Source organism: Salmo trutta, chromosome 4 (assembly GCF_901001165.1).
Source record: "Salmo trutta chromosome 4, fSalTru1.1, whole genome shotgun sequence".
Taxonomy (NCBI): Eukaryota; Metazoa; Chordata; class Actinopteri; order Salmoniformes; family Salmonidae; genus Salmo; species Salmo trutta.
This window is the reverse complement of record NC_042960.1, coordinates 49,990,487-50,061,590: the sequence shown is the minus strand read 5'-3', so window position 1 is coordinate 50,061,590 and position 71,104 is coordinate 49,990,487. Positions and strand designations below refer to the sequence as shown.

Sequence of the window (71,104 nt, the reverse complement as noted above, 5' to 3'; positions counted from 1 at the left end):
TGTTGATAATGCCAAGTATCTAGCATGCTAACTATAGGCTATAACTTTAATAAAAAAGTGTTATATTACCTCCAATTCCCTCTGTAGAATAGAAAGTTCATATTGTCCACATCTGCCCAACCATTTGCGGGTCCATATTCTGCACCTCCAAAAATGTTTTGTGTTTCTGCACATAATAATGTGCACACTAATACAGCAGCTAGCTGTTTGAATGTCAGCATTTTTTTCCTATGCCAACCAAGAAACACAGGGCAGGATCAACTAGGGAATCATCATGTAGTGTGGGCACCCACGTCCTGGGGTTGATGATGGACAGAATGAAAGATTTGGGACAAGGAAATCGGGAAGTGTGAGCATGTCCAAGATAAGATTTTAGAAGGCATCTAGTCTATGCCCAGCATAAGGCACTGGACCCTGGAACTGGTCCAGAACCATTCAAAATCCCCTAAATAGGGAACTTATATCATCTAAGAAGAAAATGGAAGTGTAAAAATCCTTAAATATATGTATGTGCCTTGCATTCCCTTTCATACTGTAATCAGGGAAATGTGAAACCTATTGTTAAACTTTTTTCTCTTTGGCACACAGAAAGTAGAGGCTATGAGTAACTTGGTCAAAAAGAATGGCACTGACTGGCCTATAGGTTGCACTGTTATGAGCAGTCTCACTCTCTGTAGCCGATGTGAGAAAGACCTTTAAACAGGTCAACATTCACAAGGCCGCAGGGCCAGATGGATTACCAGGATGTGTACTCCGAGCATGCGCTGACCAACTGGCAAGTGTCTTCACTGACATTTTCAACCTGTCCCTGACTGAGTCTGTAATACCAACATGTTTCAAGCAGACCACCATAGTCCCTGTGCCCACTAACACTAAGGTAACCTGCCTAAATGACTACCAACCGGTAGCACTCACATCTGTAGCCATGAAGTGTTTTGAAAGGCTGATCATGGCTCACATCAACACCATTATCCCAGAGACTCACCCCAATTTGCATAAATCGACAGATGATGCAATCTCAATCACACTCCACACTGCCCTTTCCCACCTGGACAAAAGGAACCCCTATGTGAGAATGCTATTCATTGACTACAGCTCAGCATTCAACACCATAGTGTCCTCAAAGCTCATCACTAAGCTAAGGACCCTGGGACTCCTCTGCAACTGGATCCTGGACTTCCAGACGGGCCATTCCCAGGTGGTAAGGGTTGGTAACGAGTGGAGCAGCTCAACCTGCTCCACTACAGCCCCGTCGATGAGAATGGGGGCGTGCTCGGCGTGCTCGGTTCCTTGGTGTCCACATCAACAACAAACTATCATTGTCCAAGCACCCCAAGACAGTCGTGAAGAGGGCATGACAAAGCCTATTCCCCCTCAGGAGACCAAAAAGATTTTGCATGGGTCTTCAGATCCTCAAAAGGTTCTACAGCTTCACCATCGAGAGCATCCTGACTGGTTGCATCACTGCCAGGTATGGCAACTGCTCGGCCTCTGACCACAAGGCACTACAGAGGGTAGTGCGTACGGCCCAGTACATCACCAGGGCCAAGCTTCCTGCCATTCAGACCTCTATACCAGGCGGTGTCAAAGGAAGGCCCTAAAATTGTCAGTCTTAGACTGTTTTCTCTGTTACCGCTCGGCAAGCGGTACCGGAGCGCCATGTCTTGGTTCAAGAGGCTTCTAAACAGCTTCTACCCCCAATCCATAAGACTCCTGAACAGCTAATCAAATGGCTACCCAGACTATTTGCATTGTCCCCCCCCCACCCCCCCACGCTGCTGCTGCTCTCTGTTTATTATCTATGCATAGTCACTTTAATGCTACCTACATGTACAAATTTTATTTGTTACAAGCGCCAAATACAAAGGTTTAGACCTTACCATGAAATACTTACTTACAAGCCCGTATCCAACAGTGCAGTTCAAGAAATAGAGTTAATAAAATATTTACTAAATAAAACGGGAAAGAAAATCTATCAAAAAGTAACACAAGAAATGTACACGACAATAACGAGGCTATATACAGGGGGTACTGGTACCGAGTCAATGTGCGGGGGTAGAGATTAGTCAAGGTCATTTGAAAAGTGACTATGGATAGATAATAAACAGTAAGTAGCAGCAGAGTAAAAACAAAGGAGGTGGGGTGGCCATTTGATTAGTTGTTAAGAAATCTTATGGCTTGGGGGTAGAAGCTGTTAAGGAGCCTTTTGGTCCTACTGTAGACTTGGCACTCTGGTACCGCTTTCCGTGTGGTAGCAGAGAGAACAGTCTATGCCTTGGGTAACTGGAGGCTTTGACAATTTTTGGGGCCTTCCTCTGACACTGCCTAGTATATACAGTATGTCTTGGATGTCAGGAATGGATGGCGGGGGGCGGCCCGTCAGGAAGTCCAGGATCAAGTTGCAGAGGGAGATATTTAGTCCCAGGGTCCTTAGCTTTTTGTGGGCAACATGGTTTTAAATGTTGAGCTGTAGTCAATGGACAGCATTCTCACATAGGTGTTCCTTTTGTCCAGGTGGGAAAGGGTAGTGTGGAGTACAATAGAGATTGTGTCATCTGTGGATATGTTGGAGTGGTATTCGAATTGGAGTGGGCCTAGGGCTTCTGGCATGATAGTGTAGATTTGAGCAATGACCAGCTTTTCAAAGAATTTCATGGCTACTGACGTGAGTGCTACGGGGCGGTAATCATTTAGGCAGGTTAACTTCGCTTTCTTGGGCACAGGGACTATGGTGGTCTGTTTGAAACGTGTAGGTATTACAGACTCGGACAGGGAGAGGTTGAAAATGTCAGTTAAGACACTTACCAGTTGTTCCGTGCATGGTTTGAGAACACGTCCTGGTAATCCGTCTGGCCTCTACGCTTTGTGACTGTTGACCTGTTTAAAGGTCTTGCTCACATCGGCTACGGAGAGCGTGATCACACAGTCGTCGGGAACAGCTGGTGCTCTCATGCGTGCTTCAGTGTTGCTTGCCTCGAAGCTAGCATTAAAGGCATTTAGCTCGTCTGGTAGGCTCACATTGGTAAAGTGGCAGCTTTAAAATTTGTCATTGGCTTTGAAACTGTGATTGGTCAGAGATGATCCAATCGCTAATGATTTTGTTTTGTACAATGCCCCTCGTCACCACAAATGACTTCAATGATTGCAGTCTCAGACTAAAGTATTTAGCGAATGACAGAGAAGCAGAATCAATTAGTGTGAGTATTCAGGCCAGTCTATCCTCATGCTGAACAAGTTTGCCTCAAGGACCCATAATGTCCATCAGATAGATTTTTGTCCATCTTGGACATTTTGGAAAACCATTCAGAAATGTATTCTCAAATTTGTTATGTAGGCCCATGGTACATCTCTTAACTTAGTTTGAGCTCGGCCTCATCCTCCAAAAGTCTTCTCCTCACTGTGCGTGCAGATGCACTCACACCTGCCTGCTGCCATTCCTGAGCAAGCTCTGTACTGGTGGTGCCCCGATCCGCTGAATCAACTTTAGGAGATGGTCCTGGCGCTTGCTGGACTTTCTTGGCCTTCTTCACAACAATTGAACCGTTCTCCTTGAAGGTCTTGATGATACGATAAATGGTTGATTTAGGTGCAATCTTACTGGCAGCAATATCCTTGCCTGTGAAGCCCTTTTTGTGCAAAGCAATGATGACGGCACGTGTTTCCTTGCAGGTAACCATGTTTGACAGAGGAAGAACAATGATTCCAAGCACCACCCTCCTTTTGAAACTTCCAGTCTGTAATTCGAACTCAATCAGCATGACAGAGTGATCTCCAGCCTTGTCCTCGTCAACACTCACACCTGTGTTACCGAGAGAATCACTGACATGATGTCAGCTGGTCCTATTGTGGCAGGGCTGAAATGCAGTGGAAATGTTTTTGGGGATTCAGTTCATTTGCATGGCAAAGACTCATCTGATCACTCTTCATAACATTCTGGAGTATATGCAAATTGCCATCATACAAACTGAAGCAGCAGACTGTGAAAATGTATATTTGTGTCATTCTCAAAACTTTTGGTCACGACTGTACAGTTGCAAAGAAAAAGCCATATCTCAGACTGGCCCAAAAAATAAAAGATTAAGATCAGCAAAAGAACACAGACACTGGACAGAGGAACTCTGCCTAGAAGGCCAGCATCCCGGTGTCGCCTCTTCACTGTTGACGTTGAGACGTGTTTTGTGTGTACTATTTAATAAAGCTGCCAGTTGAGGACTTGTGAGGCATCTGTTTCTCAAACTAGAAACTCTAATATACTTGACCTCTTGCTCAGTTCTGCACCGGGGTCTCCCACTCCTCCTTCTATTCTGGTTAGAAGGAGTTTGCACTGTTCTGTGAAGGGAGTAGTACACAGCATTTTATCAGATCTTCAGATCGAGTTTCAGAAGAAAGTTATTTGTTTCTGGCCATTTTGTGCCTGTAATCAAAACCACAAATGCTGATGCTCCAGATACTCAACTAGTCTAAAGAAGGACAGTTTTATTGCTTCTTTAATCAGGACAACAGTTTTCAGCTGTGCTAACATAATTGCAAAAGGGTTTTCTAATGATCAATTAGCCTTTTCAAATGATAAACTTGTATTAGCTAACACAACGTGCCATTGGAACACAGGAGTCATGGTTGCTGATAATGGGCCTCTGTACGCCTATGTAGATATTCAATTAAAATCGTCCGTTTCCAGCTAAAATAGTCATTTACAACATTAAATCAAATCAAATTGTATTTGTCACATACACATAGTTAGCAGAAGTTAATGCGAGTGTAGCGAAATGCTTGTGCTTCTAGTTCCAACAGTGCAGTTATGTCTAACAAGTAATCTAACAATTCCCCAACAACTACCTAATACACACAAATCTAAAGGGGTGAATGAGAATATGTACATATAAGTATATGGATGAGCGATGGCCGAGCGGCATAGGCAAGGTGCAGTAGATGGTATAAAATACAGTATATACAGTACATGTGATATGAGTAATGTAAGATATGTAAACATTATTAAAGTGGAATTATTTAAAGTGGCATTGTTTAAAGTGACTAGTGATCCATTTATTAAAGTGTCCAGTGATTGGGTCTCAATGTAGGCAGCAGCCTCTCTGAGTTAGTGGTTGCTGTTTAGCAGTCTGATTGCCTTGAGACAGAAGCTGTTTCTCAATCTCTCTGTCCCTGCTTTGATGCACCTGTACTGACCTCGCCTTCTGGATGATAACGGTTTGAACAGGCAGTGGCTCGGGTGGCTGTTGTCCTTGATGATCTTTTTGGCCTTCCTGTGACATTGGATGCTGTAGGTGTCATGGAGGGCAGGTAGTTTGCCCCTGGTGATGCATTGTGCAGACCGCACCACCCTCTGGAGAGCCTTGCGGTTGAGGGCGGTGCAGTTGCCGTACCAGGCTGTGATACAGCCCAACAGGATGCTGTCGATTGTGCATTTGTAAAAGTTTGTCAGGGTTTTGGCTGACAGGCCAAATTTCTTCAGCCTCCTGAGGTTGAAGAGGTGCTGTTGCGTCTTCTTCAGAACACTCTCTGTGTAGGTGGACCATTTCAGTTTGTCTGTGATGTGTACGCCCAGGAACTTAAAACTTTCCACCTACTCCACGGCTGTCCCTTTGATGTGGATAGGGGGATGCTGTTTCCTGAAGTCCACAATCATCTCCTTTGTTTTGTTGACATTGAGTGAGAGGTTGTTTTCCTGACACAACACTCCGTGTGCCCTCACCTCCTCCCTGTAGGCCTCACCTCCTCCCTGTCTCGTCGTTGTTGGTGATCTAGCCCTAGCCCACTACTGTTGTGTCGTCTGCAAACTTGATGATTGAGTTGGAGGCGTGCATGGCCACACAGTCGTGGGTGAACAGGGAGTACAGGAGAGGGCTGAGCACACACCCTTGTGGGGCCCCAGTGTTGAGCGTCAGCGAAGTGGAGATGTTGTTTCCTACCTTCACCACCTGGGGGCGGCCCATCAGAAAGTCCAGGACCCAGTTGCACAGGGAGGGGTTGAGACCCAGGGCCTCCAGCTTGATTATGAGCTTGGAGGGTACTATGGTGTTGAATGCTGAGCTGAAGTCAATGAACAGCATTTTTACATACAGTAGGTATTATTTTTGTCCAGATGGGACAGGGCAGTGTGCAGTGTGATGGTGCGTCATCTGTGGACCTGTTGGGGCGGTATGCAAACTGAATTGGGTCTAGGGTGGCCGGTAAGATGGCGGTGATATGATCCTTGACTAGCCTCTCAAAGCACTTCATGATGACAGAAGTGAGTGCTACGGGCGGTAGTCATTTAGTTCAGTTATCTTTGCCTTCTTGGGTACAGGAACAATGGTAGCCATCTTGAAGCATTTGGGGACAACAGACTGGGATAGGGAGTGATTAAATATGTCCGTAAACACACCAGCCAGCTGGTCTGCGCATGCTCTGAGAACGCGGCGAGGGATGCTGTCTGGGCCAGCAGCCTTGCGAGGGTTAACAAGTTTAAATGTTTTACTCACGTCAGCCACTGAGAAGGAGAGGGGGGGACGCAGTCATTGTTAGCGAGCCGGCGACGGTGGCACTATATTATCCTCAAAGCGGGCAAAGAAGGTGTTTAGTTTGTCTGGAAGCATGACGTCGGTATCCGTGACGTGGCTGTTTTTATTTTTGTAGTCCGTAATTTCCTGTGGACCCTGCCACATACGTCTCGTGTCTGAGCCATTGAATTGCAACTCCACCTCGTCCCTGTACCAGTATTTTGCTTGTTTGATTGCCTTGCGGAGGGAATAACGACACTGTTTATATTCAGCAATATTCCCAGACCTCTTTCCATGGATAAATGCGGTGGAGAGCACTTTCAGTTTTGCCCGAATGCTGCCATCCATCCACGGTTTCTGGTTAGGGTAGGTTTTAATAGTCACAGTGGGTACAACATTTCCAATGCACTTATTTATAAACTCACTCACCGAGTCAGCGTATATGTCAATGTTGTTCTCTCAATGTCTACACTGTATTTCTGATCAATCTGATGTTATTTTAATGGACAAAAAATGTTTGCTTTTCTTTCAAAAACAAGGACATTTCTAAGTGACCCCAAACTTTTGAACGGTAGTGTACACATGTTCATGAAATACAGTAGACGGCCGTAATCACCCCCAGACACACCTGGCTAACTTGATGGGTCATGCAATCATCTGGCAAAGTGGAGTCTTTTGTTTAGACATGTAGCTATCTAGACAGCTAAACAATAAACCATAATCCCAACACATAGCTACAGTACAGTACAAACGGATTGTCATAGCTAGACACCATGCATGAAATGCTGTAGTTTGAATCTGCAGGTAGCTGAAGCTAACCAATTAGGTTCAATGTTAGCTAGCTAGCTAACATTAGGCTATAACTAGCAATGAAAATGGGCTTCTGAGATACAAATAATATTACTACACAGATCAGACACGTAACATTAACAAGCGAGCCAGCAAACCAACGTTCGCTAGTGAGCCAGCAAAACAACGTTCGCTAGTGAGCCAGCAAACCAACGTTCGCTAGTTAGCTAACAGTACGCTTTAACTTGCAATGAAAATGACTTTCTGACAAAATTAGAAACTTATAATATCTGAAAATGTAGCTAGACTCTTATCTGTATACATGTATGAACACTTGTTTGGCTTGTTGTGTCAAGTCACTCCGGTTTGCACTGACCCAGTGCAGAAAGTAGTCCATCACAACTTTTTCCCACTGATCTTTGTTGATAGTGCCTGCTAAATTCAGGGCAGCAATTTTGTTGAGAGCAAATCAAATCAAACTTTATTTGTCACTTGCGCCGAATACAACAGGTATCTTACAGTGAAATGCTTACTTACAAGCCCTTAACCAACAATGTAGTTTTAAGAAAAATACCACAAAGAAAAGTAAGAAATAAAAGTAGCAACACTTTTGCAGTTCTCCATGGCTTACATTATATCTTTTAAAAATCTGTGGTAGCAAGGATTACCTACAGATACTGAGCAGCTCATGATATAGATTGAAGCATGCTTCATGTCAGACCAATCCTAACTCATCTCTTGGCATTTCCAGCCCATGCATTATCTCAGTCAATCAAGGCTTTTTCCGTGGCTAAACCAACTAGGCTCATAATTTAACAATTTATTTGTTTTTACAGATGGCATACACATTTCTTATTAAGGCACATGAAAGTTCACATGTTCCAGAAGGCATTTCAACCCCCCAAAAAACATTTTGATTTAAACAATTAAAAAAATACGTTCAAATGCCTCTCCTGTGTAGTGATGTGCGACACACAGCTAGCTTCCTGAAACGGGTCACATATGCTAAAATATGCTAAAAATACTGTTTTTGGAAATGCTGGATTATCGCTTATCTGGTAGCGAAATCTCCTTTCATGGGATACCCAGAGGTAAAGTCATTCATATCCGTAAGCCCTTACCAATACACAAAACATGGCGGACAGTTTGTCTCGCCTTGGATCTGAAACCAGTAGTAACCACCAACTTCAATGACAGTTAACTTAAAAAAAGATACATCTAACATTTCCATGCCCCAATAACATTGTCACAGAGGAGGGCTTGCTAGCTAGCTATGTGGAATATAATTCATGGCCATTTTTGTAGGGATTGATACATTTTTTGTTAGAGCTAATCAAGTGGAAAAGACTAACTTTAGAAAACTCAAATACACTACAAGTTTGCATTTCCTGCTGTGCAGGAAAATACTCAGCAACAAAAGAGTGATCAAATTAAGATCCTACATCTGTATGTATATGTCCTTAGAAGCAGTACGAATAAACTCAGCAAAAAAAGAAACGTCCCTTTTTCAAGACCCTGTCTTTCAATGATAATTCATAAAAAGCCAATAACTTCACAGATCTTCATTGTAAAGGCTTTAAACACTGTTTCCCATGATTGTTCATTGAACCATAAACAATTAATGAACATGCACCTGTGGAACGGTCGTTAAGACACTAACAGCTTACAGACGGTAGGCAATTAAGGTCACAGTTATGAAAACTTAGCACACTAAAGAGACCTTTCTACTGACTCTGAAAACACCAAAAGAAAGATGCCCAGGGTCCCTGCTCATCTGCGTGAACGTGCCTTAGGCATGCTGCAAGGAGGCATGAGGACTGCATATGTGGCCAGGGCAATAAATTGCAAGACGCCTAAGACAGCGCTACAGGGAGACAGAACGGACAGCTGATCGTCCTCGCAGTGGCAGACCACGTGTAACAACACCTGCACAGGATCAGATGGAAGCAACAACTGCCCGAGTTACACCAGGAATGCACAATCCCTCCATCAGTGCTCAGACTGTCCACAATAGGCTGAGAGAGGCTGGACTGAGGGCTTGTAGGCCTGTTATAAGGCAGGTCCTCACCAGACATCACCGGCAACAACGTCGCCTATGGGCACAACCCCACCGTCGCTGGACTAGACAGGACTGGTAAACAGTGCTCTTCACTGACGAGTCACGGTTTTGTCTCACCAGGGGTGATGGTCAGATTCACATGTATCGTTGAAGGAATGAGTGTTACACCGAGGCCTGTACTCTGGATCAACTTGGAGGTGGAGGGTCCGTCATGGTCTGGGGCGGTGTGTCATAGCATCATCGGTCTGAGCTTGTTGTCATTGCAGGCAATCTCAACGCTGTGCGTTACAGGGAAGACATCCTCCTCCCTCATGTGGTACCCTTCCTGCAGGCTCATCCTGACATGACCCTCCAGCATGACAATGCCACCAGCCATACTGCTCATTCTGTGCGTGATTTCCTGCTAAACAGGAATGTCAATGTTCTGCAATGGCCAGCGAAGAGCTCATATCTCAATCCCATTGAGCACATCTGGGACCTGTTGGATCGGAGGGTGAGGGCTAGGGCCATTCCCCCCAGAAATATCCGGGAACTTGCAGGTGCCTTGGTGGAAGAGTGGGGTAACATCTCACAGCAAGAACTGGCAAATCTGGTGCAGTCCATGAGGAGGAGATGCACTGCAGTACTTAATGCAGCTGGTGGCTACACCAGATACTGACTGTTACTTCTGATTTTGACCCCCCCTTTGTTCAGGGACACATTATTCAATTTCTGTTAGTCACATGTCTGTGGAACTTGTTCAGTTAGTGTCTCAGTTGTTGAATCTTGTTATGTTCATACAAATATTTCCACATGTTCAGTTTGCTGAAAATAAACGTAGTTGACAGTGAGAGGACGTTTCTTTTTTCTCTGAGTTTATAAAGTCACTGCAACCTGATATGGCTGCATCAGACCAGCTGGTGGCACTATAGATGTCATTGGCATCAGTGGAACCATAGAAATAACTATTGATCAAGTGGACTGAGTTTAATGCAAATTAATGTTAGATTTAAATTATGGATATTTAATTTGGTAAAATTAAACACTGGAAGTCCTGCGGCTTGCACAGTGAGCGTATTACAACTGTGAGAATGTATTGAAGTATTTTGGAATGCCAATCTTGAGTGAACCAACAGATTTAAATCAACATGGTGTTAGGTTCTAATTTTCAGTGTAAATAACTCAACGGACACACTAGAAAAGCTTAACCAAGTTTAATTCTTCCCAAAGGGTTGGTACAGCTGTAATTCAGACTCAGACATGGCTTCCCCCGTGGTGGTATTCATACCCCACTTTAGGTGGAGTCGCCTCCTTATCGCTAAACATTGCATCAGTCTTGCTAAGCAGGGTACTAAGTGATATGAGCCTTCAACGGTTTCTCCCCTTATCAGTACTGTCACATGCAATTGTGTTCCCTGCACTCAGCCCCTCCCAATCTTCATTATGGCACCCCTCATGTCTTTTCTGTAACTAATGTTCCTATACTTCTGAATATAACAAAATTGAACCCCAAATCCAACAATGGTAATGCTTTCACTGATTGCACATAAATAAAGATTGTTTTTACATGATAGAGTGCTTGCTTTGTTATTGAATTGTTCTCGTGTCCTTTCTTTCATCCTGTGAACCTCGTTCATTGCTGCTCACAGCTATAGCTGCCTTTGGGTCTCAGCAAACCTCCATGCCTCTGCCTTAATCCCATGTTAAACATTTTTATTCTATAATTGTTGTGAAGCCAAGAACTCTCTTAATTACACACAATTTCATGTTGGACCCTCTACTTATGTTTAATTCATAAACCATTGGGCTTGTTTTAGATATATAAACTGTCCACCCATACATACCGGTGCCCCTTACCCCCACCCCTTACCCCCACCAGCTATGCAAAGCAGTACAACTCCCCTGTTGGTGTCTCAGTAAATAGTATTCGTTTTGAAATTTCTCACAATAGAGGCTTATTTACAACAGTGAAACTAACATGATACAGGCCTACATTGTCCATAAAAATTCAACATAAAATAAAGGACAAAATAAAGATGGTGCTTTCCAATGAAAACATTTCCTTCACAAGTGTTTATTCAACACGCTATGGTTCAAAAGTATCTTCAAACTTTACAGCGGCCCACTGAAGTGCACATACCCATCCTCTAATCGGCCGCCACCATTCATGCATTTTTGGCATGGTAGATTTGTTCCGTGGCAGGAAAACGATTCCATCCTATATGTCCATGAAGTAGTCAAATCTCCTTGAGAGATAGGCCTAAATTATTTATTTTGTAGTGCAAAATTAAACACTTTCCAAACATACATCTTTGGGTCTTTATGCTCATTTATTAGCAGCAAAGATAAAAACATAGCGAGAATTACATACATGTAGATGTACTTACCTTAGGTGCATATCATAGATAACAAGAACTGTATGGTCTCCATACCTGTGCATGTCTACTTCCTGGTCATCTGTGTGCCTATAGGCCAGTGGAGGCACAACATATGCCCTCAGGCTGGCTCTCTAGTGCACAAATGTAATGGAATATACAAAGACAGACAACAACAACCACATAAGTAGGTCAAAATTGCTTATACTGTACACACAGTATGAGCCAAAGCCCATGGTGTTGATCATACTGACCCTGTCTGAGTCCTCACTGCTTAGTGTGTCTGTACGTTTACTCGGACACCAGTTACAGAAATTAAATTATACATGTAAAGATGTAATTCATCATGCTATCAATTTACAGGGAGGAAAGTGTCCAGGCGATGGATGACTCTCTTCCCACAGCAGTGTGCAGGACACTGTAGTGGACTGGAGCATCTTAAAGCCATGCAGGGTGATTACCATATCATTTACCAAGGCACACTTGGTGTGAGAGTTTGTCTGCATTATGCATAAGCTGCTGCAGGGTCTGGCTGGCCTGTGGTTGTAGCACTGTGGTGTTTACACAGTACACACCACTAGGAGTGTGTTGTTCTAGGAGAGATTGATGATCTTTTCCCTGGCAAGTACTTTTATTTGAGTATTTGAAGGGTTATTTGTAAAAACCAAATAGTCTACCAAGTTGTATTAGAGTATTTTCAAATACTATACTGAGCAAAAATATAAACGCAACATGTAAAGTGTTGGTCCCATGTTTCATGAGCTGAAATAAAAGATCGCAGAAATGTTCCATAGGCACAAAGAGCTTATTTCTCTCAAAAGTTGTGCACAAATTTGTTTACATCCCTGTTAGTGAGCATTTCTCCTTTGCCAACGTGTGGCATATTGTCACGGCTGTTTGAAGGAGCGGACCAAGATGCAGCGTGTTCGTAGCTCCACATATTTATTAAAAGTGAAACTGAATGCAATACACTGAAATACTTGAAAATACAAAACAACAAACCGTGACGCAGCGAGGACAACACACTACTCAAAAGACAATAACCCAGAAACCACAATGAGAAAAACCCCTACTTAACTATGATCTCTAATCAGAGGCAATGAGGATCAGCTTCCTCCAATTAGGGATCAACCCCAAACAATCCTAACATAGAAATAGACAAACTAGAACCTAAACATAGAAATATAAAACATAGATTAACCAAAAACACCCCCGTCACGCCCTGCCCAACACTACTATAGAAAATGACATCTTACTAGGGTCAGGACGTGACACATATCAAGAAGCTGATTAAACAGAATGATTATTACAAGTGCACCTTGTGAAGGGGACAATAAAAGGCCACTCTATAATGTGCAGTTTTGTCACACAACACAATGCCACAGATGTCTCAAGTTGTGAGTGAGCGTGCAATTGGCATGCTGACTACAGGAATGTCCACCAGAGCTGTTGCCAGAAAATTTGACGTTCATTCCTCTACCATAAGCCGCCTCCAACATCGTTTTAGAGAATTTGGCAGTATATCCAACCGGTCTCACAACCGCAGGCCACGTGTAACCACGCCAGCCCAGGACCTCTACATCTGGCTTCTTTACCTGCGCGATCATCTGAGACCAGCCACCTGGACAGCTGAGAAAACAGGAGTATTTCTGTCTGTAATAAAGCTCTTTTGTTGGGAAAAACTCATTCTGATTGGTTGGGCCTGGCTCCCCAGTGGGTGGACCTTGCTCCCAAATGGGTGGGCCTATGCCCTCCCAGGCCCACCCATGGCTGCGCCCCAGCCTAGTCATGTGAAATCCATAGATTAGGGCCTAATTAATTTATCGCAATTCAAATCAAATCAAATGTATTTATAAAGCCCTTCTTACATCAGCTGATATCTCAAAGTGCTGTACAGAAACCCAGGCTAAAACCCCAAACAGCAAGCAATGCAGCTGTAGAATTCACTGATTTCCTTATGAACTGTAACTCTGTAAAATTGTTGAAATTGTTGCATGTTACGTTTATGTTTTTGTTCAGTATATTTTCAAATACCTGGATTAAATGCCTGGGATTGTGTTTGAGTCAGTGTATTTTAGTATTTTCAAATACTTTCCAAGTGTATTTCCAATACATTAAAATGTTAAACTCCTTGTCTTTTCAAATGAAATATATCTGAATACTTACTTTGACTGTGTGAAAGTAATTGAGATATTTGAAATTGTACAGTATTTGAAGCCAGGTCTGGGAGACACCTTTCCGTTGAGCCAGGAAAAGACCAAGGTTTATCTCAGTTAGGAATTCACCAATTAAATGATACCCATAGTAGTTGCTGTGATTTTGTATCACACCTGCATTCAAACCATCCAACACCCCTCATTACAAATTCTGTATGCAATATATGGGAAAGTAAATAGTGAGTATTAGATAAGGGTTATTATTCCATGATAAGAGGAAACTACCCAAAGAAATGTTCAGTAAATTATGTTCAGTAACCCCACACTGTAAATCTGAGTATAATATAAAGGGAAAATGTCTCAACATTAAAAACAGTAGCATTGTTACTCATTGCTTCATTGCCTGAATAATGCATGCATTTTGGGCAGTGGCATCTCAGCTTTCCTTGCATTGTAATGCTTGGATTGACCTCTCTCTTATACAATCAATCATGCCCGCCATGGGTGCCATTGTACCACTCCTGGGTAATAAATACTTATATGGCAAGTGAGAGGCTTGGAAGTGGGTGGAGGTCACATCTTTAGCAGAATTATCATACCACTTTGTTATAATGTTAACTCTGTACATTATTGATTAGTGCCAACTGTGTTGGTGCATCAAGAACAGGAAGCAAGAGGAGGCTTACACATTATTGTCTGTCAACGTCTTATACAGTATTTCTGAATTCAGGAAAGGTAAAGTGTCAATGACATTCAGATATTCAAAATGTATACGGGCACACACATAACCACAGTGATTCTCAACCACTGCATGCCCACCTGTGCACGCACACACACGTACACACGCGCACACACACACACACACACACACACACACAGGGCTGGTCCCTACCACACTAGACTCTTCCTTCAGGAGCTATATTAGAGCTTTTAAGTGCCAACTTCAAATAGGCTTTTAAAAATAGCCTTTGGGGTAAAAAAAGTTAAGTTGCTTTGAGGTTGTCTCTCTGGGCAAGGTCATGGAATGTCTGAGACTGTTGTCAACACTCTGCCACACTAGTACACCCCTTCCCCTATGTTTTTCTGGGCTGGGCTATAACTCACTCATCCTATGCATTGGGGATCACACATTTTGTAGATGCTCTGGAGATGTGAGAGTTGGCTAATATCATAATATGTTACCCTCAATATGACCTATGCACCATTTTATCCCAAACAAAAATATTGGTCACAGAAGGACATTTATTTTTAAATCCTAAGGGGGTAGACTAATTAATCAAGTTGACCTGCTAAGTTACTCTAATTGACCACTGCTTAATTCATCAAGATCACTCAATATGGAGTTATCAGTATTCCTTTACTGACTGAAAACAAGATTTCAGCCACCCTACAGTTAATTGGAAAGGTATGTGGACACCTGCCCATTCCAAAATCATGGGCATTAACATGGAGTTGGTCCCGCATTTGCTGCTATAACAGCCTCCACTCTTCTGGGAAGGCTTTCCACTAGATATTGGAACATTGCTGCAGGGACTTACTTCCATTCAGCCGCAAGAGCATTAGTGAGGTCGGCACTGATGTTGGGCAATTAGGCCTGGCTCGCATTCGGCGTTCATATTCATCCCAAAGGTGTTCAATGAGGTTGAGGTCAGGGCTCTGTGCAGACCAGTCAAGTTCTTCCACACCAATCTCGAAAAACCATTTCTGTATGGACCTCGCTTTGTGCACACGGGAATTGTCATGCTAAAACAGGAAAGGGCCTTCCCCAAACTGTTGGAAAATTCTGTAGGGTTAAGATTCACCTTCACTGGAACTAAGGGGTCTAGCCTGAACCATGAAAAACAGACGCAGACCATTATTTCTCCTCCACCAAACTTTACAGTTGGAACCATGCATTGGGGTAGGTAGCTTACTCCTGGCATCCGCCAAACCCAGATTCGTCCATCGGACTGCCAGATGGTGAAGCATTTCCACTGCTCCAAAGTCCAATGGCGGCGAGCTTTACACCAGTCCAGCTGAAGCTTGGCATTGCGCAAGTTGATCTTAGGCTTGTGTGTGGCTGCTCGGCCATAGAAACCCATTTCATGATGCTCCCGACGAAAAGTTATTGTGCTGACGTTGCTTCCAGAGACAGTTTGGAACTCGGTAGTGAGTGTTGGAAATGAGGACAGACGATTTTCATGCACTACAAGCTTCAGTACTCGGCAGTCCCGTTCTATGAGCTTGTGTGGCCTATCACTTCGCGGTTGAGCCGTTGTTGATCGGACAGCTCTAACAGGGCAAAAATTTGACAAACTGACTTGTTAAAAAGGTGGCATCCTATGACGGTGCCACGTTGAAAGTCACTGAGCTCTTCAGTACGGGCCATTCTATTGCCAATGTTTGTCTATGGAGATTGCATGGCGGTGTGCTCGATTTTATGCACTTGTCAGCAACGGGTGTGGCTGAAATAGCCAAATCCACTAATTTGAAGGGGTGTCCACATACTTTTGGCCATATAGTGTAAGACAAGAATAAGAATAGAATATTGATATGAACAACCACTGTACTGTATTTTATAATGTTGTACAGGAGACTCCTAATGGATTCAAGATGGCATGTGCAATACTCCTATACTCCTGTGTACTGAGAGAAGAGAATAATAAGGGATGAGAGAGGAAAATAGAATAAAGTAAGAGAGTGTGGAGACAGATATTGGAAATGCCATTTCCTCCACTGTGCAAATCAAAGGGAATCCTCTATGACTCCTGGGAGCAGAGTCACCCGGGTAAAAACAGTTTCACTGTAAATGCAAATCTCTCTCCCCCTTATACAGTGAGGGAAAAAAGTATTTTATCCCCTGCTGATTTTGTACGTTTGCCCACTGACAAAGAAATTATCAGTCTATAATTTTAATGGTAGGTTTATTTGAACAGTGAGAGACAGAATAACAACAACAAAAAATCCAGAAAAACGCATGTCAAAATGTTATAAATTGATTTGCATTTTAATGAGGGAAATAAGTATTTGACCGCTCTGCAAAACATGACTTAGTACTTGGTGGCAAAACCCTTGTTGGCAATCACAGAGGTCAGATGTTTCTTGTAGTTGGCCACCAGGTTTGCACACATCTCAGGAGGGATTTTGTCCCACTCCTCTTTGCAGATCTTCTCCAAGTCATTAAGGTTTTGAGGCTGACGTTTGGCAACTCGAACCTTCAGCTCCCTCCACAGATTTTCTATGGGATTAAGGTCTGGAGACTGGCTAGGCCACTCCAGGACCTTAATGTGCTTCTTCTTGAGCCACGCCTTTGTTGCCTTGGTCGTGTGTTTTGGGTCATTGTCATGCTGGAATACCCATCCACAACCCATTTTCAATGCCCTGGCTGAGGGAAAGAGGTTCTCACCCAAGATTTGACGGTACATGGCCCCGTCCATCGTCCCTTTGATGCGGTGAAGTTGTCCTGTCCCCTTAGCAGAAAAACACTCCCAAAGCATAATGTTTCCACCTCCATATTTGACGGTGGGGATGGTGTTCTTGGGGTCATAGGCAGCATTCCTCCTCCTCCAAACACGGCGAGTTGAGTTGATGCCAAAGAGCTCCATTTTGGTCTCATCTGACCACAACACTTTCACCCAGTTGTCCTCTGAATCATTCAGATGTTCATTGGCAAACTTCAGACGGGCATGTATATGTGCTTTCTTGAGCAGGGGGACCTTGCGGGCGCTGCAGGATTTCAGTCCTTCACGGCGTAGTGTGTTACCAATTGTTTTCTTGGTGACTATGGTCCCAGCTGCCTTGAGATCATTGACAAGATCCTCCCGTGTAGTTCTGGGCTGATTCCTCACCGTTCTCATGATCATTGCAACTCCACGAGGTGAGATCTTGCATGGAGCCCCAGGCCGAGGGAGATTGACAGTTCTTTTGTGTTTCTTCCATTTGCGAATATCGCACCAACTGTTGTCACCTTCTCACCAAGCTGCTTGGCGATGGTCTTGTAGCCCATTCCAGCCTTGTGTAGGTCTACAATCGTATCCCTGACATCTTTGGAAAGCTCTTTGGTCTTGGCCATGGTGGAGAGTTTGGAATCTGATTGACTGATTGCTTCTGTGGACAGGTGTCTTTTATACAGGTAACAAACTGAGATTAGGAGCACTCCCTTTAAGAGTGTGCTCCTAATCTCAGCTCGTTACCTGTATAAAAGACACTGGGAGCCAGAAATCTTTCTGATTGAGAGGGAGTCAAATACTTATTTCCCTCATTAAAATGCAAATCAATTTATAACATTTTTGACATGCGTTTTTCTGGATTTTTTTGTTGTTATTCTGTCTCTCACTGTTCAAATAAACCTACCATTAAAATTATAGACTGATCATTTCTTTGTCAGTGGGCAAACGTACAAAATCAGCAGGGGATCAAATACTTTTTTCCCTCACTGTATCCCTCTCCTTCCCTCTTTCTTTATTTTTCTTCATCCCCTGTTCTCTGTTATGGTTGCAGCACACTGCACAATCAATATCAGTGGAGCTGTCCAGTGATGGGAGAAGGAATTAAATTGAATAACAATTAGCCCTGAACTAATTCCCAGGCTCCCTGTGAAGAGAAAGGAGGATATAGGATGAAGGGATGAGGAGGCGTTATATGAAGTTCTCAAGCTAACCCCTAGTTCTAGATGCAGCATTTAACAAGAAGCACTTTGTAGTAAAAGGCGAGAGTAGTGACTCCAAAACTGTTTTTACTGTATTGTCAACATCACTAAAGAGCAATCTTTAGAGCAAAGCAGATTACTTTTAAATCACATCAAAGGTCTTTAAACTTTTGTCTCTTCCTCTACTGAGCAAGCCTGCAGAGCATTCTGACATCCTTATCTCTCCCGACCAGACCCTGCTGCAAACACATCAATTGGCTGCTGCGACGCACACCACATTCAGTATTATCTTCTTTTTTTTCTTTCTTTTTTAATCTTTTATGATTTTATTTTTCAGCTGTCTGTTTATTACAGATGCAATGCATTTTGGCATAACCAGGTTGAGTTAATGGTTTCCAACTAACTGCAATCTCTCTTTTGACTTGGCAAGGAACAGACATACTAATTGTTTGCTAAACATGAGATAAGCAATACGGCTCTTTACCCGTAGAACTCTGCATCTGATCAGGATCCATAAAACGGGTTTCAGATATAATATTTTAGTAGGATCCCCAAGGCACTCTTCATGGGGTACAAACAGGAAACAGAACACAAAAATAAAATACATAATATACTGTACATAACACTTCGTAATACAATACAAAATATATCAAAATGTCTGTCTCTCTTCACAGCCCCCGTCGTGCCGTAAGGTGTTCTTTTATTTGCTTTTTTAATATAGTTTTATTGCTATCTTGAGTTACCTGGGGTGGTAGAGAGTTCCATGTAGTCATCATGGCTTTATTTAATACTGTGCGTTTCCCAGCCTCTGTTCTGGACCTGGGTACTGTGAAGAGACCTCTGGCTGCATGTCTTGTGTGGTACCGATGAGTGTCCGAACTGTGTGCCAACTGCTTGAACAGACAGTTCGGTAGCTTTACCCATCAACAACTCGCACATAACTTTGAGCAGGGAGAGATTGATATGCATACCACTGACATTCGCCCTATGTGTACATCTAAGTGCAACTCGTGCTGCTCTGTTCTGGACCAACTGCGATTTAGCTATGTCCTTCTTTGCCGCACATGACCACACAACTGGGCAGTAGTCCAGGTGCAACAAAACTACGGCCTGTAGGACTTGGCTGGTTGATTTAGATGTCAAGAAAGCCGAGCAATGCCTTATCATGAACAGACCTGTTCCCATTTTAGCAACCATTGAATCTATATGTTTTGACCATGACATATTGCTATCTAGGGTTACACCCAGCAGTTTAGTCTCCTCAACTTGCTCAATTGGTACATTATTCAGCAATAGATCTAGATGAGGTTTAGGGTTGAGTGAGGGATTTGTCCCAAAAACTATGCTTTTAGTATGATGTTTAGCACCAGCCTATTGCTAGTTACCCATTCTAAAACTGACTAGTGCTCTATGTTAAGGGTGTCAGTTATTTATTTTACTGTCGTAGCTGATGTGTATATACATTTGAGTTGTCAGTGTACATTGAAACACAGGCTTTATTCAAGGTCAGTGGAAGGTCATTAGTAAAAACAGAAAACAATAACGGCTGTAGCCGGCTACCCTGCGGTACACCACACTCAACAGAATTTGCATTAGAGAGGCTTCCATTTATTAGATAGGTAACTCAATCCATGATAAGGCAGATGATGTAAATCCATAACACCTATGTTTTTTCAGCAATAGGTAATGATCAATGACATCAAAAGCTGCACTGAAATATAACAAAACAGCCCCCACAATCTTCTTATTATCAATTTTTTTCAGCCAATCATCAGTCATTTGTGTCAGTGCAGAGTATGTTGAGTGCCCTTTCTTATAAGCATGCTGAAAGTATTTTGTTAATTTGTTTTCTGTAAAATAACATTGTATTTGGTCAAACAACATTTTTTACAAAAGTTTTTTAAGCACCAGTAACAGGCTGATTGGTCGGCAAGGGCTGTTTTGATATTCTTGGGCAGCAGAATGACCATTGCCTCCCTCCAGGCCTGAGGGCACACACCATCTTCTAGGCTTAAATTGAAGATGTTTTATTTTATATTTTTTTTCTTTCACCTTTACATTTACATTTTAGTCATTTAGCAGATGCTCTTATCCAGAGCGACTTACAGTAGTGAATGCATACATTTCATACAATTTCATACATATCATACATTTTTTTTCTGTGCTGGCCCCCCGTGGGAATCGAACCCACAACCCTGGTGTTGCAAACACCATGCTCTACCAACTGAGCTACAGGGAAGGCCTTTATTTAAGACTAGTAGACTAGTTGAGAACAAGTTCTCATTTACAACAGTGACCTGGCCAAGATAAAGCAAAGCAGTGCGACACAAACAACAACACAGAGTTACACATGGAATAAACAAACATACAGTCAATAATGCAATAGAAAAAGTCTATATACAGTGTGTGCAAATGAGGTAGGATACCGGAGGTAAGGCAATAAATAGGCCATAGTGGCAAAATAATTACAATATAGCAATTAAACACTGGAGTGTTAAATGTGCAGAAGATGAGTGTACAAGTAGAGATACTGGGGTGCAAAGGAGCAAAATAAATAAATACAGTATTGGGATGAGGTAGTTGGATGGGCAATTTACAGATTGGGAAATGGAGGAATTGGCTTTGGGGGTGACCAGTGAAATATATCTGCTGGAGCGCGTGCTACGGGTGGGTGCTGCTATGGTGACCAGTGAGCTGAGATAAGGCGGGGCTTTACCTAGCAAAGATTTATAGATGACCTGGAGCCAGTGGGATTGGCGATGAATATGAAGCGAGGGCCAGCCAACAAGAGCATACAGGTCACAGTGGTGGGTAGTATGTGGGGCTTTGGTGACAAAACGGATGGCACTGTAATATACTGCATCCAGTTTGCTGAGTAGAGTGTTGGAGGCTATTTTGTAAATGACATCGCCGAAGTCAAGGATCGGTAGGATAGTCAGTTTTACGAGGGTATGTTTGGCAGCATGAGTGAAGGATGCAAAGTAGGAAGCCGATTCTTGATTTAATTTTGGATTGGAGATGCTTAATGTGAGTCTGAAAGGAGAGTTTACAGTCTAACCAGACACCTAGGTATTTGTAGTTGTCCACATATTCTAAGTCAGAACCGTCCAGAGTAGCGATGCTGGATGGGCGGGCAGGTGTGGGCAGTGATCGGTTGAAGAGCATGCATTTAGTTTAACTTGCATTTAAGAGCAGTTGGAGGCCACGGAAGGAAAGTTTTATGGCATTGAAGCTCGTCTGGAGGTTAGTTAACACAGTGTCCAAAGAAGAGCCAGATGTATACAGAATGGTGTCGTCTGCGTAGAGGTGGATCAGAGAATCACCAGCAGCAAGAGCGACATCATTGATGTATACAGAGAAAAGAGTCGGCCCGAGGACTAAACCCTTTGGCACCCCCATAGAGACTGCCAGAGGTCCGGACAACAGGCCCTCCGATTTGACACACTGAACTCTGTCTGAGAAGTAGTTGGTGAACCAGGCGAGGCTGTCATTTGAGAAACCAAGGCTGTTGAGTCTGCCGATAAGAATGTGGTGATTGACAGAGTCGAAAGCCTTGGCCAGGTCAATGAATACATCTGCATAGTATTGTCTCTTATCGATGGCGGTTATGATATTGTTAAGGACCTTGAGCGTGGCTGAGGTGCACCCATGGCCAGCTTGGAAACCAGATTGCATAGCGGAGAAGGTACGTTGGGATTCGAAATGGTTGGTGAGATGTGACAAATAGGAGTCGCAATGTATTCCGCTACCAACTTCAGCAATTTACCATCCAGGTTGTCGGTACCAGGTGGCTTGCCCTTATTTATAGATTGCAATTTATTCACTTCTTCCTCACCAAGTTTGCGTAACTCAGAACTACAGTGCTTGTCTTTCATTACTTGGTCAATTGTGCATGAATATGAAGGCTCAGCATGTGTTATTTGCATGTCATGTCTAAGTTTGTCAATCTTGTAAACAAAACCGTTATTAAAGTGGTTGGTAATATCAAAGGTTTTTTTTATGAACAAGCCATCTACCTCAATGAAGGATAGAGCCGAGCTTGCATTTTTAAAATGATATTATTTGGTTTGTTTTTACAGTTTTTTAAAGAATTTACTGAATATTTAAAACATACAATGTACTTGCAGTGAAGCCGCTCAACATCTACATCACATTAGTCATCTAACAGACTCCCTTCCAGAGCAACCCACAGAAGCAACCAGGGTTAAAGTCCTGCTCAAGGACACATCGACAGATCTCCCACAAAAACGGGGACCTGAACCAGAGACCCATCAACCACCGGCCCAAGCTCCCAACCACCAGGCCACCAGCCCTCCAAGATCCCCCCCCCCCCCACAGTTCCCCAAGAGCTGCCCCTCAAACATCCGAGACCCCCCAAGAAAATGTGTATAATTCCATTTCCCCACCCCCAATGAACCAACAACCAACAAAATGAACAAAAGAGAAAGACAAAGGAAAACAGAATACAACAATGCAAAAAATTTAAGAAATCGAGGACAACAAAAATCATAACAGCAAGGCCAAATTAATATGTTTGAGTGCATGTAGGGCAATATTTACGTGTGTGTGTGTGTGTGTGTCCATGTGCAGTTGAAGTAGGAAGTTTACATACACCTTAGCCAAATACATTTAAACTCAGTTTTTCACAATTCCTGACATTTAATCCAAGTACAAATTCCGTCTTAGGTCAGTTAGAATCACCACTTTATTTTAAGAATGTGAAATGTCAGAATAATAGTAGAGAGAGATTTATTTCAGTTTTTATTTCTTTTATCACATTCCCAGTGGGTCAGAAGTTTACATACACTCAACTAGTATTTGGTAGCATTGCCTTTAAATTGTTTAACTTGGGTCAAACGTTTCAGGTAGCCTTTCACAAGCTTTCTACAAGAGGTTGGGTGAATTTTGGCCCATTCCTCCTGACAGAGCTGGTGTAACTGAGTCAGGTTTGTAGGCCTCCTTGCTCGCACACACTTTTTCAGTTCTGCCCACAAATGTTCTATGGGATTGAGGTCAGGGCTTTCGGATGGCCACTCCATACCTTGACTTTGCTGTCCTTAAGCCATTTTGCCACAACTTTGGAAGTATGCTTGGGGTCATTGTCCATTTGGAAGACCCATTTCTGGCCAAGCTTTAACTTCCTGACTGATGTCCATATAATTTTCCTGCCTCATGATGCCATCTATTTTGTGAAGTGCACCAGTCCTTCCTGCAGCATAGCACCCCCACAACATGATGCTGCCAACCCTGTGCTTCACAGTTGGGATGGTGATCTTCAGCTTGCAAGCATTCCCCTTTTTCCTCCAAACATAACAATGGTTATTATGGACATACAGTCCTATTGTCACGAGCATCTAAAGGAGTACTCAGAGTTCCACATGTTTAATAAATATGAAACTCACCAAAACAATACAGAGGAAAACGAAACGTGCCGTTCTGGGCTGCTCACAGGCAGCTACACAAAAACAAGATCCCACAAAGCACAGGTGGGAAAAGGCTGCCTAAGTATGATTCCTAATCAGAGACAACGATAGACAGCTGCCTCTGATTAGGAACCATACTCAGCCCAAAACAAAGAAATACAAAAACATAGAAAAAGGAACATAGAACACCCACCCCAGTCACACCCTGGCCTAACCAAAATAGAGAACAAAACCCTCTCTATGGCCAGGGCGTGACACCTATTTCTGTTTCGTCAGACCAGAAGACATTTCTCCAAAAAGTACGATCTTTGTCCCCATGTGCAGTTGCAAACCGTAGTCTGGCTTTTTTTATGGCAGTTTTGGAGCAGTGACTTCCTTGCTGAGCGGCCTTTCAGGTTATGTTGATATAAGAGTCGTTTTACTGTGGATATAGAAACTTTTGTACGTGTTTCCTCCAGCATCTTCACAAGGTCCTTTGCTGTTGTTCTGGGATTGATTTGCACTTTTCGCACCAAAGTACGTTCATCTCTAGGAGACAGAATGCATCTCTTTCCTGAGCGGTATGACGGCTGCATGGTCCCATGGTGTTTATACTTGCGTACTATTGTTTGTACAGATGAACGTGATTTTCCCATGATGTCAAGCAAAGAGGCACTGAGTTTGAAGGTAGGCCTTGAAATACATCCACAGGTACACCTTCAATTGACTCAAATTATGTCAATTAGCCTATCAGAAGCTTCTAAAGCCATGACATCATTTTCTGGAATTTTCCAAGCTGTTTAAAGGCACTGTCAACTTAGTGTATGTAAACTTCTGACCCACTGGAATTGTGATACAGTCAATTATAAGTGAAATAATCTGTCTGTAAACAATTGTTGAAAAATTACTTGTGTCATGCACAAAGTAGATGTCCTAAATGACTTGCCAAAACTATAGTTTGTTAACAAGAAATTTGTGGAGCGGTTAAAAAATGAGTTTTAATGACTCCAACCTAAGTGTATGTAACCTACGTGTATGTAAACTTCCGACTTCAACTGTATGTGCATGTGTGTGCATTTGAATGAGTGTGTGTGTTCATGCATGTGCACAAACACCTGCGTGGTATCAGCCTCAGGCAAACAGTCATTAGCTGTAACACTGCCCCTCAGTGTCATTCAAGCTTACTTTTGGTTGTGTTTTATTTTGACTTAATTTTTGTTATCTTTGTCTTTGACTGTCATTCTATTCCCCGCCCAGCAACTCCTCTCCCACTTGTCCTCAATTCCACATCCCAACACTCAGTTCGCTTTTTTGCCTAGAGTTTTATTTAAGGTACTACACAGCTTTTTACTACCATTCTTTATATAATTTATCTTTGTTCCATACTGAAGTTTCTTCTTTTTGTTTAGTTTAGCGTGATTTCTCAATGTACTGTATGTTTAAGAAATCTGCTGTGTTGTCAGACTTATTTGCTATTCCCTTTGCCTCATCCCTCTCAGCCATACAGTTTTGCAACTCATTATCTATCCATGGGGATTTGGCAGTTCTAACAGTCAGTTTCTCGATGGGTGCATGCCTATCAGTAACCGGATAAAGCAATTTCATAAATGCTTCAAGTGCGGCATCAGGTTGATCCTCATTACACACATCAGACCAGGTTTTTCCGTTATAAGAAAGAAATGGCTGGTACTTCAGACTGTTGACACCAGCTTGAGCCCATTTGTCAAGAGTAGTCATTTGCTCCTCTATGGCTTTGTGCTTAATGCCTTGGTGTGTGAGTCAGCATATTGTGAGGATGTTAGAACGCACTGCACAAGCGGAAAACTGGCAAATGTTGCTCATGACACACCTTCTGAATTTTGATAATTTCAAGCACCCATCTCTGTATTTGACTGTTTGTGAAATACATAGATTTGATTTGGCTGTAATACCTCACAGTTGATGGCCAGTTGTACAGTTTCCTGTGAAGGGGCACCACAGTCATCTAGTGGGGATAGGTGGTAATACCTCTGTAGAGGCACCCCTCTCTGGTACCATTCCAGGTGACCAGTGTCAGTGTGCTGCCTGCTGTAGTCCAGAATAAGGAGTTGCAGGGGACTGAATAAATTTCCTGTGGAGAATGTGTACGTCAAAGCAGAGCCATCAGTCCATCTGCTGTCATTAATCAGCCAGGCTTTGTGTTGCCTAACCCCGGGGGACACCAGCCTTCCTCTCTGCTCGGGTGTTATCCTCAAACAGACACTCTCTCCTCTGAGAGTGATCTCTCTCTGCCATTGCAGGAAGTAACACGGGCTACAATACAGATACACAACTCTCTCTGTGGGGTGGGGGAATTAGGATTATTTTTAGGCAAGGGGAATTCAGGAGGAATGTGCTATTCTCATATCACTTGCAGCACCTTTTAACAGTGCTAATGCTTCAAATATTTCACCTAACCAGTACTACTACAGGTTAGAACAACTTTTTCAGAAGTTTTACTAAACTGACCTTTTCAGATATAGGAATAAACAGAAAGCAAAGTGAGACGTAAAGGGTTATGGTATACAGTTAGTAAAGCAGTAGCATACTGTACCTTTCCAAATGTTTCTGGGATTGATTTGTGAAAGCAGTTCATCTGTTATGAATATTACAAAAACTATTCTAATCACATACTGTGAAATTCTAATGGAAAAGTCTAAGTAATTTGAGAATCCAATCAACAAGAAAATATAATATATGGTTTAAATACATACATATCTAGTACAGGTATTGCACTTTTGTGTTTCCAAATGTGTCCTCTTGTGTTAATGAAAATCACTGTAAGGTCAAGACTGTTTACAGAATGCATTTAACCCATGTCACGGTTGTCAAAAGGAGTAGACCAAAGTGCAGCGTGTGTGTCGTCCCACATTTTATTTAATCTGTGAAACTATGCAATACATAAAATAAACTGAATAAACAAATCAACAAACCGTGACGCAGAAGTAAAACAAACACTACTCAAAAATAATCACCCACAAAACCTAGGTAGAAAAATCCCTACTTAAGTATGATCTCCAATTAAAGACAACGAGGACCAGCTGCCTCTAATTGGAGATCATCCCAAACAAACCAACATAGAAATACAAAAACTAGAACCTAACAACATAGAAATAGAACACATAGAACAACCCCCCCCGTCCCCGTCCCCGTCACGCCCTGACCTACTCTACCATAGAAAATAACAGCTTGCCATGGTCAGGACGTTACAACCCAAACTTTGGGACTACCCTGCATTTTCTGGCCCCCATCTTCTTCATTTGACAATTCATTCCAGGCTACACGACCACACAAATCTATATTCCATCCATGGATATACAATGACATTATGTCTAATATGCATTTCCCACAACAATACCAGTGCATACGCATATCAGTAACAACAACATTGTTAGATGTCATGCAGTAAAAACAAAACTGCCATTGGAAAAAAAGGAATCTACAATGCCACAATGTTAAGACAGTATCAATGACATACAACTTTAGTTCAGCATTGTACTGTAATGACCTCGATAGATCATAAATAAAATGATGTCCACAACAGAGGATCGAGTTCTTGAATTGAACAGTTTATTAACCACAACTGACACAGGCTACTTTGGCCGTAGCCTATGCTAAATACATCCGTATTCCACCCAGACTATTTGCCTTGACATCCCTCCCCACCCCCCTTTGTTTTTACACTACTGCTACTAGCTGTTTATTATCTATGCATAGTCACTTTACCCCTACCTAGATGTACAAATTACCTCAACTAACCTGTACCCCCGCACACTGACTCGGTACCGGTACCCTCTGTATATAGCCTCATTACTGTTATTTTATTGTGTTACTTTTTTAATTAAAATTTCTTAAAACTGCACTGTTGGTTAAAGGCTTGTAAGTAAGCATTTCACAGTAAGGTCTACACCTGTTGCATTCGGCACATGTGACAAATACATTTGATTTGATTTGATTAAACAACAGGTATCCAACTCTCTGTTAGGACGTGAACGAGACAGAACAATAAAAGCATGACAATATAACATGTAATGCCACCTGCCCAGCCCCCCACTGGTCCGTCAACTACAAGGACGCACTGAAACATTCCAGGCATTTCTTTGATTGCCAGACAGCAGGGGGACTGTCATGCTGGACCCTGCGAAACCATCAGAAACTGATAAACATGCAATGATAACCACACAACAACGGAATGTCAGAACACAGGCACACATAACTCCCCAAGCAAGTCGCTACAGTACAGATTTATGGTATTTGTCTGCATGCCACTAGATAGCGTCAAATCCAGTCAGGGGAGCTCATTAGTGATTTCACTAAGGTAGTTTTGAATTACTTCAAATTTCAGAGCTTAACTGTGTACTATTGACTTAACTCACAACCTTTCCCAGCATAGGCCTGTGTCACATCCTGACCATAGAGGGCTCATATAATTCTATGGTAGAGTAGGTCAGGGCGTGACTGGGGGGTTTTGACTAGTTTACATTTTCTATGTTATGTTCTAGTTTCTTTTTTCTAAGTTGGGGTTTCGTATGATTCCCAATTAGAGGCAGCTGGTCATCGTTGTCTCTAATTGGGGATCGTATTTAAGTAGTTGTTTTTCCCACTTGGTTTTGTGGGAGATTATTTTGAGTTAGTGCATGTAGCACCTCTTCGTCATGTTTAAAAAAATTAAAATAAAAATTATATGGTTTATTGTATGTCTTGCCTAGTTTCACATTATAATAAAATATGTGGAACGATATTCACGCTGCGCCTTGGTCCGTTCCTACACACAGTCGTGACAGCCTGCTACTGCCAACACACCCCAGTTCCTTAGTTCTCTCTCTCTGTTCTCTGTCTCTTCCTCTCTCTCCTCAGCATGTCTGTGCTAGTTCCCCTGTATTCTCTTTAAAGTGCAAAACATTTTTAAAGGACTCGGCTGACAGGAGATAGAGGAGTTCTGAAGGCAGGTTTTAATCACTCTGTAATACTATAGTTTGAGAGAAGCAAGTGCTCAACTCCCCCCTTCCATTCCCTCCCTTCCCCTAATACACCCTTTCTCTCTGCAGGCTGTGTATCACCAATGGATTGGAAATATGCTATTTTTCTTGTCTTACCCATTTTTTTCACATTCTTACCCACTACTATAAGATGAGCTGTGGACTATCCAGTGTTAGTGGCCATTTAAACAGTGCAGCCACACAATTTCAGCTAGGCCTATTACTGTAAATGTTTTATACTATTCATAAACTGTCAATGGTTAAGGTATTTATAAACCCATTTTTAAATATTTTAAGTTAACTATAATGTCAAATGTCAGTGGTGTAAAGTACCTAAGTAAAATGCTTTAAAGTACTACTTTAGTTGTTTTGGAGCTATCTGTACTTTACTATTTCTATTTTTGACAACTTCTACTTTTAGTTAACTACATTCTTAAAAACACCCAAAAGTATTAGTTAAATTTTTAATGCTTAGCTGGAAAGGAAAATGGTCCACTTCACGCACTTATCAATTGAACATCCCTGGTCATCTCTACTGCCTCTTGTCATGGGCGTCGTAGTGATTGGACCAAAATGCAGCGGGGATGTGAATGCTCATTTTCTTCTTTATTAAATAAAATGAACACTGAAGAATTATAGATAAAGAACTCCTTTATGCAATCGCTATGTCCGATTTTAAAATAGCTTTTCGGTGAAAGCACATTTTGCAATATTCTGAGTAGATAGCCTGGCCATCATGGCTAGCTATTTTGACACCCACCAAGTTTGGTACTCACCAAACTCCGATTTACTATAATAAAAATTTGATTACCTTTGCTGTTCTTCGTCAGAATGCACTCCCAGGACTTCTACTTCAATAACAAATGTTGGTTTGGTTCCAAATAATCCATAGTTATATCCAAATAGCGGCGTTTTGTTGTGCGTTCAAGACACTATCCGAAGGGTGACGCGCCCGGCGCGTTTCGTGACAAAATTCAAAATATTCCGTTACCGTACTTCGAAGCATGTCAAACGCTGTTTAAAATCAATTTTTATGCGATTTTTCTCGTAAAAAAGCAATAATATTCCGACCGGGAGTTGTTGTTTTCGTTCAAAGACTGAAAATAAAAACATGGAGTCTCCTCGTGCACGCGCCCCCAGTCTCATTGTTCTCAGATCGACCACTATCCAAATGCGCTACTGTTTTTCAGCCTGGGCCTGCAAAGGCATCATTCAACGTTTTGCCGCCTTCTGAGAGCCTATGGGAGCCGTAGGAAGTGTCACGTTACAGCAGAGATCCTCAGTTTTCAATAAAGAGAGTGTAGAAGGCCAAGGAATGGTCAGAGAGGGCACTTCCTGTAAGGAATCTTCTCAGGTTTTGGCCTGCCAAATGAGTTCTGTTATACTCACAGACACCATTCAAACAGTTTTAGAAACTTTGGAGTGTTTTCTATCCAAAGCTAATAATTATATGCATATTCTAGTTTCTGGGCAGGAGTAATAATCAGATTAAATCGGGTAAATTTTTTATCCGGCCGTGAAAATACTGCCCCCTATCCATAACAGGTTAATGTGATCGAGACAAAGGAGATGATTGTGGACTACAGGAAAAGGAGGACCAAGCACGCCCCCATTGTCATCGACGGGGCTGCAGCGGAGCAGATTGACAGCTTCAAGTTCATTGGCGTCCACATCACCAATAAACTAACATGGTCCAAGCACACCAAGACAGTCGTGAAGAGGGCACGACAAAACCTATTCCCCCTCAGGAGACTGAAAAGATTTGGCATGGGTCCTCAAAGCCTCAAAAGGTTTTACAGCTGCACCATCGAGAGCATCCTGACGGGTTGCATCACTGCCTGGTATGGCAACTGCTCGGCCTCCAACCGCAAGGCACTACAGAGGGTAGTGTGTACAGCCCAGTACATCACTGGGGCCAAGCTTCCTGCCATCCAGGACCTCTATACCAGGCGGTGTCAGAGGAAGGCCCTAAAAAATTTCAAAGACTCTAGTCATAGACTGTTCTCTCTGCTACCGCACGGCAAGAAGTACCAGAGCGCCAAGTCTTGGTCCAAGAAGCTTCTAAACAGTTCTATCCCCAAGCCATAAGACTCCTGAACATCTAATCAAATGGCTACCCAGGCTATTTGCATTGCCCCCCCCCCCCCCACACCGCTGCTACTCTCTGTTATTATCTATGCATAGCCATTTTAATAACTCTACCTACATGTACATAATTACCTCAATTACCTCGACACCAGTGCCTAACGCACATTGACTCTGTACAGTTACCGCCTGTATATAGCCACGCTATTGTTATTTACTGCTGCTCTTTAATTATTTGTTATTCTTATCTCTACTTTTTTTCAGGGATTTTCTTAAAACTGCATTGTTGGTTAAGGGCTTGTAAGTAAGCATTTCACTGTAAGGTGCCTGTTGTATTCGGCGTGTGTGACAAATAACATTTGATTTGAAAGTATCAGAATCAACCAACAGGAAGCTCCACGTTTCCGAGTCCGGAGTTTTCCGATGGGCGGGTTCACAACAACATTAGAGCTTCGGAGGCGGAACGCGGAAGTAAATTTACAATAGTAAAGGAGCTAAACCAAATCGAAAAAAGTATTGTATCCAGTGTAGGCCTATTATTCTCATAAACGTAGCTATAATTTATACGTTTAGTAGATTTAGTGAAGTGACGCTGGAGTATTATGAACGCGGAATTGGAAGCTCAGGAAGATGAACTGCTGGCGCTCGCGAGTATCTACAGTCAGGAGTTCAGACGGGCTGTTTCAGGATTGGGTGGGGAAATCCGGGTCTCTTTGGACCTTCCTCGGGACTTCAGTGTGATTGTCAAAGCAGGTTTGGATTCAAATAATAGTCATTATTTTATAATTTATGCAAGTCACCTCAACTCACAATTTAGAAACCGTTATATGAGTATTGAATTATTTTGATCTCACTACCAGTTTTATTGCAGCCTTTAATTAGGTTATGCTACAATATAAATTGACAAAACATATATTCTATACTCAGGGTATTCTAGTAAAGCAGATGAATGGTATCCAGGCTTCTTTTGTCTTTATTGTGATACCAAGGTGACAAGCACAGAGATTATGTAATATCTTTCCTCCCTCCTCTGGTGCTGGCCTTCGACCTACCTTTGGATTACCCCTCCACCTCATCACCCGAGTTTATACTGAGCTGTAAGTGGCTCTCCCATAGTCAGGTATGTCAAGATCAAAAATGTATTCAATACTGTGAAGTGTATTGATTTTTAGACATCATTTGTATGTGTAGTAATCATTGATTAATGTCTCAGCTCTCAGCAGTGTGTAAGCATTTGGATAAGATATGGGAGGACACTGTGGGTAGTGTGGTCCTCTTCTACTGGGTCCAGTTCCTCAGAGACGACCTGCTTGACTTCCTGAATATCCGGCCACCGCTGGAGATCCCTGTCAATGACCAGGGCCAGGCCACTCCATCTACTGAGGGCAGCGAGGCTGGAGACTCTCAGGGGGAAGCAGAGGGCAGTGTAGTTGAAACCTCTGATGAGGCTGCAGTGTCCCTGGACCCAAGGGCCCTCTCAATGTTAGCCACAGACACAGACCTCCTGGTGCATCTGCTGGACTATGATGAGAGACAGAGGCTGAGAGTGTTCGAGGGACAGGCATATGACTGTGGGATATGCTTCATGAGCAAGTTAGGCTGTAGTCAGTACAGAGAGTGCGGCCATATTTACTGCAACGAATGCATGTCGGAGTACTTCACGGTCCAGATCAGAGACGGGAACGTCCGTGGCCTTACCTGTCCGGAGCCTGAGTGCAGCTCCACAGCTACACCCTCACAGGTAATGAAAAACTGAAGTGAATAGATGTTTATTCTAGAGATCAAAGTTGAAATACAGTTTCCTCAGTAAATATCTGAAGTTAACCTGTGTGAAACTGCTATTCTACACTATGTGGAAACTAAACCCAGAGAATTAACTGTTGTTTAAGGTGAAGCGGTTGGTTGGGGAGGAGTTATTCACCCGTTACGACCGCCTCCTGCTCCAGTCCACTCTGGACCGCATGGCTGACGTGATTTACTGCGCCCGCAAGGCCTGTGTTGCCCCAGTGGTGCTGGAACCGGACACAACCGCTGCCCTCTGCCCCTCCTGCCGCTATGCCTTCTGCACTATCTGTCGCAAGACCTACCATGGCACCTCCCACTGTAAACTGAGGGAAAACACACTCCTGACCTCAGGCTCTGACTCAGCTGCTGAGTCATCCTATGCAGGCGTACCTCAGACAGAGGGTAAGAGAAACCATTCAGTGTAAGTTATATGCAACCAAATGAACCACATGCATGTCTGTTGATCAGTCACACTTTCGGAGCCTTGGTGCTGTGTGAAAACCTACAATGAAAGTGTATGATTGTGGAAGGTAACTTAGAATAGAATGTTTCACTAATTCTTAAAGAAATAATAAACACAATTAATGTATTTGAGATGCTGTGCCTCTAAGCACTGTCATGGCATTTTAAGTATCCAATGTTTAGCTCTATCCACTGTTGAGTCATTCCAGGTTGCTTTGGCTCAATCAAACTCTTATCCCAGCTTGTGCGCCATTTTCTGTGTTTGTCTGTTTCTGCCTGTAGCTGGGCTCCAGGGCCTATGGGAAGATTATGCCTCAGGCAGTGAGGAGAGGAGAATGTTCCTGGAGAAACGCTATGGGAAACACATTCTCAACACAGTGGTGGAGGAGAGCCTGAGTGAAGGCTGGAAAGGCCAGAACAGCAAAGAATGTCCATCCTGCCGTGCCAACATACAGGTAAGCCTGAGCTCTATAACCAGCCTATTGTACCTTTGACATGGCATGGCTTGACATCATCCTCGTAACCAGTGTCTATCCTCTCATTACAGAAGAACGGTGGCTGTAACAAGATGGCCTGTTTCACCTGTGGTCAGTACTTCTGCTGGGTGTGCCTTAGTATCCTGGACAAAAAGAACCCTTACAAGCACTATGAAAACCCTAACACTGCCTGCTATAATGCCACATTTGACTGACCGTAAGGTTGTGCTACTGTTTGATAACTCTGTGCATGTTATTTTACAGCTCAAGTTCAGATCAAATCATATTTATAGTCAATGCTATCAGATTACGACATGAGCTTTCTAAAATCTTAGGCATGTAACAAAAACTGCTGCTCAAATACCTTAACCCATTTGTTTCCTGGTGCACCTAAGTGCAACTCAACCAAGGTTATGGATGAACACAATAAAATATAACCTCTCAGAAATGCAGGCTTTTTCAGACCCTTGAAAAGTGCTTCTTACAGTTCTTTAACACATTTAAAGCTTTCTTTAAGATTTACCTCAGTCTTTGGCCAAATATGCAGTCAATAATGAAGCTTTATTCTATGCTACAATACAGTGTACATCAGGGCTCTCCAACCCTGTTCCTGAAGAGCTACCGTCCAGTAGGTTTTCGCTCCAACCCTAATCTAGCACACCTGATTCTAATAATTAGCTGGTTGATAAACTGAATCAGGTTAGTTAAATCTGGGGTTGGAGCAAAAACCTACAGGAGGGTAGCACTCCAGGACCATGGTTGGCGAGCCCTGGTGTACATTAATAGCTTTAAAAATAAGAATGTTCTCTGTGTAAAGCATCACAACAATAAATATTTTCAAAAGTCTAAAACTTAATTATTGATGGATTCTTGCAGTATCTGTATGTCATTTTTTTTATGTTTACAACAATTTCTCTGTAATAATACATTTTTATGACCTCTGGATTCTCGCAGATTCAGGAATGGCTGAAGAATCGCAACATTTACCTGGAGCTAACTCTGCAAATAGCACTGCTGGGTGATTTGAAAAGTCATAGTCAATTAATCAATAATATAATAATACTCTTAGCAAAAAAAATATATATTTTATTTACAATCTAGAAATTATGAGAATAGAAAGGTTCAGAACTTTTGTGAAACAGCACAGCACAAAAATATATGGCAAATAGAAATCAAAACTGGATGTTGTTCAGCGATAGATGAGAGGGGTTGAGGATAGCTGAAGGATGGGACTAAAAACAAACAGAAAGATAACTAATGTAAAATATACTGTGTCCGTAAAATGTATATAGTATGTATAAGCTGGAAGTAGAAGCCTAAGTGTTGTTGTCCATTAGTTTACTACAATTAGGGGAGGAGTGGAAGGGTTAGGTGAAAATAATAAAGGAAAATATATACAAGTATGTATATATATATATTTATTTAAAATAATATATATTTATTAAAAATATATATATGTGGGATTGGAAATGATGCAGAGAATTACATTGATAGAAGCCACAACCTATCTGCAATGTTAAGCTGATTTACCACCTAAAATATATTTTTTTTAAATAATCTGGTCAGACAAGATTAATGATAGGAATGCAGTCATCCCTCCATTTCCTTACCACGCAGGGAGGAGGAGCTCTACCTAAACAGGATAAACAGGATAAACAGGAGATGAGAGTATATAGCTCCAAACGACTTCACTGACATTGACCTTAAAGGTTTAGAAGAAAACAGACAGGATAAATGGCACTTATCAGAATGGGTTGTTACACTGCACTCATTGCTCTTCTGTTTATCCTTCACACTGTAAATGGACAGACTACTACAGGTAGGTAGAGCACACACACATACTGTAGATTAACCTTTTCTAACATGAAAATATACAGTCACGGACTTCAATACAAAATGTCATGTTAACATTTTTGCCATTTTAGTCTTGTACTGTACACTGGTTATCCCATATCAACGTGAGAATAAAACATTCCTAAACTGTACTGTTGATAATAAATACGACACAAATAAATTGAATAGGCTTTCCAGTCCATTTATGTATTGTTTTGCAAAGCCTTTCTCAACTCTTCTGTATAAATGACTCCAATTTGTCTTGCTGTTTGTCCTCTGAGAACAGCAATTCCACCATCGAGCACTACTGGTCCACCATTGAGCTCAGCAGCCCCACAGTCAAGTGGGACTCCTGTCCCACAAACGAGCTCAAATTATCCACTGTCAAGCTCAAGAGCCACTTCATCCTCAACAACTTCACCATCAGATACAACAGCTTCATCAGTTGGTATAACACCCTCGTCAACAAATGTTACACCCTCACTGATTGGTGCCTCATCTCCAGTGTCAAACACAGACAACCCTACATCTATTGCAACAACTAAAGCATCAAGTTTGACGCCTCAACAGCCAAATGCAACAGCTCTGCCATCAAATGTAACAACTCCATCTACCAATACAAGCTCTCAGAGTGCATGGACAACTCTGGCCACTACAAGCAGGTCATTCAATACCACTCAATATCACTTGGGCAATTTGTCGACACCATTTCCTGGGATTAGTGGAACTAGCCCAGTTCCTCTGGTGGCTTCAAGTAAGTTTCTCTGCAATGCATCAAATAAAATAAATTATGAATCAAATCCTGCTGTAAACATAACTACCATATACTTGAATTATTGTCCCATCATTTTAAAATGTTCCTTTTTTGAAAATTCTGAATAAATGATAACCGATTACAGAATTTACATTCAGTAGCAAGGTAAAGTACACCTATCCTTTTAACATATTTTCATACTTGTTTTTATATGTTTGCATTCTAGGGAGATGTTCTTCAAATCCACCTCTGTGTTGTCTTGGGCTCAACAGTTCCTGTTTCAGAGGGTGCTTCTGTGATGTGGCCTGTATAAGGTTGAAAGATTGCTGCCCAGACTTCCGGACTACTTGTGTGACAGGTATAGCTGAGCCATTTGTTTTATCATCTCTGTTTTTATGGAGGCCCTTAATCACTATTAATAATAGTTGTAAAATCTTGAAATTGTAGAAACTTCAAATTGTAAACATGCTACTTGTGTCTGAGGTGGCATCATTTACTGTCTTTGTTTAAAGGTTTGCAGATTGGATCAGCCACGGTGTCCCCAGTCTCCAATGCAACCAATGCAACCAACGCAACCAATGCAACCAACGCAACCAATGCAACCAACGCAACCAATGCAACCAACGCAACCAACGCAACCAATTCCACTTCCACATCATTCCCAGTGTTCTTATTTCCAGGTTCCTTTAGTTTTCTTCTCTACCACATCAAAATGTGATTTTTTAAAATACATTTTATCAAGGCTTTACAGTCAACCTTCCTGTTCAATAATTGATGTTTTTCCAATCATCCTAAAGGAAATTGTTCTGCACGGCCGGCCTTGTGCTGTAAAGGCAGCAACGTGAACTGCTTCAGAGGGTGCTTCTGTGACGAGGTTTGTCAGACTCTAAATGACTGCTGTCCTGACTATGCAGATACCTGCACAAAAGGTCAGAACCCTTGATCCCTCTTTTTTAAATCATTAACAGTTCAAGCGTACATGATATGTTTGATAGTATTTTGCTCTGTACCTATTTTGGGAAACACCAAAAACTGGAACTGAGTTTCAGTGTCACAGGACACCAACATCAAAGAGGGACGGTTGAGAGAGTATTATACTTTTTTGCCATTAACTTAATGTCATATTGTTTAGACATTCAGAAGGTGATTGGTAGTGGAAAGATATCCATTCTTGCTCCACCCAATTCAACTGATGCTTCTCTTGAAGTGTCTATTCAGAATGTAAGTACTACTGCTTTCTCTTTGCCTATCTCAACACTCAGAAACAACAAATGCTCTACTTACATATTACATTTTAGTCATTTAGCAGACACTCTTTTCAGAGCGACCAACGCGCTTAACTGCTAGGCTGTCTTCCAGGGTGACATAGATCAGAATCAGTCATAGAAGACCGGAAAGACTTGATTTGGGAATCTGCAGAAATATGTAGTTACTTTTCACTTTGTCTATCTCCCTGTCAACAACACCTTCCTTCTCTACCTCCTCCTTCTCAGGCTGCATTACAGCTGCAGGCCTATCTCAAGGCAACATACACTGAAATCAGCTCCTTCAGAATCATCAAACTGAAGAAGACCGGAAAGACTTAATTTGTAAATCTGCTCAAACACATCAGAAATATGAAATTAGGTTGCATATTTCTTTCTCTCTGTGTGATGAAACTAAACATAATTGATTAAATTACAACATGAAGCACTTGTAATAGATACTTCTAATGTATATCTGGTTTGACGGGTACTATGTGGGAGAACAATAATATGTTCATTGTATTGGTCGCATACACATATTTAGCAGGTGTTATTGTGGGTGTAGTGAAATGCTTGTGTACAGAGAAATGCTTTGCACGGCTGTCTGTGAATGAGATGTGTCTTTAATGTAATTTCTCAAATAAATTGTCAGACTTATAGGACTAAACATTGAACATGAAATGAATCATACAATAATGTTCCTCCCTGAACAAGCAGGAAGTTGCCAGTAGAGGTCATAGTAACCCAGTTTTCCATTGCATGATGCCTTCCTTGCCTTTCTCCTGTATAGAATAAACCACCTTTCTTGATCTGGGTAGCGTCTCTGGTTTTACCAGCAGAGGTCCCCACTCCCCACTGTACAGTAGTGGACATTTTTAATATGCCTAAAAATGGCTTCTCATCTCAATATCCTGAAACTCTAGGACACCACCAATGTCTGAATGTTAATGTTACAATTCAATAACTCAGAGTTCAATTATTAATTTACCTTTGTATCCAGGGATATTTGTGTTGTGTTTGTCTCCACTGACAGTGTCTGTCACATTTGCCCAGTGGGCCTATATTGACACAAACCTAATGCAATTCAATTGGTTAATTTCATTGATCACATTACACACTCATTGTATTTGTCTCTCGTGAAGGAATGTAAGGATCTAGTCATGTATCATCACCTACTATCCTAAACCATCATGGTTACAATCTTCCTGCTCCTTAAAACAGATGATTATAGTGCAATAATGTGCATAATGCTTTTAGTGATGAAGACATAGACCGTTAATGTTGCCATAATGAAAGACAGGACTAACGGAAAAGGTGTGTGACGGAGACTCATGCTGTCTGTCGCGCGTGTGATGGAGAGAAAATTAGATAGAAAGTGGTATCTAAGATATTTAGTTGGTAGGAACATCGGGGAATAGATCAGATAAAACAAAAGTCAAGAAGTAAACAAAGCAAGTGTTTAACAATTCAACTGTAGCGCTATTATGTGATCGTGCATTTGAGAGAGGAGGAAGGGAGGGGCTAGAGACCAGGAACGTACTGAATTGGATGACACCGTGCGGGCGCAAGAATAACATATAATGGAATTAAAGGAAAATTAGATATTCTGATTAATCAAAATTGTTTTTTCTTTTTTGGAATACAAATCTGTCGGCTTGAAGCTTATATTTTCGAGGTTGGACATCTACTTTAGCCTGCAAGTATCGGACATTTTACTATGATGCGGGGCCCTCGCTGTGCAATGATAAAGGCTCGACAGTAGCCTTGGACAATGTGTTCAAAACGTCTGATGTGTATTTTGCCGAGGAGATCCTGTTAGAATATGGCCAAATCTATAGGAAGGTGTCGGTGTGCTTCTAATCGAAATAACGCGCTCTTCCGAGCTGATCCATTCGAAATTGGGCGATTGTAATTGTATAGGTCATCTCTCCATCCTTGTCTGGTATGTGGCCGCCGATGATGCCTCTTTTTCTTTAAAGAACAGCTGATATAATGTGGACTAGGCAGTGTGTAGCCAAATGTTTATGCATTATTATCACAGTGTAGGCTGTATGAGATATCGATCTATTATGGTAGTGTGTTGTAGGCTAACTGATCAGCTTGCACAATATAAATAAGAGCAACCATGACAGTAATGAATTATGATAAAACATGCATTATTATTATTTATTAATTATTATTTATTAGCAGCAGGCGTTGTGGTATTACTAATATTATTATTACTGTCGTTATTAGTTGTAGAATCCAAGTAATGGTGGCTGTATAGTTATTTGTCTAGGCCTAGATAAGCGTCATCTCATAAATATGTCTGCTATGATACCGTTTTGGCATATTCTCATTCTCTGACTTATCTGCCGAGTTACAATAGGCTACAAACCAAAACAGTCAGGAGAATCAGAGCTTAGAGGCCTGGTCATGAATAAGATTCTGTTATCAAACATATAAATGCTACAAGTCATGCAGTATGCCACTTACAGATTCCCCAGGAGCTGCATCACAGCTCTTCAGGAAAGCCTCCAGGCCCTTGCTAGGTGTCCGGCTTATTAGAGGAAGATGTATGCTCACTGCCTGGTCACTTCCTGGAATTGATCTCACCTTCTCCAAGGAAATGGTCTGCTCATCTCTTAACACAAGCTTGTACTTCCAAAGCTGCCTGCAGCAGCCTATGTTTGGAGAGAAGGCAGTGGAATCTGCCTAATAAAGGCTCCTCAGTATTTCAGTATCTTCCTCAGGAGCGTCATGCACCAAATATTTTATAGGGGGCACGAAGTAGAGTAGGCCTACGTGCAGTTGGAGGGGAGGGGGTGTTTTCGGAGAATTTAGCATTATCAAACACCTGAAACAGCTTTTTCCTGCAATCTAGAGCCATAATCATTATGCCTAATTCTATTCTACAGGGGGTGTCATTATGACTGTAGTAAATCACACATTTCAATATACTGCACTAACATGCCTCGGATATTACATCCAAATTACAACACAGTACACAGGGATCATAACACACATCATCAATACAGGCACATATCATGGCATCATAATTCATGTACAAATATCATAAGGTAAGGTGACATATTACATTTAAAACAAGTCTTTTTCTACTTGTCTAAGCATACCTCTTGAGCTGTCTGTATCCTCCTGACAGGTGTTTTTTTTTTTAAAGAAACTACACTGAACTCAAATATGAATGCAACAATTTCAAAGAGTTACAGTTCATATTAGGAAATCAGTCAATTTAAATAAATTAGGCCCTAATCAATGGATTTCACATGACTGTGCAGGGGAGCAGCCATGGGGGGGGGGGGGGGGCCTTGGAGGGCATAGGCCCTCCATCCACTGAGGAGCAAGGCTTTATTACACACGGAAATACTCCTCAGCACCACCACCCCTCTCAAACAATCCCGCACGTAAAGAAGCTGGATGTGGAGGTCCTGGGCTGGCGTGGTTACACATGGTCTGTGGTTGTGTGGCTGGTTGGCGTTACTGCCAAAATCTATAAAGCAACGTTGTAGGCAGCTTATGGTAGAGAAATTAACATTCAATTCTGTGGCAACAGCTCTGGTTGACATTCTTGCAGTCAGCATGCCAATTGCATGCTTCCTCCAAACTTGAGACATCTGTGGCATTGTGTTGTGTGACAAAACTGCACATTTTAAAGTGGCCTTTTATTGTCCCCTTCACAAGGTGCAGCTGTGTAATAATCATGCTGTTTAATCATCTTCTTGATATGCCACATCTGTCAGGTGGATGGATTATCTTGGCAAAGGAGAAATGCTCACTAACAGGGATGTAAACAAATTAGTGCACAACATTTAGGATAAAAAAGCTTTTTGTTCATATTGAATATTTCTGTGATTTTTTATTTCCACTCATGAAACATGGGACCATCACTTTGTTGCATTTATATTTTTGTTCAGTGTAAATATGCATCTCTGCAAAAATCTGGGTAAAAGATTGAAAGGAATGTGAGTCTTATTCAGCAGGGGTGCAACTTTCACTGGGGACATTCTGAAATTGCATTTTTGTCCCCTCCAGTTTTATTATTGGAATGTGATATAAAACTAGGCAACTGTGTGCTTTAGGACCATGCGGACGCCTCCGAGTGGTCGGGTAGGCTGTTTGGAGTGTTTATCTGACTGGATAAAAAATAATAATGATAATAATTAAGGTTGTGCCCCTGTTATTCAGTACATTTAGTAATTGCTTGCTTTTCTGAAGTTTAGCAACCTTGACAGCAGGCATGCCAGCTAAGATAGACAAGTACTCTAATGATTGATAGCATGAAATGACTTGGTAGCTAGTTATGAGGTTGGAAGATTGGGAACCAATCTGGCTAGCTAAAGCCAACTTCATAAAATTGCTGCTAGGTGGCTAGTATTACAGAGAACCCACAAAACATTTTTGTTTTATTTATTTATCAAGAAGGAATCAATAGGCTGAAGAACTTGATCAAATTAATTTACAAACATACACTACATGACCAAAAGTATGTGGACAGACACCTGCTCATCAAACATCTCATTCCAATATCATTGGCATTAATATGGAATTGGTCCCCCCTTTGCTGCTGTAACAGCCTCCACTCTTCTGGGAAGGCTTTCCACTAGATGTTGGAACATTTCTGCCGGGACTTGCTTCCATTCAGCCACAGGAGCATTAGTGAGGTTGGATACTGATGTTGGACAATTAGGCCTGGCTTGAAGTCTGCGTTCCAATTCATCTTAAAGGTGTTCGATGGGGTTGATCTCAACAAACCATTTCTGTATGGACCTCGTATTGTGCACGGGGGCATTGTCATGCTGAAACAGGAATGGGCCTTCCCCAAACTGTTTCCACAAAGTTGGAAGCACAGAATCGTCTAGAATGTCATTGTATGCTGTAGCATTAAGATTTCCCTTCATTGGAACTAAGGGGCCTAGCCCCATCCCTGAAAAACAGTCCCAGACCATTATTCCTCCAGTCCGTTGGACTGCCAGATGATGAAGCGTGATCCCTCACGCCAGAAAACATGTTTCCAATGCTTCAGAGTCCAATGGCGGCGAGCTTTACACCACTCCAGATGACGCTTGGCATTGTGCATGGCTTGAGTTAGGCTTGTGTGCGGCTGCTCGGTCATGGAAACCCATTTCATGAAGCTCCCGACAAACAGTTCTTGTGCTGACATTGCTTCCAGAGGCAGTTTGGAACTCGGTAGTGGGTGTTGCAACCGAGGACAGATGATTATTACACGTTTCAGCACTCGGCGGTCGTGTTCTGTGAGCTTGTGTGGCCAACCACTTCGCTGTGGAGCCGTTGTTGCTCCTAGATGTTTCAACTTCACAATAACAGCACTTAGAGTTGACCGAGGCAGCTCTAGCAGGGCAGAAGTTTGATGAACTGACCTGTTGGAAAGGTGGCATCCTATGACGGTGCCACGTTGAAAGTCACTGAGCTCTTCAGTAAGGCCATTCTACTGCCAGTGTTTGTCTATGGAGATTGCGTGGCTGTGTGCTCGATTTTATACATCTGTCAGCAATGAGTGTGGCTGAAATAGCCAAATCTAGTTTGAAGGGGTGTCCACATACTTTTGTATATATAGTGTACCTCATGCAAGTCCTGTCCATCATGTGTAGCTAAAATATCTTATGGGACACGTGCCCTTGGGCCCCATATGGGAAGGAAGCCTCTGCTCTTGTGATACTGTATTGTAACCTCACAGCCAGGCTGGCAGCATGCAACATTAGTACTGATACTTGCATTTTATTTATGGGCTCAGGCAGATCATTTTGAGTTCAACACAGCAGATATTGTAAACAAAGTTATATATGTAACCAGTTTCCTCTTCCCTCTCTAACCCTCCATCTCTCTCTTCTCAGTCTGCCGGTCTCTCTCTAGGATCTCTGTCCTATTTGTGCGATGGCCTTCTCCTTTCTGGCTTTCCTGATCTTATCTGTCCACACCCTCCTATCCATTGGCTGCCCAGTGGGATGTCGCTGCTACAGCTTGACTGTAGAGTGTGGCTCTATGGGCCTCCGGGACATCCCCTCACATGTCCCACCCTCCACACAGGTTAGCCATGATGACTCAATATGTCTACCACATACATCTGTTTCCTAGACCCACACACACATAGGCCACCACGCCCCACACAATATAGCCAGTCTTGAATTATCCATACACTTATCTTCTTAGAGAGTTTACAGAGTTTACAGGGCGGCAGGTGGTTAGATCGTTGGGCCAGTAACCGAAAGGTTGCTAGATCGAATCCCTGAGCTGACAAGGTAAAAATCTGCCGTTCTGCCCCTGAACAAGGCAGTTAACCCACTGTTCCTAGGCTGTCATTGTAAATAAGAATTTGTTCTTAACTGACTTGCCTAATTAAATAAAGGTTAAATAAAGATGGTGTTGTGCTTTCCCTGATCATTGTATTTTGTACTTCTGCTCATCTATTCCACTTAGACCATCTTCCTCCAGGACAATGCTATCGGGCAGATCAATCTATCTGACCTCTCCCAGTTGGGCCTTCTGCACTGCCTGTATCTGCAGAATAACAGTATTGCAGCACTGGAGCCTGGGGCCTTCCAGAGCCAGGGTAATCTTCTGGAGCTAGCCCTCAATGGGAACCGCATCCACCTGATCACAGGAGACATGTTCAGGGGCTTGGAGCACCTCCGTATCCTCTACCTGGCAGGAAATGACATCACTCGCCTACAGGACTATACCTTCAGAGGCCTACTGGTCAGTCCCTATATTATCAGTCACTCAAGTTAATGTTTTGCTAAATCAATGCTTTTCTTTACTGTTCCCTTCCTCCCTTGCAAGCAGACCATGTTTGTCCAGATAGTTGTCTAGACTTCCACCTCAACACAACAATCAACGCATCAACGTCAATGACTTCCTCTACATTATATCACTATTCATTACTAATAATGATTACAATCCCTGCTTCCGTAGCGTCTTCAAGAGCTTCACCTGCAGCAAAATAGCATTGAGATGCTGGGAGACCAGGCTCTAGTTGGTCTGTCCTCTCTTGCCCTCCTTGACCTCAGCCGGAATAACCTGCACACCATCGGCCCTGCCACCCTGCGGCCCCTCGTCAGCCTGCAGGTGCTGCGTGTCACAGGTAAGGGGAGCACCAAGAGAGAGGACATGGGGTTGGGCTGTGGAACCATAAAAGAAGCATACAGTAAATATACTGACATTGTTCTTAAGCTAGAATTACCTCCTAACTTTGTCTTAATTGTGTCATTGTCCTGTCACATCCTTTTTCATCCTCTTTTGTTGACTTGGCCACACCCACCCATCACATGATCATTTCCTATTGAAGACAATCCGTGGCGTTGCGACTGTGCCCTGCACTGGCTGCGCAGCTGGATCGATGAGGAGGGCCAGCGCCTGCTGAGCTCGGCCGAGAGACGCTTGGTGTGTTCCGAGCCGCCCCGCCTTTCCCACCTCAGCTTGGTGGAGGTGCCTCTCAACAGCCTGGTGTGTATCCCCCCTCTGGTGCAGCTGGAACCACGCCGTCTGGCCGTGCGCCTGGGTGAGAGCCTACGTGTCTCCTGCCATGCCTCTGGTTACCCCCGGCCACAGGTCACCTGGAGGAAGGCGTCCCAGGGCAAGGTGCAACTATCCCCACGGGGGCTGGTGCAGGACCTGGGCAGTGTAGGAAGCGTGGGGGCTGAGGATGTAGCACACCCAGGGCGGGTGAGACTCCAGAAGGAGGATGGGGAGCGCTTCGATCCAGACACGGGCAGTGGAATGCTTTTCCTCAGCAACGTGACGGTGTCTCACGCCGGGGTGTATGAGTGCGAGGCCTGGAATGCTGGAGGGGTGGCCCGTGTGACCTTTCAGCTAGCAATCAACTCCTCGTTCTCTTCCGGTTGGTCCCCCGCCTCCTACGCCCCATCCTGGCCTCGTCTGCGTGCCAATCGGCCAACATCGTCAGACGTGAGGCGAGAGCCCCTGTACGCCCTTGGCAGCATGGCCTTCAGCACGCTGGGAGCTGCTACACAGACTGCCATCGCCATAGGGATCTCCCTACTGGCTCTCACTGCCCTTCTCCTAGTGGCCATGATCTACAGCCGACACCGCCATCGGCAGAAGGACACAGATGACAAAGAGGAAAGCATCCTGTATGTCAATGATTACTCAGATGGACCAACAACCTTTGCCCAGCTGGAGGAGTACCGCGATGAGCGCGGGCATGAGATGTATGTTCTTAACCGCGCTAAACCCATCATCCCACCTTCCACCACAGCTGATACCACCACCCTGGGGTACCAACAGCAGGAGGCACTGTCTCCCACAAAGCCCCAGATGGAGCCCGATATACGGACAATGAGAAGGATGGCAGGGGAGGGCGTGGAGGCAGAGACGGTGACAGCCGAGTCAGAGGGCTTGTTTCTGAATCACACAGGGTTGTTCCTCGACTCACAATTTGCATATGAGATCCACTGCTGAAGGCCCCCAGGAGGACGTTCACTGTGAGCTAGCCCAGAGTGCTTAATGTCACTTTTCAGATGGATGTCCCTCTGGTGACCAAACCTCTAGACTGCAGATCAGATGTGACAATGAGAGTTCAGATTAATCATAAATCCTGATTGCTCTGGTTCCAGAGTGACAAGCTTGAGCAGCAGTGAGATATAAAACATACCAGGAGAGGTGCCGTCGTCAACCAAAACCCCCACTGTACTGTACCTTACTGTGAGCTGAAAAAATGTGTCTTATCTCATGTTGATTAACTCCAACTTGAAACTATAGTTACCATATTATGGAGAAACCATTAGTGGAGTGAGTCACGTGTAGTGGAAATAACCTTATTATGATTCTACTGTTTTACATCAACTAAACTGTGTTATTCGCCTAAACAGGCTCCCTTGGCTGAACGCTGAGAGGTTGAGAATTTAATGGTTAATGTGTATCGTAAGTCTATCATAAAATACTTCTTTGTGACAAACTGATCTACCCAGATCCTCCATTTTCTAGTCTACAGCCATTGTCTTCGGTCAGATGGCGTCATTCTAACGCAACACACGTCAGTGCAGACGGCCGTCGCGCTGACGTAAGACAATGGTCTACAGCATAATATTCCTTCCAAAGATGTCATCAGTCAAACAACGGTATACAGTCAAACAAGCTCTCTCTCCTTCAGGTCCTGTTCATTTAATTACAGTGCCTTGCAAAAGTATTCATCCCCCTTGGCATTTTTTCCTATTTTGTTGCATTACAACCTGTAATTTAAATGGATTTTTTATTTGGATTTCATGTAATGGACATATACAAAATAGTCCAAATTGGTGAAGTGAAATGAAAAAAATTACTTGTTTCAACAAATTACAAAAATGTTAAAACGGAAAAGTGGTGTGTGCATGTGTATTCACCCCCTTTGCTATGAAGCCCCTAAATATGACCTGGTGCAACCAATTACCTTCAGAAGTCACATAATTAGTTAAATAAAGTCCACCTGTGTGCAATCTAAGTGTCACATGACCTATCACATGATCTCAGTATATATACACACACCTGTTCTGAAAGGCCCCAGAGTCTGCAACACCACTAAGCAAGGGGCACCACCAGGCAAGCGGAACCATGAAGACCAAGGAGCTCTACAAACAGGTCAGGGACAAAGTTGTGGAGAAGTACTCATCAGGGTTGGGTTATAAAAAATTATCTGGATCTTTGAACATCCAACGGAGCACCATTAAATCCATTATTTAAAAAAAATGGAAAGAATATGGCACGACAACAAACCTGCCAAGAGAGGGCCGCCCACCAAAACTCATGGACCAGGCAAGGAGGGCATTATTCAGAGGCAACAAAGAGACCAAAGATAACCCTGAAGGAGCTGCAAAGCTCCAGAGCAGAGATCGGAGAATCTGTCCATATGACCACTTTAAGCCGTACACTCCACAGAGCTGGGCTTTACAGAAGAGTGGCCAGAAAAAAGCCATTGCTTAAAAAAAAAATAAGTAAACACGTTTGGTGTTCGCCAAACATATGGAAGAAGGTACTCTGGTCAAATTTAGCTTTTTGGCCATCAAGGAAAATGTAATGTCTGGCGCAAACCCAACACCTCTCATCACCCTGAGAACACCATCCCCAAGTGAAGCATTGTGGTGGCAGCATCATGCTGTGGGGATGTTTTTCATCGGCAGAGACTTTGAAACTGGTCAGAATTTAAAGAATGATGGATGGCGCTAAATACAGGGAAATTCTTGAGGGAAACCTGTTTCAGTCTTCCAGAGATTTGAGACTGGGATGGAGGTTCACCTTCCAGCAGGACAATGGCCCTAAGCATACTGCTAAAGCAACATTTGAGTGGTTTAAGGGGAAACATTTAAATGTCTTGGAATGGCTTAGTCAAAGCCCAGACCTCAATCCAATTGAGAATCTGTGGTATGACTTAAAGATTGCTGTACACCAGCGGAACCCATCCAACATGAAGGAGCTGGAGCAGTTTTGCATTGAAGAATGGGCAAAAATTGTAGCTCCCTCCAGTAACCACGAGCACAACTGTTCCTTGATTTTAACTGGCGGTTTTATTCTGTAGTTTTAGTCAGAATGATCACCTCCGTGAGAACTATAAAGTAAATGAAAATATAGTTAATCACTCTTACAACTTTCTTGTCTTATGAGTAACTTATTAGCTTGATATGACTCTGAAGTGCTTATATACATAAAAACAGTTTAGCCGGAGATATAACAGTATCAGGTTAAATACATGAATAAAGGAAAAATACCTCATTGGCTGTTTATTACAGAAGGGAGGAAATCCAAAACTTCACACTTCTTATTCCTGGCATGAATTCACGCTTCATCCTTAATTATTATAACGTTACCATCATAACATACACGTTTCAACTGTTACGAACTACACCCGAAGACATGAAAAACCTAGCTAACACAGCGTAGGATTGCCTTCACTCCAAAAGTGTCTTGCTACGATATTAATCTCCGTTACAACAGTTCTTAGCCATGTAGTTCCGCTTGTCTTACCATGTCCCCCGCATAGCGAACACGTAAACAATTCAAACAAAAACAACGACATAGACTGACAGGTAATTGTCAGTTACAAAAATCCCAGTGGCCAGATGTGCCAAGCTTATAGAGACATACCCCAAGAGACTTGCAGCTGTAATTGCTGCAAAAGGTGGCTCTACAAAGTATTGACTTTGGGGGGGGTGAATAGTTATGCACGCTCAAGTTTTCAGTTTTTTTGTCTTATTTCTTGTTTGTTTCACAATAAATAATATTTTGCATCTTCAAAGTGGTAGGCATGTTGTGTAAATCAAATGATACAAACCCTCCAAAAATCTATTTTAATTACAGGTTATAAGGCAACAAAATAGGAAAAATGCCAAAGGGGTGTGAATACTTTCGCAAGCCACTGTATATTGGTGACAAAATATATATAAAACAAAATGTCAACATGCATGAACTGAAGATGAGGAGAAGTATTACGTTTGAGGGCATTATGAGAAATCATTCATCTCATATAACTTTAAATGAATACTTTTTTAAATCCATGAAATTACTGTAGGGCTCAGCTTTATGATGAAAGTGTTTTTGTCGCTTGTACTTCAACATGTTTTTTAGTTGACAAAACAAGGCCTAATGTGGTTCAATGTAGATTTTTAAAAAAATAAAGTGTTCAATAGCTTTTAGCCAACTGTATTTCCAGTATACCTCAGCATAATTAAACTTGTTTCAAAATAGTCTAGTAAAATGTCAGTGGTCCAGACAGCACAAGACTACAGTAGATTATGGCATGTGCTGTAAACTGCACATATAGTGCATACATTTTTGCAGTACATTGCTGTATGGCACTCAGTTGGGACTATTTACTGAAATTCCACCAAAAACGACCAAATCCACAAAAATATTACCATTCATTCAAACTGTGTCTTTGTCATTCAGATGTTGAAAAGTATTTGTTTGAAAGAGGAATTGCAGTGTACAACAGCTCAATCTTCCCCCAGCCGCTGTACAGGGAAAGAGTGGTAGCCCATCGCATACTGGTGTGGTGATACTGATGATTTGTCGCCTCAGATGGTTTGTTTACATATCAGGTTGGGATTATTAACGTGGCAGGTTAGGTGAAATAACGTGGCAGGTTAGAGAACTAACGCAGTAGGTTAGGTGAATTAACGTAATAGGTTAGGAGAATGAGGTTCATTTTAGGAAAAGGGTTAGGGTTATGCTTAGCTACAATCCTAGTTGTCAACCACTGTTGTCCAAGACGCGACCAGTAGATAGCGCTGTTGGCCAACGCCATCTTTCAACAACGATAGAGACGTTAACAAACCATCTGTGGCGACAAATCATCAGTATATCATAACACTGGACATTGGTGTGTTTGAGGCGGGAAGAGTGAGAAAAACCGTGCAATCTGTTATTAAAACACTGGATTGTCCCCCCCCTCCCCTTGTAAAACTGAATTTCAAGCTCTTAATTTCAGATGTTTTAATGCATTTATTTAAAAATGTATATATATTTCTGGTTTATATTTATTGTGTTTTATTCATTTTCCAAATAAATACAGTTAGGAAAATGGTCTCTGTTGATGTTTCAGATGGAACTATATTGTACTCCTTTTGTCAACTTGCCCATTTGTCCAAACATGTCTAAAATACAATGCTCCATGTAGCCTAACATTCTCAATTAACCCAATCCCACAATGTAAGGAAATAATGGAGGCCCAAAACCTGCCATGAAATTAGGCCAAATATTCATTTATTGTATGTAAACTTATTTTGATTTCAACGCAAGAGTAGGCCCAAGTGAAGTGTTTATTTTGCAGTGCGTGTTTAATTGATCTGCCCCATATTGAATGGGCCCATAACAGTCAGTTTCAGACCACAATTCATGACAACATAATTGGAAGTCAGCATGGTCCGGTAAACGCACCGGTGTGCGTGGGACAAAAGACGAATAGGCTACGGAGATATTTGGATTTCATGAAGGGGCATGTGTTTGATTCGGTTCTATTTATAGAGCCAACGCAAAGCGCGCCAGCAGCGAGAAGAGAGGAGACGTGCACTCGGATATACTGTACCTATCGACTTCTATTGATCAGGATTTTGTCAATATTACGATATGCCTAGCGTCTTTCGCAAGGCATACACAGGAATCTCTTGGAACACTAACCTCGTGGTCTCCAAATTGTTGTATATCTGAATTGTGCATTATAATGGGGCCTTTTGGCTGTCTTGGGGGTGTGGACTGCCTTGAGTGATCATCATAAATCCTTACTGAATTTGAGTAATTATTGTCTGATTAATAGTCATGCTGATTCTTAAGGAGAGGAGTCCTCTCACAGAATTTAATAGAATATATACACATAATTTAAGATATGTAGGCATTTATAGGCCTAAGGGTGCTCTAAATTAGATTGTTTAGATTGAACATCATTATGTTAATAGATTTAGGCAAAATTTGAACTGGACATGTTGAGTCAAAATTATCCAATTTCCTTGCTTTCAGACATGTCTGAAGCTGAACAAGCTATATAATAGGATGAAATGTAAACATTGATCAATCAGACCAGAGCACAAAGGTCATTTGAAAGGTTTAAGAAATTCCACTCACAAGATCAATGAGAATGGATTCAATTTAGAAGGTGATGGGTTGTGCAATTCTTGTTTTTTGTCTCTTTTCATGCAAACATCCACCCTTCCCAGGAACAACCACTCAGAGCTGGAAAGGCATAAAGTAGGTGGACATTTTGGACAAGCAATTCAGAAGGAGAGAGGATCTGCTACAGTCATGATTTTGACAGAGGACATAGAGATGGACCTGTTTTCCTTTATAGGCATGTTTGCTGTGCCAACAGCAGTAATTCCGCAATGCCGACAGGAGACAACGGTAGGTAACGCAGCCATTGAGGCAGTTGAACAGGTCAAATCAACCTCTGATCCTCTATGATTTAGTGTTATAGATAAACATACTACTGAGTCTGACCATGATTAGGTTCAGTTACATTTCAGATTATACTTACTCTGCATCTATCTCTCTCCTATAGAGACAACAACCTGAACACCCCCTAGTACCACCGTTGGAGGAAGATTATATAGAACCACCTAAACAGCAGACTGTTACACCTGCAAAGATTGAGAAAGAATATATACCAAGGATTACAAACAACACCTTTGAGAGCATTGAGATCGAAATGGAGATGTTTCCGCCCTCAGGCTTGACTGAAAGTGATGTGGTGGAGATCACTCCAGATGACCCCTCTGTCATGTCCAGGGTAAGGACCCCAATCATTGTGTCGTTTATGACCTTTAATTTGCATGCCTGCAAATAAATCCAAGGAATGTTACATTTTATATACAATTATTTTCAATGTTTATATCTTGGATGATTTGTGAATCACACACTCAATTTAGAAATTAGAAATCTAGAATATTCATTCCTTTTATTCAGACACCAGAACCAGTTGTCCCAGTTTCACCAGAACCGATCCGACCAAGCAAACTGAAATGGAGGAGAATCACACCAGGGAAGACTTGTTTGGTGGTTAAAGATGTGATCTGCCTGCCACAAGGCCACTACCTGGCTCAGGAGGACAGGCACAGTGTCCCCAGAGGCCAGGAGAGGGACGAGCTCGCTGCCATGGGCCTCATCGCTAGGATAACCATAGACAACTCCTGGCTCCATCATGAAATGGAGAGCCGCCTTGCCTCTCTGTTCAGGAGCCGCTTCTTCAGTGGACGCGAACAAAGATTCACCTTCACATACCTTCAGGTGATTACAGTGGAGGATCAAACACTTGGCATACTAACTCTGATACAGCACCACTACTGATCGCGGGACACAACTACGCAATGGTGCATCTGTACATTAAGTACCTTTGTCTCTGTGTCCCTACCTGCATTCTGATTTAATATGTAAACCGTATTTTTCAGTGTCTGCAGGGCTCTCGTGTGCTGTTTGTTCCAGACACCCCACCACAGTTCTCCTGGAGTGGGGAACAGGTGTTGCGGATAGCAGGACATGGCCCCCTTTATATTCTCAGTCACTATGATTTCATGAGCTTTGAGGTAAATGGATAATAATGAAAATAATGAATGTGATTTATCTTTTATTAAATGTATTTGCTGTGCAATTATTGGAACATTTATGAAGTCTTTGTTGTTGTTATTCCATAGATAGAATATGAGTGGCCAACAAACAGCGCACCAGTAATTAACAGGTATGTAAATGACATTCGAACTGGATCTTTATCAATGTCAGTGCAATTTATTTTCATGACTCAACATGGCATTGTGTATATATGATCTCAAGCGAACTCATAACAAAACACTTTACTGTTCACTTAACCAATGCTCTAATGCCCTCAAATGTTTTTAATTTAGTCATGATTTCTTGATGGATGACAATGAGGATGAGGAGGAGGAGAGAAGTGTAGAGTCTCCACTGCCTGTCACCACTGATGAGGAGGTAAGCTTGGTATAACATTTGGTAAAACATGTAGAATTCTGTATCTTTACAAGATAGTTTTTATGTTTTAGGTAATTTCGGACCTGGTCACCATCCTCCAAACATACAGAGAACAAAACTCAATGCCTGACATCCAAACACACATGTATGTGAGGCGGAGAGACATCTTCAGAAGTGCACTCAAGGTGATGAGGAAGAAGTCATTCTCCATCAAGACAACTCCTCTCTTCCACTTCCTAGGAGAGGATGTTGATGACTATGACGGCCCTATGAGAGAGTTTTTCAGGTGAGTTCTTACTGCTCTCCCTTTTCATTTACACTATACAATATATTTGGTTGCCCCCTTCATAACAGGAAATTATTTTGTTTTTCACTTTGACATGCCCTAATGCAATTGATTCCTTTTTTTCTAGACTCATCATGTTAGAGTTGCAGGAGAGCGGTATCCTGGAGGGTCGCCCGGGGCATCTGCTGTTTGCCTACGACCAGGCTGCCCTGGAGGAGAGGAGGTACTACGCTGCTGGAGTCATGGTGGCCTGGTCTCTGCTGCATGGCGGTCCTGGACCATGCTGCCTACACCAGTCCCTCTACCAGCTCATGTGTGGCCAAAGCCCTCCCCTGGAAGACTTCAACTGGATGGACATCTCTGATGTGGATGTACAGATAAAACTGCAACAGGTACAACACAAGACAATCAAATCACTACCATCCTTTTCTTTGTTTTGGTGTACTCAATCCCTGTTCCTAGCGGTACTGGAGCGCCAAGTCTAGGTCCAAGAGGCTTCTAAACAGCTTCTACCCCCAAGCCATAAGACTCCTGAACAGCTAATCAAATGGCTACCCAGACTATTTTCATTGCCCCCCCCACCCCCCTTCTACGCTGCTGCTACTATTTGTTATTATCTATTTATAGTCACATTAATAACTCTACCTACATGTACATATTACCTCAATTACCTCGACACCCCACATTGACTCTGTATCGGTACCCCCTGTATATAGCCCCGCTTTTGTTATTAACTGCTGCTCTTTAATTATCTGTTATTCTTATCTCTTACTTTTTTGGGGGTATAAAACTGCATTGTTGGTTAAGGGCTTGTAAGTAAGCATTTAATTGTAAGGTCTATACCTGTTGTATTCGGTGCATGTGACAAATAACATTTGATTTGATTTGATTCTGGGTTTGTGATTGATTCTTTTTTATAGGTCAAGAATTGCACTAGCATCCAGAGTTTGACTCCAAACCTGTGTGAATGGATTGCAGGTTGTGGAATTCCTGATATCTACAGTGCCGAAATCAAAGACATGCCCTACATCTATACCTGGGTTTTAAGGCACTACATTTATCACAGGTAGGATATTATTTTTTATTGGTCATAGGATCTTAATTTGATCACTATTTTGTTGCTGAGAATTATCCTGCACTGCTCTCTCCAGGGCTTTAGGTCGCCATGCTCTCGCGTCTCAGCCTGACTGACAGGTTTCTCGTGCCTCAACAGAGGTGACCGGTCCGCTCCTGATCCCCGGGATCGTCATTTTGGTCGGCGTCCTGCGGCTGGAGCCCCGCGTCAGGGAGGGGGTACTGTCACGTGTGCGCCCTCTAGGTCACCAGGCTGGTTGTTATGGCGCACACCTGTCACCATCGTTACGCGCACCTGCTCGTCATCACTCACCTGGACTCCATCACTTCCCTGATTACCTTCCCTATATATGTCACTCCCTTTGGTTCCTTCCCCAGGCGTTATTGTTTCAGTTTCCTGTCTGCATTGTTCGTGTTTCTTGTTTTGTTTATTAAATGATGTACTCCCTGAACTTGCTTCCCAACTCGCAGCGTACTCATTACAGATGGCTTAACCACCCATCAAGCAACATTATGGACTAAACGTTAAAATCCTGTTGATGCAGGATCATTCTGCTGTGCCAGTATAGGTCAAATTAAGATCCTACATCTGTATATTTTTTGAACACCTATTCAACATTTGGTCATCTTGCTTTTCCTCTGCTCTTACGATCATATGGAATGAAACTATACGTTTGGTTAATATCACTGCTTGCTTTTTTTTTGCAGGGTGTCAAGCATGATCTCCCAGTTCACAGAGGGTCTGAACAGCTGTGGTGGCCTGTGGGATATCATCAAGGCCCACTCTGCAGCCTTCATGCCTGTCATGACCAGGACAGAACACCCTCTCACCCTGCAACAGTTCAGAAGTCTGTTTGAGGTGTCGTGGAGTCCTCTGGAATCAACCATAGGCCTGAGGAGACCACAGTCACCTCCTGGGAGAGATTTCTGATCATGGTCAATGGTAGGCTGGGTATTTTCTGTTGCGTTGTATTGAATATTTCTAGAATTAATTCATTTTCGGTCAAGGTTCATACATAGATCTAGATCACCATAAACGTTTTCCACTAATTCCTGAGCATAGCAATACAAGTATGTACATTGAAATGTAAGTTTAATATATTCTCAGATTTTCTGTTCTTGCATCGCTTCTCAGAACACCAGACTGCCTTGTCCTTTGGGAATCTACTGGCCTTCATCACAGGGGCGGATCAGATCCCTCCTTTGGGATTCCTAAGAAATCTCTGCATCAGATTCTACGACCAAGACCAGGGAATGTTCAGTGTCTGTTTACCACATGCCTCTACTTGTACTTTGGAGCTCTACCTTCCCCGAGGTATGGCCAGTCCTGGTGGGTTGAAGGACATGCTGACAAGAGCACTGCAAGAATCTTTAGGATTTGGAAACATTTATGCTGACAGTTCAGCTTTGAGCCAATGATCAATCCAACAAAAAACAATGTGGGAGAAATCGAAGCTTGAAAATGTTTGATAGATTAGGTAATCAATAATGCATGGTTTACCAGTCTAGGTGTTTTATTTGTTCTACAAATTGTCATTTTCTAAATTACTATTGAGATTCTCAGCTATGGGTACAGTACGTACTGAATGAGATTGCAAGATAAGGGCTGAATATTATTTCTGATATGCAGTTAATATGAAGGACATTCAACTGAATGTGTCAATGTAACAGGGTCTAGCACATTTCCTTTTAATCTGGAAGTTTATTTACTTAATATTCTATGTATTAATATTTTAGATATGCTAAACTCAGTCATTTTTGTCAAAATGAATTAAGACCAAGACAGTGCATATTAAGTCATCAACAAATAGTATTTGGGAATCATTTGAAAATAGAATAACAATACATTGCTAATTTTGATTCTGACAAAATTGAGATGTAATTATGCATTGTAGAGATCATGTTGATCTACAAAATGTGACTTAATAAAATATTTTTGATAACATGAATGAAACTGAAATTAGCAATATTTAATTGATTCAAGGGCAGCTACTCACAAATTAGAGGATTAAATCATAATTATATCTTAAATGCCATCTTTATACACTACTGGTAGTAAGCCCAGATATTTTACTGTCCAAAAGATACCTTCATGGTGTTACTACTTTTATGTACAGTTCCTTCAGAAAGTATTCAGACCTTGACTTTTTCCCATTTTGTTACAGCCTTATTCTAAAATAGATTAAATTGAGGAAAAAAACTATCTACACACAATACCCAATGATGACAAAGCAAAAACTGGTTAAGAAATGTTTGCTAATAAAATATATAATTTACATACGTTTTCAGACCCTTTACTCAGTACTTTGATGAAGCACCTTTGACAGTGAATACAGCCCTTCTTCCCCAATTGCTCAGTTTGGCCGGGTGGCCAGCTTGGTGGAGTCTTGGTGGTTCCAAACTTCTTCCATGTAATAATGATGGAGGACACGGTGTTCTTGGGGACCTTCAACACTGCAGACATTTTTGGTACCCTTCCCCAGATCTGTGCCTCGACATAATCCTGTCTCAGAGCTTCCTTTGACCTCATGGCTTGGTTTTTGCTCTGACATGCACTGTCAACTTTGGGACCTTGTATAGACAGGTGTGTGTGTGCCTTTCCAAATCATGTCGTCAATTGAATTTACCACAGGTGGGCTCTAATCAAGTTTGAGAAACATCTCAAGGATGATAAATGGAAACAGGATGCAGCTGAGCTCAATTTCGTGTCTCATAGCAAAGAGTCTGAATACTATTTTTAATACCTTTGCAAAAACTCTAAAAACCTGTATTCGCTTTGTCATTATGGGGTATTGTGTGTAGATTGCTGAGGAATTGTTTTTATATAATCCATTTTAGAATAAGGCTGTAACTTAACAAAATGTGGAAAAAGTCAAGGCATCTGAAAACCTTCCGAAGGCACTCTATTTCACTGTGATCTGTGTTCCATTCACTCGAGCATGGAAGAACTAAAATCAGAGGAAACTGACACAAACTTAAATCTATTTTCCCTATATTTATTCATATCATTATGGACAGGAAGCAATTATTACGATAAAAACGTACCTCTTTAATAAGTTGGATGACTGTTTCATTGTATAGTTTAACAGTGGAGGACATATTGAATGTTGCATATGCAACATTTGTGAAGCCTGTGGAAGAGATTAAGACAATGAGGAACAAAATCCTAACATTTACACAAGTTTTGATACAAGTAGGGGGTATTTGGAAACCTGTTACCAGTCTGTTGGTGCGATCATGCCACTTCTTGTCATGTTTGGCATGTAAGGAGTGGTATGTTGGCACAAACAGATCAGGGAAAAGGCTAGGTATTTTGGGGCTTGATTCCCAAAGCATCCAAGTATGTTATACACTGACCAAAAATATTAACTCAACATGTAAAGTTTTGGTCCCATGTTTCAGAGCTGGTCATGGGTGCACCTCTGCCACACTCAAGGTCCTAAACGATATCTTAACTGCCATCGATAAGAAACAATACTGTGCAGCCATATTCATTGACCTGGCCAAGGCTTTCGACTCTGTCAATCACCACATCCTCATCGGCAAACTCAATAGTCTTGGATTCTCAAATGACTGCCTCGCCTGGTTCACCAACTACTTCTCTGATAGAATTCAATGTGTCAAATCGGAGGGCCTGTTGTCCGGGTCTCTGGCAGTCTCTATGGGGGTGCCACAGGGTTCAATTCTTGGGTCGACTCTCTTCTCTGTATACATCAATGATGTCGCGCTCTTGCTGCTGGTGAGTCTCTGATCCACCTCTACGCAGACGACACAATTCTGTATACTTCTGGCCCTTCTTTGGACACTGTGTTAACAACCCTCCAGACGAGCTTCAATGCCATACAACTCTTCTGGCCTCCAACTGCTCTTAAATACAAGTAAAACTAAATGCATGCTCTTCAACTGATCGCTGCCTGCACCTGCCTGCCCGTCCAGCATCACTACTCTGGACGGTTCTGACTTAGAATATGTGTGTAACGTCCGTTGTTGGAATGAGACCAAGGCGCAGCTGGTAAACCAGCAAAAACCAAAACAAGAAAGCAACACAACGAACGAACAGTTTCGCAGGCTACTCACAGCAATGCAAAAACAACTTCCCACACCAGACAGGTGGAAAAAGGGCTACCTCAGTATGGCTCCCAATCAGCGACAACAATGTACAGCTGTTCCTGATTGAGAGCCATACCAGGCCAAAACACAGAAATACAAAACATAGATAGGGAACATAGAATTAACATAGAAATAGAAAATATAGAACACACATCAAAACCCCCAAACACACAAAACAAACACACCCCGCCACGCCCTGACCAAACTACTATAACAAATAACCCCTTTTACTGGTCAGGACGTGACAATGTGGACAACTACAAATACCTAGGTGTCTGGTTAGACTGTAAACTCTCCTTCCAGACTCACATCAAACATCTCCAATCCAAAGTTAAATCTAGAATTGGCTTCCTATTTCGCAACAAAGCATCCTTCACTCATGCTGCCAAACATACCCTCGTAAAACTGAACATCCTACCGATCCTCGACTTCAGCGATGTCATTTATAAAATAGCCTCCAATACCCTACTCAATAAATTGGATGCAGTCTATCACAGTGCCATCCATTTTGTCACCAAAGCCCCATATACTACCCACCACTGCGACCTGTACGCTCTCGTTGGCTGGCCCTCGCTTCATACTCGTCGCCAAACCCACTGGCTCCAGGTCATCTACAAGACCCTGCTAGGTAAAGTCCCCCCTTATCTCCGCTCACTGGTCACCATAGCAGCACCCACCCGTAGCACGCGCTCCAGCAGGTATATCACTCTGGTCACCCCCAAAGCCAATTCCTCCTTCGGCCGCTTCTCCTTCCAGTTCTCTGCTGCCAATGACTGGAACGAACTACAAAAATCTCTGAAACTGGAAACACTTATCTCCCTCACTAGCTTTAAGCACCAGCTGTCAGAGCAGCTCACAGATTACTGCACCTGTACATAGCACATCTATAATTTAGCCCAAACAACTACCTCTTCCCCGACTGTATTTATTTAATTATTTATTTGTTTTTGCTCCTTTGCACCCCATTATTTCTATTTCTACTTTGCACTTTCTTCCACTGCAAATCTACCATTCCAGTGTTTTACTTGCTATATTGTATGTACTTTGCAACCATGGCCTTTTTTGCCTTTACCTCCCTTATCTCACCTCATTTGCTCACATTCTATATAGACTTATTTTTCTACTGTATTATTGACTGTATGTTTGTTTTACACCATATGTAACTCTGTGTTGTTGTATCTGTCAAGTTGCTTTGCTTTATCTTGGCCAGGTCGCAATTGTAAATGAGAACTTGTTCTCAACTTGCCTACCTGGTAAAATAAAGGTGAAATATTTGTAACATTTTTTAAATGAGCTGAAGTAAAAGGTTCCACAAATGTTCCATACACACAAAAATATTATTTCTCTCAAATTCTGTGCACAAACTTGTTTACATCCCTGTTAGTGAGCATTTCTCCTTTGCCAAGATAATCCATCCTTCTGACACATTTGGCATATCAAGAAGCTGATTAAACAGCATGATCATTTTCTATTTTGTATTTATTAGGGATCCCCGTTAGCTGCTGCCAAGTCAGCAGCTACTCTTCCTGGAATCCAAATACATTAAGGCACTTACATCACACATAAAACAACAGATAAAACAGTACATCATATAATATTTTTACATCACTACATATCTACAATACAAAATGTATAATAATTGACATGCATATCATTAATGTTAGCTCCTCATGTACATTGGGCAGCTTGCGTCTGGGTTTCCCTTTGTAGTCCGTAATAGTTTTCAAGCCCTGCCACATCCGACGAGCGTCAGAGCCGGTGTAGTAGGATTCAATCTTAATCCTGTATTGACGCTTTGCTTGTTTGATGGTTCATCTGAGGGCATAGCGGGATTTCTTATAAGCGTCCGGATTAGTCTCCCGCTCCTTGAAAGCGGCTGTTCTAGCCTTTAGCTCGATGCGGATGTTGCCTGTAATCCATGGCTTCTGGTTGGGATATGTACGTACAGTCACTATAGGGACGACGTTATCGATGCACTTATTGATGAAGCCGATGACTGAGGTGGTGTATTCCTCAATGCCATTGGATGAATCCCGGAACATATTCCAGTCTGTGCTTGCAAAACAGTCCTGTAGTGTAGCATCTGCGTCATCTGACCACTTCCGTATTGAGCGAGTCACTGGTACTTCCTGCTTTAGTTTTTGCTTGTAAGCAGGAATCAGAAGGAAAGAATTATGGTCAGATTTGCCAAATGGAGGGCGGGGAAGAGCTTTGTATTTATCTCTGTGTGTGGAGAAAAGGTGATCTAGGATTTCCCCCCCCCTGGTTGCACGTGTGACATGCTGGTAAGAATTTGGTAAAACTGATTTAAGCTTGCCTGCGTTAATGTCCCCGGCCGCTAGGAGCGCTGCTTCTGGGTGAGCATTTTCTTCTTTGCTTATAGCCTTATAGAGTTGGTTGAGAGCGATCTTAGTGCCAGCTTTGTTTTGTGGTGGTAAATAGACGGCTACGAATAATACAGATGAGAACTCTCTTGGTAGATAATGTGGTCTACAGCTTATCATAAGGTACTCTACCTCAGGTGAGCAATACCTCGAGACTTCTTTAATATTAGACATCACGCACCAGCTGTTATTGACAAAAGACACACACCCCCACCCCTCGTCTTACCAGAAGTAGCGTCTCTGTTCTGCCGGTGCATGGAAAATCCCACTAGCTCTATATTGTCCGTATCTTTGTTCAGCCACGCCTCAGTGAAACATAAGATGTTACAGTTTTCAATGTCCCGTTGGTAGAATAATCTTAATTGTAGGCCATCAATTTTATTTTCCAATGATTGCACATTAGCGAGAAGAATGGAAAGCAGTGGGAGTTTACTCGTTCGCCTCTGGATTTTCAGAAGGATGTCCGATCTGCATCCTCTTTTCCGGCGTCTTTTCTTGACGCAAAAGGCATGGATCTGGGCCTGTTCCAGTGAAAGCAGAATATTCTTCTCGTTGGACTCGTTAAAGGAAAAAGTTTCTTCCAGTCCGCGGTGAGTAATCGCTTTTCTGATGTCCAGAAGTTATTTACGGTCATAAGAGATGGTAGCAGCAACATGATGTACACACAACCCCAGACCACGTGCAACCACGCCAGCCCAGGACCTCCACATCTGGCTTCTCACCTGCTGGATCGTCTGAGACCAGCCACTCAGACAGCTGATGAAACTGTGGGTTTGCATAACCAAAGAATTTCTGCACAAACTGTCAGAAACAGCCCCAGGGAAGCTCATCTGCGTGCTCGTCGTCCTCACCAGGGTCTTGACTCAACTGCAGTTCGGCATAGCAACCGACTTCTTTGGGCAAATGGTCACCTTTGATGGCCACTGGCACATTGGAGAAGTGTGTTCTTCACAGATTAATCCGTTTCAACTGTACCAGGCCGATGGCAGACAACATGTATGGCGTTGTGTTTGCGAGCGGTTTTCTGATGTCAACATTGTGAACAGAGCATAAGGCAGGCATAAGCTACAGACAACAAACACAATTGCATTTTATTGATGGCAATTTCAATACAGAGAGATACCGTGATGAGATCCTGAGGCCCATTTTCGTGCCATTCATCAGCCGCCATCACCTCATGTTTCAGCCCGATAATGCACAGCCCCATGTCGCAAGGATCTGATCCACGCCCCTACCCTTTTTTTTAAAGGTATCTGTGGCCAACAGATGCATATTTGTATTGCCAGTCGTGAAATCCATAGATAACGACTTTATAATGAATTTACTTCAATTGACTGATTTCCTTATATGAACCGTAGCTAAGTAAAATCTTTTAAATTGTTGCATGTTCAGTTTAAATAATATGATTACCTACCTTGATACGGAGCAGTGTGTATTAGAACTGGATATGTTGGAGCAGTGGTTGTTGAGGCTGGAGTTTTTTTGTTGTTGGGGGATTTGGGTTGGCGATGATAATGCTATGGTTTGGATTGATGTTGCTGTGGTTGATGATGACAAGTGATTTGGAGATGGTGTTTCCATGGTTACCGATTAAGTTTCCGTGGTTGCTGATGATGTTGCCATAAATAATGATGACTTTGCCATGGTTACTGATGATGTTTGCATAGTTGGTGATGATGATGCCGTGGTGGGTTGAGGATGTTGCCGTGGTTGGGAATGTTGCTGCGGTATTTGACAATGTTACCATAGTTACCGATGATGTTTCCGTAGTTGGTGATGATGTTGCCGTGATGGGCAATGACGTTTCTGCGGTTGGTGATGTCGTCATGGTTACCGATGATGTTGCCATGGTTACCGATGATGTTTCCATAGTTGGTGATGATGTTGCCATGGTGGGTGATGATATTGCTGTGGTTGGTGATGCTGTTGCCACGGTTGCATATGATGTTGCCATGGTTACCAATACTGTTTCCGTAGTTGGTGATGATGTTGCCGTGAATGATGATGACTTTGCAATGGTTACTGATGATGCTGCTGCCATGGTTACCGATTACGTTGCAATGATTACTGATGATGTTTCAGTAGTTGGTGAATATGTCATGGTGGGCGATGATGTTTCTGTGGTTGGTGATCGTGTTACCACGATTGGAGACAATGTTGCCATGGTTACCAATGGGGTTTCCGTAGCTGGTGATGATGTTTCCGTGATGGCAGTTGATATTTCTGTGGTTGCAGATGATGTTGCCATGGTTACCAATGACTTTGCAATGGTTACGAAATATACTGCTCAAAAAAATAAAGGGAACACTTAAACAACACATCCTAGATCTGAATGAAATAAATAATCTTATTAAATACTTTTTTCTTTACATAGTTGAATGTGCTGACAACAAAATCACACAAAAATAATCAATGGAAATCCAATTTATCAACCCATGGAGGTCTGGATTTGGAGTCACACTCAAAATTAAAGTGGAAAACCACACTACAGGCTGATACAACTTTGATGTAATGTCCTTAAAACAAGTCAAAATGAGGCTCAGTAGTGTGTGTGGCCTCCACGTGCCTGTATGCCCTCCCTACAATGCCTGGGCATGCTCCTGATGAGGTGGCGGATGGTCTCCTGGGGGATCTCCTCCCAGACCTGGACTAAAGCATCCGCCAACTCCTGGACAGTCTGTGGAGCAACATGGTATTGGTGGATGGAGCGAGACATGATGTCCCAGATGTGCTCAATTGGATTCAGGTCTGGGGAATGGGCGGGCCAGTCCACAGCATCAATGCCTTCCTCTTGCAGGAACTGCTGACACACTCCAGCCACATGAGGTCTAGCATTGTCTTGCATTAGGAGGAACCCAGGGCCAACCGCACCAGCATATGGTCTCACAAGGGGTTTGAGGATCTCATCTCGGTACCTAATGGCAGTCAGGCTACCTCTGGCGAGCACATGGAGGGCTGTGCGGCCCCCCAAAGAAATGCCACCCCACACCATGACTGACCCACCGCCAAACCGGTCATGCTGGAGGATGTTGCAGGCAGCAGAACGTTTTCCACGACGTCTCCAGACTCTGTCACGTCTGTCACGTGCTCAATGTGAACCTGCTTTCATCTGTGAAGAGCACAGGGCACCAGTGGCGAATTTGCCAATCTTGGTGTTCTCTGGCAAATGCCAAACGTCCTGCACGGTGTTGGGCTGTAAGCATAACCCCCACCTGTGGACGTCGGGCCCTCATACCACCCTCATGGAGTCTGTTTCTGACCGTTTGAGGCCTGCTGGAGGTCATTTTGCAGGGCTCTGGCAGTGCTCCTCCTGCTCCTCCTTGCACAAAGGCGGAGGTAGCGGTCCTGCTGCTGGGTTGTTGCCCTCCTACGGCCTCCTCCACATCTCCTGATGTACTGGCCTGTCTCCTGGTAGCGCCTCCATGCTCTGGACACTACGCTGACAGACACAGCAAACCTTCTTGCCACAGCTCGCATTGATGTGCCATCCTGGATGAGCTGCACTACCTGAGCCACTTGTGTGGGTTGTAGACTCCGTCTCATGCTACCACTAGAGTGAAAGCACCGCCAGCATTCAAAAGTGACCAAAACATCAGCCAGGAAGCATAGGAACTGAGAAGTGGTCTGTGGTCCCCACCTGCAGAACCTCTCCTTTATTGGGGGTGTCTTGCTAATTGCCTATAATTTCCACCTGTTGTCTATTCCATTTGCACAACAGCATGTGAAATTTATTGTCAATCAGTGTTGCTTCCTAACTGGACAGTTTGATTTCACAGAAGTGTGATTGACTTGGAGTTACATTGTGTTGTTTAAGTGTTCCCTTTATTTTTTTGAGCAGTGTATGTTTTTGTAGTTGGTGAAGGGTCTGAATACTTATGTAAATGTAATATCAGTTTTTATATTTTTTATAAATTAGCAAAAAATTCTAAAAACCTGTTTTTGCTTTGTCATTATGGAGTATTGTGTGTAGATTGATGAGGAAAAAATAAATGTAATCCATTTTATAATAAGGCTGTAACGTAACAACATTTCCTAAGGCACTGTATAATGTAGGCCTAATTATGGCCATCAATAATAAACTCCATTAAACAAACATTCATAGCGTACAGTACAGAGTACCACAGTATGAGTCATAATACCCTTAAAACCTATCGGTCAAACAGGGAAATGGTTCCAATCATTTTTCCACCATTCATTTTTCCCCATAGGGGATTTTAAAAACACTTAAAATAAGGTCTGTGTTTCATGTAGGCTTACCCTGGCGTGACATTTTATTAACTCTGTAAATCTCTCTAGGACAAGTTGACTTTTATCAATATATTCGCCTGTATTTACCCCCCCCCCTCCCCCAAATGAAAAGCTAATTAGCTGCTAATGTGGCTATCAAGGCCACATTAGCCGAATCGAGGCAAAGGTAAGAATCTCTGGATTAAATTGGCAAAATTTCTTTACATGGAAAATTCTGTGAACTGTCTTGTGCAAGTTTTAAATTGACACAATACCTGTTAGCAAAGGTGTCTGCTAGAGATGACGTGCAGGGATGTGTAATTTTCCATGATGTCAACTTTGATGCTGATTAGTATTTTCGAATCCGAGAGTAAATAGAGCCCAATATATTGATAAGAGTCGCCTTGTCCGAGAGAGATTTACATGGTTAATAAAATGTCACACCAGGGTAAGCCCTTTTTTTCTAAGTGTTTCTAAAATCCCCTATGGGAAAAATGAATGGTGGAAAAACGATTGGAACCATTTCCCTGATTTTATAGGTGGGTTTTATGGGTATTCTGAGTACACCTCCACTGTGGGGCTCTATATACTCAGTTTAGGCAACCAGTGTAGATATTCTTCGTTACCTGTTGTGTTACATACAGGAAAACCCAACCAAAACTATTTATAGAACATTTTGCTATGGATAAAAGAGGCTCTCATCAAGACGATGTCTCCTGAATGTTTTGTTAGACTGGAAGGACAGGAGAAATCCAGAACTATCAACAAAATTGTATTTACAAAATATGTCTAAGGCAACCCTATGAACTCAAAAAGGTTCCTAGTATGGTTTTGTTTCTTTTGGGACCAAATAACTGTAACACATAAGATTGAAGTTCCGGACGCTCGAGAGTTAGAACGCTTCCACAGATTCTTCTGTCAGATAGCTAGCTGCTAGCTATGTCAATAATTCGCGTAAATGTTTTGTATACATCTGTAACTGCACGGTAAGTTGCTTTTTGTCCGCAGTACAGGGCAGCAGCAACAACTAACGTTAGCTAGCTAGCGCCAGTGCCATATATTTACAGCTGGCTAGCCAGCTAACAATGTTGCTCTCGTGACGTGAGTTGGGCTTTTGGCCGCGCTGCATTAAAATATATTTGTGATTCTTCTTCGCTAGCTACTAGTTTGCTATTATGCTAACATATTATTCTTCTGTTACAGGATGATGTGCATACTAGCTAACCAGGCTGAATTCTGATGCCAAAAACTGAAAATGGATAGAGATTTACTGAGGCAGACTTTGTCTCACCATGGACAAAGCCTGTTTACCCATCTCAAATGTGAACAAAGTGAAAATCCAGATTTCAAGGCTATTGAACCTGACTTGTCCAAAGCCAGCTATCAAAGGTCATTTAAATGGACAACACAGACAGTATTGAATCCACATTTATTTGAATCCAAATGTAGGCTAATTGAGCTCAACACTGTCAACTGCAAATTTCCAGACAGGTGCACTGATAATGTTAAAACTATCATCTACAGGAAATATGGAGGGGAGGACAATGCCTTAGTGGAGCAGTTCATTGCTAGAAAAGCTGACATCCTGTTTGCGCCATCATGGAAGTCTAGTGCACTTATGGAGGATGTGTTAGAGGAGGAAGGAGAAGGTAACATTACTGTGAAATTTAGGGGTAAACCAACATATTGTCTTGAGTGTGGACTAACGACTGTATCCTTTTCCTAGAGCCCTACGCCATCATGCCCCCTCTGGAGCAGTTCATGGAGGTGTCGTTTGAGGAACGGAGGAATCTCTTGTACAGGGACATTGAGCGAGGGGACATTGTGATAGGCAGGATCAACTCCATCAGGGACTTTGGCTTCTTTGTAACTTTGATCTGCATGGGAGGTGGACTAGAGCGAGACATAGAGGATCTGGAGCTCACGGTAGGGTTTGTGGCTTCGGCCTGGTGGTCAGTGTGCCCTATTGAAGAAATAGGAGTAAGTGGTAGCCTCTTTCTCTGCTTTCTTTCTCTCCTCAGGCCCTGTGTCCCCTTAGAGATGTACCTTCCAATGGCAATCATGATGATCCGTTATCATACTATCAGCTTAATGATTTGATAAGAGGTGAATGCACACTAGCTAACTTTGTGTTGTACATTTAAACAACTTATCACAAAACTGCATTGTGAACATAAGTCAACAAACTGTACCATGTGCTGTTCTCTAGCTGGAGTGAAGGACATTGACCGATACCATGAGAAGATAACCATTTCACTTCAGCCCTCCTCCCTCGGCCCAAATCTGATGAACCTAAAGCTTGGCGTTTTTAGTAGAGATGATCTGCCACTTCAATACAGGTAAGACAGATGTATTCTAGTTGGTAGAAAAATAGTTATGCTAGAACTTAGGCTACATCTTTGCTCATTGTATTGTTTTCATTGTTTTACCCAGTCGCAGTGTGAGGGTTGCAAACGACAACACTGAAACCTATGAGAGGGTTTTAGAGGGTTCTCTTGGCTACTCCAATCCATCTAATGTGGAATATCTCCTGGGGAAGATTGGGGTCAGTGACACACAGCCTCCCTCACTCATGAGAGGGCTACAGAGGTGAGAAGACAAACTTGTTGTTTTGCTATTCTTCAGAAGACACACTTTCCATAAATTGATATCTGTAGCCCCCTTTTATCAGCACTTGACTGTATTTTGGGACTCCTTTACAGCAAACATTTCCTTGAGGAGGACTTTGCCACAACTATCCGAAAGAAGCAGTCTGCATCCTGGGCTCTTAAATGGTATGCCTGACATTTTAACTTTTTTTGCATTTTGACATTTGCAGCAGCATGTCACTAAATCTCTGCTAGCCGAATGTTTACAGAATGAATGAACTGGTCCTGATCTTTCTTTCTTTGTCAATATGTCTGCGCTACAGTGTAAGGGTTGGTGTGGACCACTTCAAATCTGGCCGCCATGTCGAAGCAATGAATGAATATAACAAGGCCTTAGAGATCGACACTAACAATGTGGAAGCCCTTGTGGCACGTGGTGCACTGTGAGTAGCCATCTTATTTTATTGATAATGTGGTCGATCATTAACAATCTAATAGTCAGCACTCCTAGCATACACTCTGCTAGTTCTCTGTTGACCACAGGTTTTTGAAACGTGATGTTTAATTGTATAAAATGTAGTTGTGGTCCTACAGCTAATATAAACTTGCCATTTGATTTCCCAGGTATGCTAACAAAGGGAGTTTGCTGAAGGCAATAACTGACTTTGAGCTGGCATTGGAAAGCTGCCAAACCCACAGAAATGCAAAGAAATACCTATGCCAGACCCTGGTCGAGCGAGGTGGCCAGTAAGTAGGAATGTTTATCCACTTCCTTTATTATCTTCTGTGCACTGAAGTGATTTATAAGCGACAACCCTTCCACTGAAAAAAAGTTTTTTCATTCTGTTAGACTGGAGGAGGAAGAAAAGCTAGTCACAGCTGAAGGTCTCTATAGAAAAGCCCTGGCCTTAGACGACTCCTTCCAGGACGCCAAGGAAGCATTGAAAAAAATAGAGCTGCTTATCCAGGTGAGCTGGAACATTCCATGGCAATGCCAACTATTCCTCATATGACTGATCATTGAACATTGTGAACTATGAACATTTTGGGAAAAGGGCCAGTGAAAAGTTCTGTGTCGTTAGCGTGCTTGGAGTAACACACAGGGAACCTTGTAATACTGATTAAGTGTTTGTTGTGTGCTTGTCTGATCTGGGATCCTGCCCTTTGACTCTACCCAACTGCCTTGATTGTCGCTTGTCTATTGGGGGAACAAACAACCTTACAACTGGAATGAAAATGGTTGGTACGCTGGACCTGGTCTCAATGCGGTAAATGTAAACCCTTTTTGTCCACCTGGAAAAATTAACATTGGTTCTCTGCTTGTAATTGTGATTTCTGGATCATGCTATGGTAAACGTCTGTGTATATGCCATTTTCCCCATTGCCTTATCCATTCAAATTAATTGATGGAATGTTTTTCACATTGCTGGTTTCCTCCCTTTATAATTTTTCATCTCTTGAAAACGGGTAAAATTTTACTGTGAAAATGACTGCTTTAAAGAAATCCCTCAAACTGAGAGAAGAGGCAGCTGCAAAGGAAGCGGAAAAAGCTAAGAATGTGGAGACAAGTGCAGAAAAATTGCGTAAGATCTTAAAAGAAGAAAAAAGGTACATCCATACCAATCCGTCAGAAAGGTAACCTGGTAAACTGTCAGCTCATCGGTTGTCTTGTAAAACAAAATACATACACGTAATTTTAATTTGGCGAAATATTATCATTCATCATTTAAGTTGATCACAAATATCACCTATTTCATATGTAGCTACATCGTTTCTGCTATAACTCCCTTTAGAATGAAAAGGAAACAGAAGAGATCCTCCTCTTCATCGTCTTCCTCTTCTTCCGACCGATCCTCCTCGGGTCGCAGGAAGTCAAAGAAAAAGAAGCGCAAACACAGACGGTCATCTCGAGGGAAGAAACAACAGCCGGTTTCATCCAGGGACAACAGGAGTGTGGCTGATGACGAGGAGGAGTGGTACCCTGCCCCGCCCAACACCTCCGCCTCCTTCCTGGATCAGAAATCTAGCGTGGTTAGGCCGTTTGAGGGGCCAGAGAGGACTGAAGAAGGCAGTCAGCCCCCCAGCAAGGGCAGGAGCCACTCGTACCGCTCTTTATCATCAGTGTCCGACGCTCCGGACAGCAGCAGGTTTGAAGATGACCCTTTTGACGCCTCTCCTCAGCGAGCTGAGGGCAGCAAGGGAAAAGATGTCCGTGATGGAGACGTGAAGGAGAGGGAAGGCTCCAGGGGCCAGAGGAAGAGCCAGGGCCAGGAGGATCAAAGTGGCCCACAAGACGTTCCCAGCTCATTGGAGAAAGTCAAACACAGAAGAATGTCCTCCTCATCTGCCGGTTCAGAGCATTCCCGCAAATCTGACCAGTACACCAACGACCTCCCATCACAGTCCCACATATCCACTTACAGGCGATCAGATAGTGGGAAGTATGGTAGCACAGAGCGAGGCGATAAGAAAGAGCAGGAGAGGGGCACCCGAAGGTCTGATGGAGGAGATTACAGGTCTTCCACTGACGCCACTCGGAATGGTAAGGGATCGTCCGCAGGAGGAAGTCAGAAAAAAGAGCTGCCAACTAATCTCCTAGATCTCTTCAGCCAGATAGCCCAGTTTGAGAAGGAGAAAAGTGTCAAGCCGAAAAAGTGATTTCAGCTTTTCCGAGATGCTTTTACCTTATGTCGTAAAAACGATAAACTAATGCTATTCTAATGTTGGACAAAGTTGTAGTGACCAAGCTGTCATAATTCAGAATTTAGTGTTGGTGATATCAAACATTTTCCTCTGAAATGTTTATTGTTATTTCTGTGATCAATACACTGCCTTAATATTATGAGATTACATTTTCTGTGAAAGGATGTTTTTTTTATGTGCCAGAAAGCAAATGAGACCAGTTAAGATGTCTTCTTTTGGCTTACAGCTGGAAAAATGTATTTCCTTTGAATAATTGTGTATTTTCCTCTTAGTACAATGAACTCTGTATTACCAAGTACCATCAGGAAACTCACAAATCAGATCTATTGAGAAAGAAATGTGCCATTCTTTTCTATTTGCTGGTAGTAGATTGGAAGATGTAATTTAATGACTGATAACACATTTCCATGTGTGAGTCTTTTTCAATAAATGGCCTATGAGCTTTGCCCAAAATGTCCAAGCTTGATTTGTTGTTTGGTTGAAGCATCAACGTGGTTATTTTGTGTTAGACCGCTGCGCCACTTGGGAGCCCTAAGGCACTGCATCTCAGTGCAAGAGGCGTCACCACAGTCCCTGGTTCAAATCCAGGCTGTATCACATCCGGCCGTGATTGGGAGTCCCATAGGGAGGCGCACATTTGGTTTAGGTTTGGCCGGGGAAGGCAGTCATTGTGGGTAAGAATTTGTTCTTAACTTACTTGCCTAGTTTATTTAAAGGTAAAAAAAAAATTTGTCCAACTTAGTATCAGAAGTTCTCAAATACTGTTGTGTTAGCCTTGTCTGGATCTCTTACTGT

General features: G+C 42.5%; 4 protein-coding genes across 8 annotated transcripts; all 4 read left to right on the top strand.

Moving 5' to 3' along the window:
- Positions 1 to 31,363: 31,363 nt before the first annotated feature.
- Positions 31,364 to 34,545, top strand: LOC115192523 (E3 ubiquitin-protein ligase RNF14). 3 transcript variants are annotated; one of them, XM_029751135.1, is made up of 7 exons: positions 31,365 to 31,719; positions 31,956 to 32,086; positions 32,180 to 32,707; positions 32,856 to 33,153; positions 33,496 to 33,668; positions 33,761 to 33,827; positions 34,074 to 34,545. In XM_029751135.1, the coding sequence occupies exons 1-7, from the start codon at positions 31,569 to 31,571 to the stop codon at positions 34,124 to 34,126; spliced, it is 1,401 nt and encodes a 466-aa protein (XP_029606995.1). In that variant the 5' UTR covers positions 31,365 to 31,568; the 3' UTR covers positions 34,127 to 34,545. The 3 variants fall into 3 exon arrangements, 2 of the variants coding, with proteins under 2 accessions (XP_029606995.1, XP_029606994.1); XR_003877953.1 differs by lacking the exon at positions 34,074 to 34,545 and having other exon boundaries at positions 31,364 to 31,719; positions 32,856 to 33,172; positions 33,761 to 33,867; XM_029751134.1 differs by having other exon boundaries at positions 31,366 to 31,719; positions 33,761 to 34,545.
- Positions 34,546 to 35,162: 617 nt separating this feature from the next.
- LOC115192522 (leucine-rich repeat-containing protein 24) lies at positions 35,163 to 46,719 on the top strand. The gene is made up of 11 exons (XM_029751133.1): positions 35,163 to 35,508; positions 35,809 to 36,276; positions 36,503 to 36,634; positions 36,789 to 36,956; positions 37,074 to 37,205; positions 37,409 to 37,497; positions 37,770 to 39,462; positions 43,373 to 43,565; positions 43,956 to 44,234; positions 44,451 to 44,619; positions 44,824 to 46,719. Exons 8-11 carry the CDS (start codon positions 43,413 to 43,415, stop codon positions 45,954 to 45,956), a joined length of 1,734 nt encoding a protein of 577 aa, XP_029606993.1. The 5' UTR covers positions 35,163 to 35,508; positions 35,809 to 36,276; positions 36,503 to 36,634; positions 36,789 to 36,956; positions 37,074 to 37,205; positions 37,409 to 37,497; positions 37,770 to 39,462; positions 43,373 to 43,412; the 3' UTR covers positions 45,957 to 46,719.
- Positions 46,720 to 53,075: 6,356 nt separating this feature from the next.
- LOC115191545 (G2/M phase-specific E3 ubiquitin-protein ligase-like) lies at positions 53,076 to 56,246 on the top strand. The gene is made up of 5 exons (XM_029749342.1): positions 53,076 to 53,223; positions 53,351 to 53,615; positions 54,144 to 54,289; positions 55,006 to 55,240; positions 55,433 to 56,246. The coding sequence occupies exons 1-4, from the start codon at positions 53,081 to 53,083 to the stop codon at positions 55,226 to 55,228; spliced, it is 777 nt and encodes a 258-aa protein (XP_029605202.1). The 5' UTR covers positions 53,076 to 53,080; the 3' UTR covers positions 55,229 to 55,240; positions 55,433 to 56,246.
- A 9,619-nt stretch (positions 56,247 to 65,865) lies between these two features.
- Positions 65,866 to 70,762, top strand: LOC115192520 (tetratricopeptide repeat protein 14). 3 transcript variants are annotated; one of them, XM_029751129.1, is made up of 13 exons: positions 65,867 to 66,004; positions 66,222 to 66,407; positions 66,543 to 66,667; positions 66,745 to 66,944; positions 67,040 to 67,124; positions 67,228 to 67,357; positions 67,452 to 67,607; positions 67,721 to 67,792; positions 67,930 to 68,049; positions 68,231 to 68,353; positions 68,457 to 68,574; positions 69,108 to 69,214; positions 69,400 to 70,762. In XM_029751129.1, the coding sequence occupies exons 2-13, from the start codon at positions 66,274 to 66,276 to the stop codon at positions 70,262 to 70,264; spliced, it is 2,235 nt and encodes a 744-aa protein (XP_029606989.1). In that variant the 5' UTR covers positions 65,867 to 66,004; positions 66,222 to 66,273; the 3' UTR covers positions 70,265 to 70,762. The 3 variants fall into 3 exon arrangements, 2 of the variants coding, with proteins under 2 accessions (XP_029606989.1, XP_029606988.1); XM_029751128.1 differs by having other exon boundaries at positions 69,108 to 69,241; XR_003877952.1 differs by lacking the exon at positions 69,400 to 70,762 and having other exon boundaries at positions 65,866 to 66,004; positions 68,457 to 68,874; positions 69,108 to 69,213.
- Positions 70,763 to 71,104: the final 342 nt, after the last annotated feature.

Excerpts from the sequence above, each read along its gene's own strand:
- LOC115191545 (XM_029749342.1), top strand. The coding sequence starts at position 53,081 with ATGTATGTGAGGCGGAGAGACATCTTCAGAAGTGCACTCAAGGTGATG. Across the intron at positions 53,224-53,350 it reads CCTATGAGAGAGTTTTTCAG|ACTCATCATGTTAGAGTTGC; the intron begins GTGAGTTCTTAC and ends CTTTTTTTCTAG. Across the intron at positions 53,616-54,143 it reads TACAGATAAAACTGCAACAG|GTCAAGAATTGCACTAGCAT; the intron begins GTACAACACAAG and ends TCTTTTTTATAG.
- LOC115192523 (XM_029751134.1), top strand. The coding sequence starts at position 31,569 with ATGAACGCGGAATTGGAAGCTCAGGAAGATGAACTGCTGGCGCTCGCG. Across the intron at positions 32,087-32,179 it reads AGTGGCTCTCCCATAGTCAG|CTCTCAGCAGTGTGTAAGCA; the intron begins GTATGTCAAGAT and ends TTAATGTCTCAG. Across the intron at positions 32,708-32,855 it reads CCACAGCTACACCCTCACAG|GTGAAGCGGTTGGTTGGGGA; the intron begins GTAATGAAAAAC and ends CTGTTGTTTAAG.
- LOC115192520 (XM_029751128.1), top strand. The coding sequence starts at position 66,274 with ATGGATAGAGATTTACTGAGGCAGACTTTGTCTCACCATGGACAAAGC. Across the intron at positions 66,408-66,542 it reads TCCAAAGCCAGCTATCAAAG|GAAATATGGAGGGGAGGACA; the intron begins GTCATTTAAATG and ends TATCATCTACAG. Across the intron at positions 67,793-67,929 it reads GCATCCTGGGCTCTTAAATG|TGTAAGGGTTGGTGTGGACC; the intron begins GTATGCCTGACA and ends TCTGCGCTACAG.
- LOC115192522 (XM_029751133.1), top strand. The coding sequence starts at position 43,413 with ATGGCCTTCTCCTTTCTGGCTTTCCTGATCTTATCTGTCCACACCCTC. Across the intron at positions 43,566-43,955 it reads ATGTCCCACCCTCCACACAG|ACCATCTTCCTCCAGGACAA; the intron begins GTTAGCCATGAT and ends TATTCCACTTAG. Across the intron at positions 44,620-44,823 it reads GCAGGTGCTGCGTGTCACAG|ACAATCCGTGGCGTTGCGAC; the intron begins GTAAGGGGAGCA and ends TTCCTATTGAAG.